This window comes from Papaver somniferum, chromosome 4, assembly GCF_003573695.1.
Source record: "Papaver somniferum cultivar HN1 chromosome 4, ASM357369v1, whole genome shotgun sequence".
In the NCBI taxonomy this organism is placed as follows: domain Eukaryota; kingdom Viridiplantae; phylum Streptophyta; class Magnoliopsida; order Ranunculales; family Papaveraceae; genus Papaver; species Papaver somniferum.
In genome coordinates, this window is record NC_039361.1 from 17,510,585 (window position 1) to 17,582,673 (window position 72,089).

Genomic DNA, 72,089 nt, shown 5'->3' on the forward strand with positions numbered 1-72,089 from the left:
GCATAAGAGAACAGGCCATGTAGTGTACTGGAATTAATGCTAACACTGATTGTATAAGTATTGTTCTTACAACGTGAGATAAAGAGTTTCTTTTCCATCCCGTGAGTTTTTCTTCAAACTTCTCAATAAGAATTGAAATTAGATATCCTGAAACCCTGTTGTAAAATTTTCACCCCCAAGTTTGAAAACATGTTGTGTATATAAAAATCAAGCAACATGCTAGAATTCGGAGAGGAAAAGTTAAAGGTGAAGGTTCAGGACTTAAGATTTGTTGATCATCAAAAGCGATAACTGGCACTTCAACATCTTGGAATGATACAACGTACATAACGTCTAGACGTTGCAAGTACCCGGAGGATCAGTTTCAGACATCCTGAGGACTCGGACCAGGTCATGCCAAGATTCTCTTTAGTTTTTTTTTGTTTTTTTTTACTAGGAAAAGAGATTCATGTAAGAATATTTCGGCATGACTAGAAATATTCCCTTGGGCCCACGTAATAATCTTGGTAATCTAGATTATTGTTGTACTTATATCCGGTTTCCTTTATGGGATTATATTCCTAATATCTCTTCTTTGATGGACGGTCGAGATTTAATGTCAATACTAAATCCTAGGAACTTGATCCTCCTTCTACCTATAAAAGGAACACAATAGCCATTAGTATTGGGTTCGAGAATTAACATAAGAGGTGAAGAAGGAGAAACCAAGACCTCCACAAGGTATTATGGCTACCACTTATTGATCGATAACGGGTTAGCGTTATAAGGTATTTCTCATACTCTATTAGCATATTATTGTGTGATTATCATGAAGTTGACGATCCTAAATTAAAGAATCTATAAATTAACACTTATAGTTAGCATCAAGGCTTGCGTTTAGAACTCATGATTGTCCGTTAATAGTATATATGCAATAATGTATTATTTTGTTTGCGACTATAAATTAACACTTATAGTTAGTATCAGAGCTTGCGTTTAGAACTCATGATTGTCCGTTAATAGTATATTTGCAACGATGTATTATTTTGTTTGCGACTATGTTCTCTAATTTCACATCAAGTTCCATATAGTTCATAGTCCTAACAACTCATCTTGATTGAAAGTACGGTCCGCGAGTTATAACCCCAGAGGTGTCACTATCCATCCACAAAAAACCCATCAAAACAAAAGTAACACAAAAACCCAAAAAAAACAAAAGTAACACAAAAAAACTCAAAGAATTTGATGAAACCAATTTTGGTTTCATTATAAAATTTGATGAAACATCATAGAATTTGATGAAACCAATTTTGGTTTCATTTCATCATAAAATTTGATGAAACCAATTCTAAAATTTGGGATTTTTGTATCAACTTTTAAAAATTTAGGGTTTTTGTATCAATTTTGTTTTAGATGGAGTTTTAAAGGATCCCAACATTTGAACGGGATTTTTGTACCACAAGTTTGGTCACCTTGGGTTTTTATGATTGGTTCTGTTGAAAGTATGGTGAAATTTATTTGCGGCTATATTACAGTTTTTTTTTCGCTTCCATAAGTTTGGACGAGAAAAGATAACATCACGTTGTCGCCTGGTCTATGGATTTAGGTTAGTTAAGTTTGCTAGTGGGCTAATAATTGTAATTGTTTTAATAACGCGCGCGTTACAGCCCCAGGGCTGTCAACATCCATGTAAGAAAACTCCAACAAAACAAATGATGTAAAAAAACCCAAAATTCCTAAACTATCTGAAATACCCTTTATTGTTATTCGGACAAAGCTAATAGAGCAAATAAACCCTACTCATTTTTTCGATATCGTCATTATCTTCTTCTAACTCTCTTTCCTAGTCTCTGAAACATAAGAAGAAATCAGATCTACTTCATCTGTCGCGAAAATCATCCTCTGATTTTTGATTTTCCCTTCTTCTCTTCTTCAATGGTTATTTACTTCAATCAATGAAACCAATTCTGACCTAAATCAGATCTACGAATTTTTTCTGTCTTCATCCGTAGCGAAAATCATCTTGTGATTTTCCCTTCTTCTGTTCTTCAATGATTACTTACTTCAACCAATGAAATCAATTCTGACCTAATCGCCTCAATTTTCTGACCTAAATCCTCTCAAACAACAAAATAGTAAAGAAGCAAACTAAACAAGAGAAAAAGAGAGATGAAAAGTTAACAAAAACAGTGAAAAAACTCCAAAGGTAAGAATCGTATAAACTCTATGGTGATGGTGTTAATTTTTTTTTTTGTCTTTTTTGATGAAATCACGTAGCCATTAATTCTGGTAGTTTTGATGAAACCAAAAATGGTTTTATCATTTTCCCCTTGTCGAACTTGATTCCACCTGAACTGTTGGTGTGTTGATTAATTCTGGTGGTTTTGATGAAACCAAAAATGGTTTCATCATTTTCCTCTTGTCGAACTTGATTTCACCTGAACTGTTGGTGTGTTGATTAATTCTGGTGGTTTTGATGAAACCAAAAATGGTTTCATCATTTTCCTATTGTCGAACTTGATTTTACCTGAACAAATTTTGGTTCCATTATTTTCACCTTGTATAATTTGGTTCCACCAACACTTTGTTGGTGTGTTGATTAATTCTGGTTGTTTTGATGAAACCAAAAATGGTTTCATCATTGTTCCCCTATCCAATTTGGTTCCACCAATACTGGTTTGGTGTTGTTGGTTAACTCTGGTAGTTTTGATGAAACCAAAAATGGATTCATCATTCTTCCCCTTTTGGTTCTACCAATATTGGTTCGGAAGTGTTAGTTTATTCTTGTGTTTGGCTGCTAAAATCATTTTTGTTTTGCATGGAAAAGACGTGAAGATTCCCTTGTTGGTTCTACCAGTAATGTTTGTAATTTCATACCAACAATTTTCTTTTGAAAGTGCTAACCATTAAGAATTTTTTTTTTAATTTCAGGGTAGATTGTAGCCTTCACGTTTGCTATTACATGAAGAGCAAGGTTGTGTTACAAGATCCTGATGGACAAGACACTAAAAGAATTATAAACGAAGACATAAAAATTAGTGTACTGTCAACTAGTTGTAAACTTAAATGCTTATAATAGTTTAGAAAAGGTTTAAATCTTTTATGAATGGTTCAGTTGGTGTACTGTCAACTAGTTGTAAACAATGTTTGTAATGGTTTCAATTATGTTTAACCCAAACCATATTGTCGCGGAATGTTATGTCTGTTTTTTGATGAAACCAAAAAGGTTTCTAGCATATTTTGATTCCAATGTAGCAGTAAAATGATGAAACCAGAAAAGGTTCCAATATTGCAGGTGAAACCAAAAGGAAAAGGGTCGTATCACGGCTTGGTTTAAACTCAAAATTTTGATATATTTCAAGGCATGGAACATTTTCATGTTCCAGGGAAGAAATATAATTACAACAAAAAGTATTAGACAATTGCAAGAAACACACCAAGGATCGCTTTTTGGCGATCAACATTCGACACAATGGTACAAGTCATGGCAATAATTCATAACACCCCCATCAACTGCACCACCCCCATTGCCGCCACAACCACCAACACCACAATAAGATGAAACACAATAAGATGAAACCTACCACCACCATCAACTGCACCACCCCCATCTCCGCCAAAACCACCAGCACCACAACCACCACCACTAGCATTACCTCCTCAACTAAAACTAGTTTCAACAAAAAACAATCCACCTGTGTCTCGCCATCAAAAATTGGTTTCATAGAGATCAATATTCAACAAAATGAAAAAAATACTAGGTTTCATCATATTCCACATATTGTCATTTCACCAACACAACTTCAATGATGAAACCAATACCGACAACTTCCAAGTTAGGCCAAAATAAACTAGGAAAAAATCAGGTGAAACCAAATTTTGGTTTCATCATAAACTTAATTTTCATCATTAAAATCTTTGGTTTCATGATAGAAAATAGGCAAGTTTATGATGAAACCAAATTTGGTTTCATCATTAGTTTACCGTTTTCACCAACCAAAACTGTCAGAATATGATGAAACCAATTTTGGTTTCATCATAAACCTGTCATTTCCCCAACACAATATTGATTTCGACGATGAAGATGTAGCATTATTTGATGGTGATGAAACATCAGAAGGTAGTAGTGGTGGTGGTGGTGACTATAGAAGATTGAATGAGGAGATGGAGGTGTTGTTGGTAGCGGATCTGCAAGTACTGGTGTTGATTTTAGATGATAAAATGAGGAGGAGGTGTTGTTGGTGGCCGATTTGAAGGTATTGGTGGTGGTTTTAGATGATAGAAGGAGGAGGCGGAAGTAGTGTTGGTGGCGGATCTGACATGTGGTGGTGGGAAAAAACAAAAGTAAGATGAGCGGTGTTTTTGATGAAAAATCAGGACGTAGAAAGAGAAGAAGGTGATGATGGTGTTAATGTAGGAGACGGTAGTGATGTTGGTGGCGGATCTGGACAGAGCGACTGTTTTAATGGTGGCGAAGATACTGTTGGTGATAGATCTGTGGTGGACCCGGGAAAGCGTATAAAATTGAAGCGAAATGAAACGCGGGCCTACAGTAATACCGCAAGTGCACGGTCGTCAGTTGTAGCTCGTGCAAGTACGGGTCGATCCACAGAGACTGGGTGTGTTTGGAGTTTCTAGCTATTTGGGCTCTAAATTTCTATTGGGCTTCTAATTGTGCTTTGGGCTTAGTGGGTTTGTTTGTAATGGTGAAGTGCTTTAGGCCTTGGGCCTTTGAATGATTTTGGAGTGAACTGTGAAATTGGGCTTAACAGTTCAATTGTGAACTGAGAATTGGGCTCTAGCTTTTCACCTGGGCTTTGATTAAGTCCGCAGTGGGCTTTTGTAATGAATCTGGGCTTGGTAACAGTGAACTGGGCCTTAGGCCTTAACCTGAACTGTGGTCTTAGCTGAGCCAAGCTCAGTTGCAGCAGCAGCAGTGGCTTCAGCAGCAGCAGAAGCAGTGCACAGCAGCAGCACAGCAACAACAAATAGGGAAAGGGAGAGCAGCAGCAGTGCAAAGGGTAAGTGCACAGCAGTAACAAGAACAGGAGAAACAAAAGAGAAGAAAGAGCAAATAGTGGCAGTGAAACTGTGATATTTACAAAGCAATGAAGATGGTAGTGAAATAATGAGACAATGGAAATGAAGCAAAGTGAAAGACCAAGGCAGTGAAGTAAATGTGACAGTGAAGCAAAGGTAACAGTGGCAGTTAACAGGAAACAAAGCCAAATAAACCAAGGCTGTTAGCCAACGGCAGGGAGGAGAAGAAGTAACAAAACAGTTAAGTTGCAAGTGACTGTGAAAACAAAATGTGGGTTAATCTAAGGCTTTGAATCCACCCTTGTGTCCTAGCCAAACAATGTGATCCTAGGTTGAGTTGAAAATCCTATGCGTACATCTAGAATGGGAGGAAAATCAGCTTGCTCACTGATATGCCCCTAGTATTGACTGTCTTTTGACAGCACAGTCAATCACAGGCATACCAGAGCACTAATTTCTTACCATTGCACAAGCAAAACACTGCACTAAGGCTCTAACCTAGCATTCCACTACCTAACAGTCCACTAAAGCTTCATCCGAGCCTCAGCAGTGAACTCAGAACATAATTAACATTGCAATTGAACTAAACATGATTAACAGGAACAACACAAAAACATCATATTAACAACAACATCAACAGGATATTAAAACAGGGAAAAGAATTAAACACATGAACAGCATATGCAGAACATCATGAACATTACACAAAACCAAACATAGAACATATGCAGAACATCAAAGTTCTGGACACTGGCTATTCCAGCATACCTTCAACACAACACCCACAACCCATATTTATAGTTACAATCAATTCCCCCAAAACAGGACCAAAACAGTCCCCATTAGGGTTTGGTGAAAATCAAAATTAAATCACAATAATCCTACCTAATGTCACTGAATCTACTCAATAACACTCACCCATGCCTCTATTTCTAGTTGTAATCATCAATTCCTAAGAATCCCCAATTTGTAAAATTAGGGTTTCCTGTTGAGAAATAGGAATCGAAATTACTCACCTAACAGCTCTGATTTCTTCCCAATAGTCTCGACCCATGCTTCCTCAACCTCTTCTGCTCCTTCCCATGCTTCAATTACATCCATCTCATCAACTTATTTCACCAACTCCACAGCTAGGGATTAGAGGTGTGAAAATGGGTGAAATTAGTCGCTGAGAGGGATATAGGACGTGATATAGGGGATGGGTTTAGTTGGTAGGAGCCATGATGGCTTTGGTGGTGGATGTGGTGGTGGCAGAAGGAGCAGGTGGTGGTGATGGCGTACGAGTTCTGCAGACGGAGAGGGGAAGAAGATGGATTCGATGGTTTTGGGAGAAGGGTGTGTTTGGCGATGGGTATAGGGTGTTCGATACTTGGGTGTTAGGCGGGTTCAGCGAGGTTTGATGATCTGCGACAAGGAGCGATGGATGGGAAGATGGTAGGTGGATCCAACGGCGATACGGAGGTAAGCGTGGAGCGACCGTCGGATGAAGGGATGTAGCAAAACGGACGACCCAAGATGGAGATGGGCGTTGCGATGTAAAGCGGGGGCTTCGGAGTTTGATGTGCGATGATGGAGCGACCGTAGGATGCTGAAATGCTTCGATCTGACGGCTGAAATCCGAGACGGGCTTGGATAGTGGAAATGTGTTTGAGTAAGGGTTTTGGGCCTTGGGTATGCCAAGCCCATATCTTCTTTAAGGACAATTCTTCTTCTTCAAGCCCACTTCTAGCCTTTTGGTCTTGTGCACAACATTCTTCGCGGCTTCCTTGTGTAATTCCTCCCGGCTTTTCACTACTTTTCTGCTCTTTTCCGCTCCGTTATTCATCCAAACTTTATTTATTACCTAAAAATGCAAAATTAATTAATAAAAATATTTATTCTTGAAAACAAAGAAAATACAGAATATGGGATAAAATGTAGAATTAATGCACAAAAGATGAGTTAAATGCCAAGAAAAATATATAGAAATATGCACTTTTTAGCACTCATCAATCTGAACATACAAGTAGAAAAAAATAAGAAGGAGGTGCTCGTGGAAGAGATGGAGGTGTTGTTGGTGACGGATCTGGACATAACAACTGGTTTGGTGGTGGCGGAGCTACTGTTGGTGATAGATTTGAACATAAAAGTAGTAGAAAAATAAACGGAGGTTTCATGGAGGAGACGTGGGTGTTGCCGCTGGTGGTGACGGAGGTGTTGCTGCTAGTGTTTGTGGGGATCTATCTTTGTTGCTGCTGGTGATGATGGTGGTGAAGAGAAGGTGGCGGAAGAAAGAAAAAAGGAGAGAAGAAGAAGAAGAAGAAATAAAGATAAAAAGGGTATGTTTGGGCTTTTTAAAAATAATAAAAACTAAATTTATTCATTATTATTTGATTTGGGATTTTTTTGCCACTTTTTAATCAAATTGTTTTTATTTATTAAAAATAATATGGATGGATTTTTTGTATCACCAATTTGGTCACCTTGGTTTTTTAAAGCTTATTATGTTGTTTTAAATTAAAGTTTTGGGCTTGATGGTCACAAAGTTACGGGCCTGTGGATTTTTTTTTTTTTTGTAATTAAACATGGATAGTATTGTTAGTGGCTTAAAGTTTTCTTTTTAGTTGGAACATTAAAACAAACTTAATTTTTTAATGGGTCCTCAATAATGTTATTCTAAATTGGAATCCAACTTAGTCTATATGGTTGATAATGTTTAAGGTCCATTGACTAGGACCGATTAAGTTTGCCAAGTCAAATGTTTTAGAATTGTAGGAAATACCATATGGTCCTAAGAATAATATATTAGAGAGAGTCTAGTCCATTTGACTCAGTCAATTGTCTATTTGGTCCTTTTTGAAAATATAAATTATACTTTGGTCCTGTAAATTATGGTTTGGTCCTGGGGTGACGTCATGGATGGTGTAAATGTCATCTTGTAGTGGCAGAAATACCCTTTCAGATAAGGACCGTATATATAGTCAAAAAGTAAGAGAGAAGAAATCATTTTCAGATTTACTTTCTCTCACCTCTTTTTTTTTTTTTTTTTTTTTTTTTTTTTTCAGATCTACTTTTTTCTCTGGTTTTTTCTTTTCTTGTTTCTACATAGAAAAGATGAAGATTTTCTAGGGTTTTAATTTGCAGAGATGATGTGAAATAAGAAACGATGTTGCTACTGTTGAAGTTCATCGTCTCCATCTTTTATTTTTCGTTTTCGTCAACTATTGATGTGAAACAAGCAACAAGATGATAAAGACGATGGAGAAACAAGAAGAAAACGATGACGACGATTCTGCTGCTGTTTTTCATGTTTGTTGTTGATGAAGAAGAAGAAGGAGACAACGATGACGACGATTTCATGGATCTGCTGCTGCTTTTGATGTTGATGTTGATGAAGAAGAAGAAGAAGAAAACGATGACAGTGATTCCATAGATTTGCTGTTGTTTTTGATGTTGTTGTTGATGATGAAGAAGAAGAAAACGATGACGACGATTTCATGGATCTGTTGTTGAAGACGACGAAGATGATGATGCTGCAGTTCATTCCATAAATGAACTCTGTTTTTTTAGGTTATTATATGGAGTTCATTTATGGAATGAACTCTGCTTTTTTATGTTTTTATATGGAGTTCATTTCTGGAATGAACTCTGTTATTTTAGGTTTTTATATGGAGTTCATTTATGGAATTTTGTTTTTATAAGTTTTTATATGGAGTTCATTTCTGAAATGAACTCTGGTTTTTTTAGGTTTTTATATGGAGTTCATTTCTGGAATGAACTCTGGTTTTTTTAGGTTTTTATATGGAGTTCATTTCTGGAATGAACTCTGGTTTTTTAGGTTTTTATATGGAGTTCATTTCTGGAATGAACTCTGCTTTTTTAGGTATTTATATGGAGTTCATTTCTGGAATGACCTCTGGTTTTTTTAGGTTTTTATATGGAGTTCATTTCTGGAATGAACTCTGGTTTTTCAGGTGATTTCTGAAAAAATAAGTAGAAGTTAACAGGAGTTCATTTTGACGAATGAACTTCTACAAAAAAAATAAGTAGAAATTAACAAGGAAGGGTAATTTTGTCTATTTAATATTTTTAAATAATTATGGACCAAACATTAAATGCGTTTTCTCAAAGGACCAAACTGACATGGGTCCACCTAAAAAAGGACCAAACGATATTTTTTCCTTTAGAATTCATTTATGAAATTAATGTGTACAACTAAAGACAGTGTCTCCTGTAAACAAATGAACCCATTATTATACTTCTGCTCAAACGTCTTTTTTTTATTATTATTATTATAGTTCAAGTAATAAATATGATCGGTCAATAATTAAAACTAATTTCTATGATAGTGTTAAGAAATTATGAAGTGAATCTTACTAACGAAATATGATAATATCATTATGCTTCCACTTTATTGAAAACATTAATGTACTATCTACCGTTGTTCTGTATTGAACGATTTTATCAGATATTTAATAATCAAACATTATTTGACATTAAGTTTTCTTTTATGTGCATTACGATATGTCTTATGTGTATGTTTATTATGGTACGATTTTCCTCCCAATGTTGATTTTTCGTTTGTATTATTGTGCTTAAGATAATTATGTTGGGACTCTTCAGCCATCACCATAGTGATACTAGAGTGTTTGATCCAAGCGATAATCACAATGTTATTGTAAACATGAATTAGCAAACTTTAAAGTTGAGGTTTTGCAATTATCGACCTATTGTGGTAAAGGCATTATATTACTCCTTGGGCCCATGTAATAATCTTGGTAATCTAGATTATTGCTATACTTATATTCGGTTTCCTTTGTAGGATTATATTCCTAATATCTATTCTTTGATGGACGGTCGAGATTTATGCCAATACTAAACCCTAGGAACTTGGTACTCCTTCTTCCTATAAAAGGAACACAATAACCATCAGTATTGGGTTCGAGAATTAACGTAAGAGGTGAAGAAGGAGAAACCAAGACCTCTACAAGGTATTACAGCTACCACTTGTTGATCGATGACGGGTTAGCGCTATAAGGTATTTCTCATAAACTCTATTAGCCTATTGTTGTGTGATTTTCATGAAGTTTACGATCCTAAATTACATATTCATTGATAGAAAATTTAGAGAACACTGTCTTGCTCTAGAGAGGATTTTAACCAAATAGGAAAATCAGAATCAACTAATAATCTAACTAAACTATTTGAAGCGTTATAAGTTTCATTGGCTAGTACATGAACCATATTATTTAATTATCTTGGAACATAGTTACATTTCCAAGAGATAAAAGAAAAAAGAAGAACTAAAGTATCACAAATAACTGAACTCGTAGTCCACTTCACAGTTGTAGATGCACCATTTAACGTCGCTACCACGTTCAAGTTGTCACCCTCCAGATGTAGGTGATCAATGTTTCTTTTTTTCCCATATGACTGCCTGCAAAGCACCTAGAGCTTCAGCATGCTCTTCATCAAAAGCAGTTAAGAGAATGCTTATTGCGCCTCCACATTCACCTGCAAAAGACCTCATGATTATTTTTATTTATTTTTAATAGAAAAGATAAGATACACTAGAAAGATAAAACTATATGAAAGTTTTGTCATGATGGATCAAGTTATTAATCCATTCAGGGCAGTCCATAGAATACTGAAAGAAAATAAGATGAGTTCTTGCAAATTTAGCTAGACTGTATGCTAATGATTTGCATCTCTGTGCTCATATGTGCATGACCAAAAAGAAAAGGAACTAAGAATGTTTAATGCATCTTTTATTATGTTGTGTGTAGTCCACTTCGCAGCTGTGTACAGGCCATTCACAACATTAATCACATTTAGGCAGTCACCCTCCAAGTGCAGCTTTGCCAGACCTTTTTGTTGTGCCCACATGACTGCTTTAAAAAATGCTTGTGCCTCTGCTTGCTCTGGATCTATTACAGGATCTGTACCTCCTCGCAATCCATCGCAATCACCTGAAAATTTTCTAGCTATTAGTCCCCATCCAGATTGACTGTTTCTATCTACATATGATGCATCAAAATTGATTTTTGTCAAGTCATTAGCTGGTGGAGACCAATAATGTTGTATCTGTCTTATAACTTGATTATTATTGGAATGTACTAGCAAAGTACGTTTCCATTCATTGATATCCATGGTAATGAAATTAGCAATAGTATCGGCATTAGGACTAACCTTATCAAAAAATTTGGCATATCTTGCCTTCCATATGGACCACATACAAAAGGCAACAGTTTCATACTGTCTAAAATCCAAAGCATACGAGATATTACCTGTTGGGAAGAAATGACTCACCCATTGATGCAAATTTGTATTAACAAGTATGCTAAACAATCTATCATCAATTTTAGTCCAAATATTACTGGCAATAGTGCAGGAAATAAACAAATGCTAAGGGCATTCTGCATTTTGATCACACAAAGGGCCAGTAGTATACTAGTGCTTAGTGATTCTAGCTAGTTTAGATTTAGTTTGGAAAGCACTTATGTAAAAACTTCCACATAAAATGGTGAATTATAGGTGGTAGTTTATGTTTCTAGAAAGAACTCCAGTTTATGCTCATGTTATTTTTGCTAGGACAGGAAACAAGTGTATCATTCAAAATCACTTTATAAGCAGAATTCACTGTAAAATAGCCATTGTAATTATTAGGTTCCCATCTCAATTTATCTTCTCCATTAAAATGAATTCTAATCTTTAAAATTTTATTCACAATAATGTTGTCAAATAAGGCATTGATAATATCTAATTTCCAGCATTTCAAATCTTGATCAATAAGTTGACTCACATGCACCATATTAGTAGAACTAAATTGAGATGGGGGAGGTTTATGCATATTGGGAACCCAATTGGCTTTCCAGATATGCACAGACTTCCCATTACCAATTTCCCAAACATATAATTTTGTAAATATTTACAAACCTTTGCAAATGTCATTCCAGATCCAGGAACCCGCCATATTTAGAAACACTGTCACACAAAGTATTAGAATTAGCAAAGTACTTACCCCTAAGGATACCAGTCCATTTATCATCTGGATTCTCAACCATTCTCCAAGATAATTTGGTTAGGAGAGCAAGATTTAAAATATCAGTTCTCCTGATATTTAAACCACCTAATTCTTTTAAAAGAGCAATGTCTTTCTAACCTTTAATATAGTAACCTTTTCCCCCCTCTTTTTTGCCCCGCCAAAACCTCATTTGCAAGTTATCCAGTTTATGAGTTAGCTCCTTTGGCATAGGAAAAACAGCTAAGTGATGACTAGCTAAACTTCCTAGTACAGATTGGTTCGTAACATTTCTTCTTGGGGGAGTCAGATAAGTTGGTTTCCGATGAGCAAGTATACCCTTAGTATTGTCTAGCAGGTGATTGAAAGAGTCAAATTTTCTTTTTTGTAAAAGTAATGGGACACCTAAATACTTTTCAATTAGAGACATTCTTCTAATTCTGAGTATATTATCTATCTCATTCTTAACATTATTAGGCACTTTTTTGCTAAAAGCTAGAGCAGATTTCTCAAAATTTACACCTTGACCAGAAAACTTACTAAATTGCTCAATAAGTGTTGCTAAGTTCCTAGAATCTATGGTTCTTGCCTTAATGAAAATCAGGCAATCATCTGCAAAGAATAAGTGAGAGATTGAGGGTCAGTGTTTATTAGCTTTAATCCCATGAATAAGGTTATTTTTTCAGCTTGAATCAAACCTCTAGATAAAGCTTTCATACAAAGAATGAAGAGGTATGGAGAAGGGATCTCCTTGTCTCAAACCTTTTTGAGGGTAGTAAGTTTTACCTCGGGCACCATTGAGAAGAATGGAAGTGGACACAGTAGAAATGCACTGGTTTAATATACTACACCAATCTGTAGAAAATCCAAGATTCTTGAGATTATCAAGAAGGAAAGACCATTCAATTCTATCAAAATCCTTTGACATGTTAAGCTTGATTGCCACACAACCATCTTTAGCATTAGTTTGCTTCATAGAATGAATCAATTCATGTGCAATAATAATATTATCATGAATTAGCCTACCTGATATGAAAGTTGTCTGAGCTAGAGATATGATTTTATGTAAAACAATCTTTAATCTAGAGGCTAAGCATTTTGATATTATTTTGTAAGACACATTACAAAGGCTAATAGGTCTAAAATCATCTGCATTTTTAGGACAGTTTCTCTTAGAAATTAGAGTAGTGAAATTGTGATTCAATTGCTTCAAAATGAAATGAGAATGAAAGAAATATTGAACCATTTTAACAACTTCATGTCCAACAGTTTCCCACATTAGTTGATAGAATCCTGGTGGGAATCCATCAGGTCCTGGAGATGTCCAGGGTTTCATCTCAAAGACAATTTCCTAATTTCACCACTAGATGGCATAGCAATTAACATGGAGTTATCCTGCTCAGTTATGCAAGTTTCTATATATATTACTAAGGAAAGCATCTGAGTTAGGTGGGTGAGTTGTTCTACTCATATTGCTAAAATGCCTTAGAAGTTTATTCTCAATATCCTGTCTTTCATCAAGCCAAATTCCCATATTGTTATGTAAAGACTCAACTTGAGTTCTTTGTCTTCTAATATTGGCCTTTTGACGAAAATAAGCAGTATTACTATCCTCTAAAAGCATATCATCATCCCAATACTTTAGTTTCCTTGTCAGATCCAAAACCCTGCTATCATTATGATCTCTAACATTTCTAATAAGATTAGATAACTGAAATTCCAGGTTAGCAATTTGAGAATTAATATTATCAAAATGCTAATAATTCCAATTTTTGAGAAAGTATTTTGTGGTATGAAGGCAATTAGCAAGATAAAGAAGCATTTCATTTCCATTCAGTTTTGATTAATTCAGAGCAAGTAGGATCTCTAAACTAGGATTTATTCACTCTAAAAGGTTTCTTAGTGCTAGACTCCATTTTACTAGTGATTAGCATTATAGGACAATGTTCACTTCCTAAAACAATAAAGCATATGTCAGGTGACTCTGTAAAAGACACCATAGTATCCATCAGGTCCATGAGCAATGTCTGGATTGAGATTAAAAACTGCCTTTGTAATATCTAATTCTTCTGGGATGTTTATCATCATCTCATTTCCTTACACAGTAATGACTATTGAGAAGGTCTTTATCTAAATTCACAGCATGAAACTTTAACTTATTACTGAAATCATCAATAAGCAAATCAGTAATTTCTTGCTGATTGGTGAGAATGAAACCATCATCTTATTCAAATTCACCAATATATGTAATAGCATGGAAGAAACCAGTATTGGATGATCCTTCCTTAAGCCAATAGACTCTAACTTTTTGGCTAAGAAATGTACAGTAATTTTGAGCAACAACAACTTGTTAACCTTTAGCTGTGACAAAGTCATTCAAAGCAATCATGTCACTTGGATCTGCATCATAGATCAACATAGTCTCCATAACCTTTTCTTTAGCTTTTCTAAGATTTTTTTTCACATTGTTAGAGAATTGCTCGGTTGAACCCACCAAGCGTTGGTATGTCAAGTTTGGTTGTCATATTTTAGTGAACCAAAACTCATTTAAGGAGTCGCTTGATTATTTACTAGAGTCAACTTCGTATAGGTTAGTTAGAAAGTTATTAGGATATGAAACTTACAAGTATTACTCAAAGACTTGAAGAATGCGAAGAAGTAAAGAGCTACACCGACGACATCATCCTTCCTCTTGAGGTTAGTAATATTTTGACTTGAACTATTTCATTCCTAACTATCTTTCAAGTCGTGCCATATTGAAAACATAAATGCAAAGTATGTCTAATTTGTCCTCAATGTCCGTATTGTTGGAACTCTATTTTTGTACTAATATTGTGTTTTTATGTATTTTTAGGAAATAAACATTTTTGGAAAATTCGGCTCGAAAAGTTGATTTTGGCACCCAGAGGACAAGTGTTATTCGAACTCTCGCTTTTGGATAAGGGGTAACCTAATTACTAAGGGGCACCCCCAGGTCACCCCCAAGGAAGCTGATATTCGCACCCCTACTCTGGATAGGGGGCTACCAGTTTCTTCCCCCATTTGAAACGATTTTGGCGGGAAATTTCTAAACAGTTCTGGCAGAATTTCGATCGTCAAAATGAAGGGGTTATGGGTCGATTCAATGGCTGAAATTTGGTATAGAGATGTGATATAGGTTAAGGAACATAGTATGGGTGACATGATCGATCAAATTTGGCTGGAATTTTCGGTATGATTCACACACCCAAAACAGAGCACGTGTACTGTAACACGAGCAAAATTGAAGTTCTTGTGTGCATGGGGGAGTTCTGCTGGCGTTGGAAGAGTGTTGAGGCGTGAATAAGTAGAATGGGAGCGTGCAGGATCAAAGTTAACGCGTGCATGGGATTAAAAATGGAAATTTTCGTTATTATTGGCAGCCGAGAATATTTGGATTAAATGGAGAATATATGCAATCAATGGTCGTATTTTTGGATCCAATTCACTATGAATACAAGGCAAAACAGTTTGGGAAAGGTGTCGAGAGTCTGGGCGGCTGAAGAGAGCCAGAGAAGAAGAAATTCGAGTTTTCCCAAACTCGGTTTCTGCTGCTGCTGATGAACATGAAGAACACGAAGAACGGACCTGCAACAACAGTCGTTTTTCTACAGTAATAACGACTCACAACTGTGGGTCGTAATCAGGCAGTCTTATTTTCCACAGCGTTTGCGACAAAGCTTCAGCAGTCTTATTTTGTCACTGAGGGTCGTAGTTCTCTGGTTTTATTGTATTTCTCATACTCTCATCATTTGTAAACTATTTTTGAGCCATAATAAATTATTTTGAGAACATTTTTACTATGATGAGCTAAATCCCTCGTAACCAAGGCAATGGAGGAAGCTATTCACGCAACATAAATGGGTAACTATTTCATTTAATTATATAATTCACCTAATCGCTGCTTTTGCAGAGTTTTAAATTATTTGAATGATTGTCTTAATTATTTGTTATTCAGTTTGATAGGTTATGCTTGGTTTAATCTCTTGATAATCTATGCTTAAGGTTTACAAATAATGTTTGAGAATCTGTATGATTGATAGTGAATTAAAGATAAAAGAGGACTTAAGAATAGAATAGAGTTTTGAAATATTTATCATTCAATTTTCCATAATAGTGGAATCTAGTGTCTTGGTTACCTCTCGCACCCATTGTTAATAATTTTGTATATAATTTTATTAAATCTTTAAATTTGTCCTTCACAAACCCGAGAGTTTGAACCTCATTACTACAACCCACGAAAAATCATTAATCATTTTGGCGCCGCCGACGCGGATTTGTGCTTAGGTAGAATTTTTAGGTTTTTTTTTTTCTATTATTTGTTCCTTTTTACGTTTCTTTTTGTGTCTTTGATTTACAGGTTCGAAGTGGAATACTAAGGACTTGGGAACAAAAAGCTTAAAGCTAAAAGAGAAGAAAAAAAAGACATAATTTTTTTTTAGGATTTAATTTTTTTATTATTATTATTTTTTTGTATATCTTTTATTTATTTATTTTTAGAATTTGTAAATAGGCTTTATTTTTCATAATTTTTGTAATTTTGGACTTTTTAATTGGACTGGACATTTGGAATTTAATTTTTTAACCCTACGGAAGGGTATTATTAAAAAAGAAAAAATTTATATAAACTGTGTGCAGGGAAGGACGACGATTACTATATCGTCTCGGCCCCTCGGGTTCGTACATGACATAGGAGTCGTGGCCCGAGTCGATTTCAACGGTTCATCCCCCGTCTGGTACGGGAGGTAAGTCCATCGAAACACTCGCGAATCTCCTGTAAGCGAGTTACTGTATTCCTTAAGGTAATTCATTGATTGAGGACGAATTTGGACTGTTTTTAAATTCCTAGTAAAGGGCAAGGCCTGGCCAATACAAAAGGGTTCGGATTTCATCATCGCTCCCTTCTTGCCCACCTTAAGAAAAAGAAACCTAACGCGAACCCAAGCTTAAAATTTGATTAGAACGAGACCGATAGGGTAACGCGCTTATTAGGAAAAATTTTCGAAGGATATTGGTTACTTTCTTAAGCACACCTCGAAGTTCATGATGGTTTCTGTGAGTTGAATGCGTGACTGCGCCGCCTTGTGATAGCGGTGAGGCCTTGGGTATCAAAGCTCCACTGAGCTTCCCTCACCTCAATTCAACTTACTTTGACTCGGATTGATTCCAGAGGGGTTTGCTTAAATTGTAACGAATTCCCCTTCGAGAGATAGAAGCAAGTCTAGAAACAATCTAAGTGGAGCCATCATGCTTGTTGTTTGCTAGATTTTATAGGTTTGATTTGGTCGAGTCAGCCTTGTTTGTGGTTGTGTAGAATTCCCTTGCAATTAAGAATGTCGAACTGGTATGATAGAAGCCAATACAATGAGTATCGACCTGAATTTGAATATGGACATCATCAGTTTTATGACCATGGTGGGAATAGTAGTTGGGAACGCCAACCTTTTCAAGGTTATGGTTCATACCATAGTGAGCCCAATTACTATCCACACACGAATTGGTCTTACGAGCAAGAAAATCAGGAATATTATAGTACTAGTCATGCGTTTTTGGAAAATTACTTAAAAACTAGTCCTGATTATGACATTTCTAAACCTGTTCAATCTCTAGAAGAAACCTACCAACAAATTCGAAGGGAGTATGAACGTGCAGTTAGTTCAAGAGAAGAGAGTACACAACGGTCTAAGATATTCAATGAGACTTGTGAACGTATAAGTGTTACGCTCAGTGAAATTCAAGCACGTTTAGAGGCAGAAAATGAACAGTTAGCTAATGCTGCTCGAAATAATCTAAATTTCCAAAATAGTGTTTCCAATTCTACCCTTGATATCAATAGTGAATATTTTCCCAATCTAGAGGATGAGGTTAGAATAAAAGACACTACTTATTTAGATAAGGTTCAATCATCTTTGTACTATTATGATGATGAGGATAGTAGTAATGAAGAATCTGAAATATGTAGGCATAGTGATCAGGAATCTATTAATCCAATTGAGCTTTATAATGATTATATTATTTCTAGTTCAAATCCAAATAATTTTTATGATTATTCACCTATTCAAAAGGACGAGGATTTGATTAGGGATACCACCGTTTTAGACGGTGTAGTTTTTCCTTTTGATTACGAAGCCGATAGTGGCTTAGAGGAACGGGTTCATTTCGAAAATACTGTTTAGAGTCTAGCGACTTAGAAACAATAGTCTTGGAAGAAGAAGATAGACCCGTAGAGATGATTAAAGATGCACTACCTGATAATAACTTAGAAGAATCTCTTGAATATTTTAAGGACTCTGAAGATACGGAAATTCAAGAAATAATTAGAGGTCTATCTAGAGACACTGAAAACTCTAAGTTTGGGGGTGATTATCACTTCCCTAGTGCCTTACCTTTAACTCTCAGAAAGTCCCCACACTTAGGACTTGATATCTGTGCCTCGACCATTTTGCAAGATTACCTTCATACTCGTTTTCCCGAGCCTAATGATGTCCATGAAGGAGTTCAGTCGTTAGAAACCCATCCTCTGGTTGATGTGGTTTTCCCAGGCTATGATCCCCAGATTGACTTTGTTTTCCCACCAAATAGTTTTCTTCCAACTGTGGGAACGTTTATATTCCAAATGTGTCGAATATTAAGTTGTGATACTAAACCTAAATGCTTTAGGAAATTAGAATCGAAACATTTGCTTAAGAATGACCACTACTCTCATTTTGGTCAATTATGTAAGTCAAATCTTATTGACTTAGAGGATCCTCAGTTATTTAGGTTATTATTATGCGCTTCTAAGATCATATTGAGTTTTTCCAGACTCTAGGACCTAATAATTTGGATCCAACCTATGAAGAAACGAAGCCAATGAAAATATTCTATTTAGACCCTTTCATAGAACCTGAACCTGAACCACAATTAGCAATAGTTATCAGGAAACTAGGTAAGGGCATGCTAGTGTTGTTCATTTCGTTGGTTCACTGCAGTTTCCTTTTGTCAGCTCTTTTTGGTTTTAAAGACCCACAATTATTCCGGCTACTGTTATACGGTTCGAGTTGACTAAACCTTTCCTACGTCTGGCTGAAGACTTTAAACTTAGCACTTCTTGGGAGGTAACCCAATCTCATGCAACACGGTAATATCCTTCCTTAACTCTTTTTGCTTCAAATGGTAACAGTTTCTCTTTGTTCATGCTTTTAGTTTCATCTTTAGAACATTGAGGACAATGTTAGATTTAAGTTTGGGGGTATGGGAGAAACTTTTTAGTTGCAATAAATAAACTCCAGAGCCTAGAAATTTATGCGTATTTAGGATGGCACTAACCAATCTAAGTGGATGGAAGCATTTTGGTTGTAGGAGTTGAGGAACCAATCTGAATAGATGGAAACATCTAAAGAGTCTATTCATAAAAGCACAGAGCTCAGGTGTTAGAAATAACATGATAGTTACACCATATCTCGTTGAGTCCTTTTCACTTCTATTTTTATTTTGTTTTTAAACTATGTACTCTAAGTGATTAGGTGGGGCCCACGATTCAAGTTGTTACCAATGCTAGGGTAAATTAGAGTGATTGAGATACCATGAAAAAAAAAATATTGAGACCAGACCATTTGACAAAAAGGAATAAATTCAATAAAGTCGACCACTTGTACCCTTGTATATGCCAGTTGTGTTGACCTAGAGTTAGGTTATCGACCACTGGTTCCCTTGTATATGCCAGTGTGTTGATATTAGTCGGACTAGTATCTCAATCCATTATAATAGGTTCATTTTGGCGGAGGCCTTCAGACAGATATGGGAAACGCCATTCACTTAGTAAACATCAAAACCATCTATGTTTTTCTATATCCATCTCTTAATCTTTCCATGTGATTAGTTTGACTCCGAATATGATGTCCATAGTGCAACTATCTGAGTAGAGCTCTGTCACTTATATATGAATTTTAGTATACTTGAGTGCAAACTCGTGTACATCAATTGGAATTTCGCACCAGGGTACTTCCTCTTGTAGTCAATAAGTATGCCAACCAAGGAGATTATTTAGTTCCTTCCAAGGTTCTGCGTAGATAGCTAGGGTCTGGAGTAAAGGTTTTGTGGGTACACCTCTGGTAAACCCTTCGGAGACAACACTACGCCACTAGGGCCACCTAGGGGTTCAAATGATTTTCCTTTCTAGAATAAATTTGCTCGATGACTAGCAAATAATAAGTTTTGGGGTATTTGATAGACACATTTTTGTGTCTAATTTGTCCTCAATGTCCGTATTGTTGGAACTCTATTTTTGTAATAATATTGTGTTTTTATGTATTTTTAGGAAATAAACATTTTTGGAAAATTCGGCTCGAAAAGTTGATTTTGGCACCCGGAGGACAAGTGTTATTCGGACTCTCGCTTTTGGATAAGGGGTAACCTAATTACTAAGGGGCACCCCCAGGTCACCCCCAAGGCAGCAGCTATTCGCACCCCTACTCTGTATAGGGGGCTACCAGTTTCTTCCCATTTGAAACGATTTTGGCGGGAAATTTCTAAACAGTTCTGCCAGAATTTCGATCGTCAAAATGAAGGGGTTATGTGTCGATTCAATGGCTGAAATTTGGTATAGAGATGTGATATAGGTTAAGGAACATAGTATGGGTGACATGATCGATCAAATTTGGCTGGAATTTTCGGTATGCTTCACACACCCAAAACAGAGCACGTGTACTGTAACACGAGAAAAATTGAAGTTCTTGTGTGCATGGGGGAGTTCTTCTGGCGTTGGAAGAGTGTTGAGGCGTGAATAAGTAGAATGGGAGCGTACAAGATCAAAGTTAACGCGTGCATGAGATTAAAAATGGAAATTTTCGTTATTATTGGCAGCCGAGAATATCTGGATTAAATGGAGAATATATGCAATAAATGGTTGGATTTTTGGCTCCAATTCACTATAAATACAAGGTAAAACAGTTTGGGAAAGGTGTCGGGAGTCTGGGGGGCTGAGGAGAGCCAGAGAAGAAGAAATTCGAGTTTTCCCAAACTCGGTTTCTGCTGCTGCTGCTGCTGATGAACATGAAGAACACGAAGAACAGACCTGCAACAACAGTCGTTTTTCTACAGTAATAACGACTCACAGCTGTGGGTCGTAATCAGGCAGTCTTATTTTCCACAGCGTTTGCGACAGAGCTTCAGCAGTCTTATTTTGTCACTGAGGGTCGTAGTTCTCTGGTTTTATTGTATTTCTCATATTCTCATCATTTGTAAACCATTTTTGAGCCATAATAAATTATTTTGAGAACATTTTTACTATGATGAGCTAAATCCCTCGTAACCAAAGCAATGGAGGAAGCTATTCACGCAACATAAATGGGTAACTATTTCATTTAATTATATAATTCACCTAATCGCTGCTTTTGCAGAGTTTTAAATTATTTGAATGATTGTCTTAATTATTTGTTATTCAGTTTGATAGGTTATGCTTGGTTTAATCTCTTGATAATCTATGCTTAAGGTTTACAAATAATGTTTGAGAATCTGTATGATTGATAGTGAATTAAAGATAAAAGAGGACTTAAGAATTGAATAAAGTTTTGAAATATTTATCATTCAATTTTGCATAATAGTGGAATCTAGTGTCTTGGTTACCTCTCGCACCCATTGTTAATAATTTTGTATATAATTTTATTAAATCTTTAAATTTATCCTTCACAAGCCCGAGAGTTTGAACCTCATTACTACAACCCACGAAAAATCATTAATCACAAAGCTGTGAATGATTATACTCTAGTTCGACGTAGTATTAAGGAATTATAATATGAAGTATAACGCCTATCTTTTGAACTTCGTATATAAGACATCGACATAATCGTATGAATGTTATTGTGATTATGTATGTGTGTGGGTGAAGATTTCGTCCTAGGAAACAATGTTTTACATTCGTTTAAAGGAAGTACAATTCATAAACTTGTTTTGTGAATTGAAAGGGAAATAGCTAGGCTTATTGGTATTGTTATTCATTGCAAATTTTTGGATTACCAATATGTGTGTTTAGCATAACCGCTCATAACTTGTTTATATATCTTGGTAAAACTATTCACAATGCCTGACTTATGTATCGGTATGACTTTTGTTAGTGAAACCAATCTTAAGTAATCACCTGAGACGGTATGATCGATATTTGTAATTGGTGTGACCATTCCTAGTCATTGGGTAACCGATCCTAGAACTTGGTGGGACTAATCACAAGATGTGTAATCGATCCTTGTAGTAGGTTAACGAGTTTTAGTAATTAGTGTAACCGATCCTATAACTTGTGCAACCGATCACAAGTAAGTACCATAAATAGTGGTAACCGATCCTAGTACTTAGTTAGCCATTTTATGGAAACTAGTGTAACCGATCCTAGTAGCCACTTGGAGGTAGAACCGAACTTTGTGTTTGGTAGAACCGTTAAACCCATGAAAGGTGATTGAATGTTTTTGATCAATCACATAGTTCTTGGAAATCAGATGAACCAATTCTAAACTTGTTTGGAAGTGGGGAAAATCGGTTCCAAGATTGTAAATATGAAAAAGGATTTACAAAGTAAAGATGTCGAATACTTTGAACATGTGCAGTAATTCTTATCTATTATTGTTCAAAGATATTCCTTAATAACTAAAGGAGAATCCCGGATCGAAATAAATAGATAATCTTTTAATTAAGGTTTTTAATTTTATATGCTTTTAATTTCCAGCAATTAAATGCATATCTTTAGAAAATAAAAATTGGTAATGTGCATTTACTAATTGGAGATTTTCTACTGAGATTTAATTCAATATTTGGACAGAGCATTTCCAGGAATTATGAAAACCGATTTTGGCTTTATTGCATATCTATGAGAATATTCGGTTTTGGAAATTCCTTAGTGTCCAAATTTCATTGGTCTATAAATACCGAAGTTTGCATTTCGAGCAAACTAATCCTCAGAGCCAGCAAAACTACCTAGTTGTGTTGTTACTGGTGGAGCCGTCTATTCGAAGAGGAAAGTACCCTAATTAGGCGAAATCTCTTACGACCACTTGTTTTAAAGACTTCTTTGGGATTGAGAATCTCTACGAGTACCATTGGTGGGAAACTAGATAATTGCAGTTTATTATTAGTTTTCGATTGATTTGATTGACTAATGGTTGTTGAACTTTGATTGCACCTAGTTTGTTTATGCTTGAGAATATTCTCTTCTGATATAAGATTCACTCAAACTAGATCGAAGTTTCGACGAGGATCTTTAGACTGTTTGTAGATCTAAAGACGTCTTGTGATAATCCATCGTCAATAGACTCCGTTCTGTGTGTGATTGATCACAAGAGATACAAGTTGTTTGTGTGCAGGTGTTTATTGAAGATGTAAGAAGATTTGAAGACAAAGAAGATTTTTTATTTGGGTTCATAATCTTTGGTGTACACAAAACTTGATCGTCTGGGGATCCAACTATAATCGGTTTATCTTTTGATAGATTGGATTAATTAGTTGTGTAGATCGTCATCAATACATTTCTTTGTGATTCATAGTATTGATTGCATAGTCTAAACAATTACTTTGGTAGTTGTTGAATAGATTGATTTAAGAACCCGACAAAGGAGTTTATTGGTTAAACGGAAGAGCCTTTTGTCAAACTCATATCAAGTTGTTTGAAAAGAGTTGTTACCGAACAGATTTTTTGTTCCTTTTACTGTTTGGAATACGAACCAAAGGAATTTTTCCAAGTGCGTGACTTATTGCAAGTTGGAGGCGCAGGGATACTGAGGGAACTAGGTGGAAAAGTTTTAGATTGAGGTATATTTGGGTACCCTCGTCTTTTCACGCATCAACAAAGACCTCCCAATTTCAATGCTTGAGAATCTGATTCAATCTTTTTAGCTTATGCATGAAAATAAAAACTGGATTACCAATCGAATCTAAGTCAGCTTCCCATGAATCACTAACTACTTTCATAAAGCCCTCATGAATAAGACATATTTTTTTTTTTGAAATCCACCAGGGATATTATAAGGCTTGAGAATGATGATATCAGAACGAATGAGCAGACTGTGATCAGATACCCCACTAGCACCTACTGTATAACTCCAACTCCCATAAGTTTCCATTCATTTGAGATTGAAAAAAGCTTTGCCAAGGTTGCATAAAATCCTTCTTCTGCCTACTTGGCTATTAGACCTGGAAAATTCTGCTCCACTCTTGGGACATTGAAGTAACCACATGAATCAACTGTTTCATGTAAGTCCCTCATAGATATCTTGAGAGGACTGCGACCACCTTTTTTTCTTCCTTTCAGCAGATGAAACCACGTTAAAATCACCCAGAGAAAGCGAAGGCTTATTCAGACTATGAATGTAATAAAACTCATCCCAAAGATCTCTTCTATCAACAGCTAGGACATCAGCTTGAACTGAAATTTTTAGAAACCACATGTATCAATTATAATACTTTGCCTAGTTATATAGAAACTGTAATGGGAGGTACTATAGACTTATTCCAAAAAATCCATAAATTGCATGTCCTATTATCACAGGAGTTGTGAATTATTTTGTGATCCACACTACGAAGCCTAAGCTTACTAATAAAATCTTTATTGTACCGTACTTTTGGTTCGGCGACTCAAACCAAGAGATGATTATTTTGCTTAACTAAAGTATATAAGTTTGTCTTTGGCTTGCTATCTTCGCTAGTTTGTCTGTAATAGTTGGGATTTTTTCTTTGTCTAGCTAGTTTTTTTCTTTTCTCTATCTTTGGTAAAACTTTTTGTAAATCCTCCTTTTCCAATACATCTTCTCTTTCGATAAAAAATAAATAAAACATTATTTAATAGTGAGTTTGTGATATATTATTTGTCATGGTCCATGGAGAGATTTTAGACATGGTGACAAACTTGACTCAATGACTCTAAGCTTAATTGGTATGGCCAAAATCTTGGTACTTTGTTCGGTAAGTGACCGAGACAAATTGAGATAAGCTCTAATGACCAGAGTACCTCGGCTGATTTAGTTTTTTCCAAGGACATGAAGTATCTTGCGGCCCGAATCTAAATTTCAGGGCTGCACATAACTGAATTGAAACCGTGAATTACGGAACCGAAACCAAACCAATTAATATAGTTATGATTGTCCGTTTCAGGAAACCGACAGCTTTTGTTTTGGTTAAGGTTTATACCCAAAATCGAACCGAAAACCATCGGTTAACCGATCACTCTGGAATGTAACCGCCGCCGTCCAAGTGAGAGTTAAAATTAACACGTGGCGACACACCCAATTTTAGGCCTTTCTTAAGCCTTTCAGATTGTAGACTTGGGGGTTTTGATCATCTTCACTTCAGGTTGGTTCAATTGAATCTCTCCAAATCCTAAATTCTAATTTTGCTTCAATAGCTTTGGCTCCTTCGATTGTTTGAGAATGAACGAATTAACGGTACATATATTGTTTCAATTGGCTTAATTTGATTATTTTTTGAGTTACTTATTTCAGTTGAATGTTAAAGCTGAATTCAATTTATAGCTGAGAATGTTTCTGTTCCACTAATGGCTTCAGAATATGTTTGGGTTTGGCGTAGCATGGAGGAGACGCAAGCAATTGGAGATTTGGTATCTTCTATACCTAGCCTTTGTTCTTCGTGTGAATGTGATCCTGGCATTGATAGTGAAACCTCCTTAAAAAGAGCTAATAACATTGTATCACTCGTTAATGATTACCTGAACATGATCCCTGCATACAATGTTTATGATTCTGAGGATCATATTAATAGATTTATTTCCTCTGGTGCTCCTGAAGCTTTGGTCTCATTAGTGTTAAACTCACCAACCCAATGTAGTAAACAAGCAGGTGAGGATTCCGTTAAGCTATTTCTATATCCAAATATTAGATCCATACCTAAATCCATTCGGAAACATTGTGTGCGAATAGTTTGGGAGTTTTGTGAATTACTTTATAGCGCAGATTAACATGGTAATCAACATCCTTTATACTACTCTTGTCGTAAAACTTTGGTATCTTTATTGAAGTTGATTGGTTTTAGAAATACATCTAAGTATGTTTATGTGACACAACCATCAGACACAATTGAGGAATTTTACCCGTTTGTTAATGAACTAGCAAAAAGTTTGTGTCGTGGTTTGAGAACATCCAGGAAGTCATCCTTTACCGTGGTGTCTACATCACTTAGATTAAGCATTAAGAATGATGTTCGACTACTAGCTTTTTTCTCACGCTATATGATAAGGGCAATAGAGGATCATGTTAGATTGAAGGGTCAATCACTTCCACTAAATGCTGATGATAACTTCCGTAACCAACCTTGTTATTTACTTGAAATCGACTTCTTCCGGATTGTGTACGAGGGTTTGAGTACAGAATTCATTCTATGCCTTGGGGAAATCAGTGACGGTGTTTGGTTTGGCAAACCTTTGTGTTATACTCCTGGGTGGCCTAGTTATCTATCTGTTTTGAGAGAGTTGATGAAATTTTCTAAAATTTATGTAAATTTTGAAGAGGATCTTTTTTCTGAAGTACGGCATTACCAAAGAAATGTGGATATACTTGTCAGAATGTCAAAGAAAAGTGATGATCTACTATGGCTTCTTGAACATAAGAACTCGATTAGCTCCAATTCTAGAGACTATTTGCTTATGAAGATGTTCCCTGAGGTGAAATTTGATTTTGAAAATCAGCATAAGATGCTTATTAACAGGTCAGAGATATTGACCGAATCATTTAAGCACCTTTCTCTTGCAACCTCGACGTCATTGCGCAGAGGCCTTTCTGTAGAATTCAGAAATGAGGAAGCTGTAGGTTATGGTGTTTTGAGGGAATGGTTTCTCATAATATGCCAAGAACTGTTTGATCCAAAAGGGTCCCTTTTTCTAGCATGTCCAAGTGACCGCCGAAGGTTCTTTCCAAATCCTGGTAAGTTTCAACATATTTCTGTTAGCAAATAAACCCAACACTGTGGAGTACTGTATATTTTGAAAAACATTCTTTTGGGATGTGTCTCTAAATATTTGCAAAGGATATAATTACTAGTTTAAATTCCATTTATATTTACACATGTTTGTGTTTTGGCTGCAGCACCGTAATTATTTTGCATTTGCCGGCAGAGTGATTGCATTGGCTTTGATGCATAAAGTGCAAGTAGGCATCTCCTTTGATCATGTGTTTTTCTTGCAATTGGCTGGAGGGGTGATTTCCTTGGAAGATATTCGAGATGCATATCCAGCCATGTATAAGAGCTGTAAAACAATTTTGGAAATGGATGCTGATTCTGTGGACTCAGATGCTTTGGGATTGACATTCGCAAGGGAATTTGAAGAGTTTGGATCAAGGAGAGTGGTGGAGCTCTGTCCTGGAGGTGACAGCATTATTGTGAACAGCAAAAATAGAGAAGAGTAGGTTGAACTTCTTATTCAGCACTGCTTCGTCAAATCTATTGCCGTGAAATTATCCTATTTTACCCGCGGATTTGGTGATATTCTTTGTGAACGAGGGCTCCAGAAAATCTTTTTCCAGAGTTTAGAGCTCAAGGATCTTGGCCTAATGCTTCTTGGAAGCGGTGAAGCTATCTCTGTGAAGGACTGGAAAGCACACACTGAATACTATGGCTATAGAGAAAATGATGACCAAATTTGTTGGTTTTGGGAGGTATATTCTTACAGAGGCATAGTTTTTACTTGTTGATTGCTGTATAAAATGCATGTTTAAAATCCAAGATATGGAATATTTTTGCAGGTTGTTGAGGGTATGTCTATGAAGCAGAGACAAGAGCTTCTATTTTTCTGGACATCTGTGAAGTTCCTTCCTGCAAGTGGATTCTCTAATTTATCGTCAAAAACAAGTAGAAAAAAACGCTAGAAACAGGGATTGAACCTGTGACCTTGTGGTTAACAGCCACACGCTCTAACCAGCTGAGCTATTCCAGCTTTTGATTCTTGTTTGCACTACGACCAACAGATACAGTTCTTCTAAATTTTTGATTGCAAACCGTTATCTTGAAAGACCAAAATCTTATGGCTCCAAACGGCCAAGCCCATGAAATCAAAGGCACGCTACTTGAGTGGTTGGAACCAGTCATTTGCCGGTCACTATCTGAATTACTTACTTGCAAGACTTGACTCTCTCTGTTTGATCTCACGAGCAGCATCATAGACAACGACCATCATTTGTGATTTGTCAAATAAACATCATGATATATACTACAAATAAGTATGATTTGACTAGTCAAGCGGAAAGGTTGAACTCTATGTGACAAATCAAACTCCATGTCACTGATCTAAGTGGTACATTTCACGGCGCAAAAGACAAATATGACGTGACAATATATAATGTTACAAACAAGTACACTAGATTAGAATTTTTAGTTGGATTATGTCGGTAGTCCCCGCGAAAGTAACTTCTTCCTCGGACTTTACGTGTGCTACTAACTAAGATAGTAACGCAGAAACAGAGCACCGCCTCTAAAGTAAGTTCATGTTCATGAATGACACTTGATATAGACAGACAACTAGTAACATTTTTCAAACCCCTCTTTTTATTTATTACTGTTTCCAGGAAAGTAGTAACATTCAAAGACCCTAGGAATGACTAGCTGTAGACATTCTTAGAGTGCATGAATATCAATCTTCTTTGTAAGTACATATTTTAATGGTGAAGTGGGTTTCATGGGGTATCATATTCAACCCTTTGCATTCAAGTCTTGGCCCATGGGATCAAATTCGTGCCGGATGCTGCCATGGATCAAGTGTTTTTTCTTTTTCTTCTGGTAATTCCGTTTCGTGCTTCAACATGATGTAGGGATTGTCCGCATTCAAAGAAAAAGGAAAAGCATGGTAAAATTGATAACATTTGCATATACTTTGCTGAATTTGGTGGCAATTATAATGACTTTTGTACTTATATTAGCCTTCAAGGAACCGACTATGAACACTTCATTTTTTGCCCCTTTAACTAATTACTAATCCAAATTGAGGTTTAGATGTTTAAATCCAAAAAACAACCAATTGAGGCTTCATGTGGTGAAGTATGGGTTGTACCTATGGAACTAGAACTAGAAAATAAAGATGTGGCGTGCGGGGTCATGGTGTTGAAAATGCTTCTTTACATTCCATTTGCGTGTGGGGGGATTTATTTTGATTCGGTCATCAACCACGATGGCGATTGCACTCACAAATCACATTAAAATTTCGTATCTTTGGGTTTCTAATTTAAATCGTAAACAATGGAAGAAAAAAAAGAGACCACATCCAAAGTTCTGCTGTGTTCAAGGCCGGCCAAGAGTGCTCCACTAGTTTGCGGCATGGGGAGTATTCGACAATGAGCGGTTACTACATACTAACACTTGTATGAACTGGGCAGACACATGGTTTGGTTGAAACTAGTTATACCATTTATTACTATCAAAACTTCTACACGTATAGTAAATAACAAAAGATATGTTTCCATAAAAAACATCAATGAATACTCCTACCAGCAACCACCCAAAAGGTTCCAACCACTATTTCTGTTCACAGAAAACATATGCTTATGTTTACGCAACCTCAAAATTTACGTCTACACCACCGCTACTACCACCAACCACCGTAACACCACCGCTCTTGATTGTGCCAAAATTCACGATAAAAGTTGATAAAAGAAAAATCCCACCCTACAAGTCCAACGTAATGTCAAATTTTGTAAATAGTTTATAACGTCTTCACCTGTTCATATCTGGCTCAATAAATTTACGCAATAGATATGAACCTGACTTAGAGAAACAACCACCATAAATGTCATGTCATAAACGGAATATATAAAGGAACAACATTTCACCATTGCTCCCGCGACTAAGTTCTACAATTTTCCATAAAAGGCTGGTTCCTTTTGTGCATCACTAGCTGTTAGGCATGGTTCAAAGCATCAAATAGGTGCAATACGCGTTAAATAATTAATTTCTCAAAGTAGGAAAATTTTGTGTGCCGTAGAATTATAGTGTACCTGCACCCTTTATAACATGTCTCTTAATTCCACCAGGTATGGTATTTACTTTTCCACATAAATCCCACTTGAAAGACTTGATTTTTCTTCATCTTCTCTTTAAATCTTGATGACCAACTAGCATCACAACCTCTCTCTGATCCATCTCTCCATTTTCTTCAAACCCAAAACCCACAACCAAGAAACAACCAAGAGTTTGATCAGAGGGGTGGTGGTGGTGGTGGAGGAGGAGGAGGAGGAGGTGATCATGGCAGGGCATAACAACAATACAATTCTAAAACGATTCCTTGCAATATGCAAAAACACAAATCTTGTACCCATGCTGTTAATATCTCTTCTATGTTCAGTTTCTTACTTCTTTGGTGTTTATCAACATAGTGATGGTGCTAATTCAACAGCCATCATATCACAAGATCATGATCAAAATTGTTTATTACCAACAATATCAAACATAACAACACCCCAACCAGTTCTTAATTTCAAGCCAAATCATACAGCAGAAGAAGAACTCATTAGCGCACAGCCATATGTATCTTCTACTTATTTCCCACCTTGTGATATCAAATACAGTGAGTACACACCATGTGAAGATTTACAAAGATCATTGAAGTTTACAAGAGATAAATTAATTTATAGAGAAAGACATTGTCCTGAGAAAGATGAGTTACTGAAGTGTAGAATTCCGGCACCGTATGGTTACAAGAATCCGTTCAAATGGCCCGTGAGTAGAGATTTTGCATGGTTTAGTAATGCTCCTCATAAACATTTGACAGTGGAAAAAGCTGGTCAGAATTGGATTAGATTTGAAGGTGATAAGTTTAGGTTTCCTGGTGGTGGTACTATGTTTCCTAATGGTGCTGATAAGTATATTGATGATATTGCTAAGTTGATCAATTTCAAAGATGGGTCTATCAGAACTGCCATTGACACTGGTTGTGGGGTAAGTTTTTTTTTCCTTCCATTTTTTTTTTTTAATTGAGCATTTACATGCAGATTAATGGAGGATGTTTTGTTTTAGAAGGTTTGTTTATGAAGATAAGAACGTTATTTTTTGTAATTAATTTAAAATCTCGAAAAATTAGGGATATGACTGAATTTGGTGTAATAAATTTCCTCCTGCAATTGTGTGGGGGTGGGGGTTTGATTTTGAAATGTCACAGGATGAGTCAAGAATTCATTTATTATTTCAGTCAGTCAGAAGAACTGTGAAACAACAAAGATTTCAATGCATTAAATGAATTTTTGAATCTAAAATTCAGAAATTTTCATAAGAAACTAAAATGATTTTTAGTGTTTTTTTTTGTTTTTTTGAATTTGGGTTTTTGATGATTTTTGTGTAGGTAGCAAGTTGGGGAGCTTACCTGTTATCTCGAAACATCTTACCGATATCGTTTGCGCCCAAGGACTCACATGAAGCTCAAGTGCAATTTGCACTTGAAAGAGGAGTACCGGCATTGATTGGTGTTCTTGCTTCGAATAGGCTTCCGTACCCATCTAGGGCGTTCAATATGGCTCATTGCTCGCGGTGTCTAATTCCTTGGGGATTATTTGGTACTAAATTTTACTTTGGAACATTTCAGTTTTTGCATATTTGGATGGATTATTGTACCAAATGTAATGTGTGTCATTATTGGTGTGTAATGTGAAATTAGATGGGCAGTACCTGATTGAAGTTGATAGAATTCTACGACCCGGAGGTTACTGGGTTTTGTCAGGTCCCCCGATCAATTGGAAACAACATTACAGAGGATGGAATAGAACTGAGGATGACTTACATTCCGAACAATCACAGATTGAAGCCGTAGCCAAAAGCTTGTGTTGGAAGAAGTTTGCAGAGAAAGGTGATATTGCAATTTGGCAGAAACCTACTAACCACATTCACTGTAAGATAAATCGTAAAGTCCTGCGAAGGCCATCATTCTGCCAAGCTCAAAATCCTGATCAGGCCTGGTACTGTTTATTTCTTTTTGTCTTTAAAAACCCATTTTTCATGCACTTTAGTCATTGGTCTAAATTGATTGGAATTCTCATTTCAGGTACACTAAAATGGAGACATGTTTGACTCCACTTCCTGAGGTAGCCGGATTAAGGGAAGTTTCCGGTGGGAAATTAGCAAATTGGCCAGAAAGATTGACCGCAACTCCACCAAGAATCCGTTCCGGAAGTATTGAAGGAATTACAGAAAAGATGTTCCAAGAAGATACCAAACTCTGGAAGAAAAGATTAGCACATTACCAGAATGTGAATAGTGAACTAGGGAATAAAGATGGTAGGTATAGGAATCTGCTCGACATGAATGCGAAATTAGGAGGATTTGCTGCCTCACTAGTCGATTACCCACTGTGGGTAATGAATGTGGTACCTCCTGAGGCAAAGGTTGATACGTTGGGAGTCATTTATGAGCGTGGATTGATCGGTACATATCAGAGCTGGTATATTTCTAGCCTCATACTACTACTACTACTACTAGTGGTAGATTTGTTCCAACAATATTCTTGTCAATGTTATCTCATTTTCTTACAATGCTGTTGTTTGGAAATGTAGGTGTGAGGCGATGTCTACTTATCCCAGGACGTATGATCTCATTCACGCAGATTCAGTTTTTAGTCTCTATCAAGACAGGTAAATTAAATCACTTAGATGCAACCATTTTAACCAAAAGCATAACCATATTTTTCTCAGCTTCAACTAAAACTTTGTGCTGCATTTCAGATGCGAAATGGAAGATATTTTACTGGAGATGGATAGAATTTTACGGCCGGAAGGGACAGTAATTTTTCGAGACGATGTTGATATTTTGTTGAAGATTAAAACCATGACTGAAGGTTTTGAATGGAGTAGCCAAATTATCGATCACGAAGATAGTCCTCATTTTAGAGAGAAAATCTTATTTGCAATGAAAAAGTATTGGACTGCCCCTTCGGATGCTAAGTCTGTTTCTTAACCTTAATTTCTTCTTTTTTCGGTTTAATATTATTCTTTGTAGTTGCACAAAAGAGTCAAAAAGGTATTTGTTTTTGCCTTCAGAATAGTTCCAGAGAATGCATATACAATGTCTGAGAATGTGGATGAAATTCCCACAATTTTCCAGAAAATTTTCATGTTATACCTTTGACAGCTTATGCAGGTTTTAGTCCCAAGATATTCCTTGTGCAAATCAGAAACATTGCGGCAGCAAGACTGGTAATATCTGGATGTTGTATGTACCCGGATGACATTGTGAAAATCTATTCTGTAGTTGCAATTTTTGAGGTTGGGAAATCTACAATTTCCACGCATTTGCGCAAAAACTCTGTCTTGTAGTATCTACCACCTTCCCGGATGTAGACCGTCATACATTTATTCAACAAAAGGTTCACACATTTTTCAGCGTTAAATGGAAGAAAAGAAAGCATATATGATTTCAAAGTTTTAGTGAATTTGAACTAAAAGAAAATACTGCATGAACTAAAAATTGTGTGCATAAGTTCATGTTTTTTTCTTTTTTACAAATAAATTTATCAAATGTGAGAGTGAACATATCCAATAAATTATTATTCTATATATAATGGCCTCATAGTTTCTAGTACACTCCAAAAGAAAATTTAATTTTAGTAATTGATGTTGGATTATTACATTTTATATAAGAAAAATCTAATAAAATGTTGGAGGAAGCTGAGGAATATATATTTCGTTTCGTTTTGATTTTAACTAGTTGGAATTTTTAGGATCTTCGATTGACTCTCAATTACCTGTCTCAGCTAAACGCCTAATTCTCCTATTTGCTATCTCTCGGTACTGGTTGGAAAGAAACAGGGGAGTTGTGGACGAGAAAAATGATAGTTCAGTGGGCATGATTATCAGTGAGGTTATCATCAAAATTAATAAATTGGTTTAGGCTTTTTAATTTTAATGATTTAATCTCAAATTGGGAGGCAACTATTGATGGAGATAGCTAACTGGGCTGGGGAATTTTTCTTGTTGGGCTGGCCTCAAGCTGTTGTGCTTCTTTTCTCTCTTTTTCCATTTCAATACAAAGTTTACCCCTTTCCTTCTGAAAAAATAAACTAAATGGCTAATTATAGTGTTGTTGATGGTGGTTTTTAGCTTAGGGTTAAAATCGTAAAATTTTACATCTGATGTGACGTCACTCTGCAAGGAAACGGTGCCGTGAGTGCTAACCACTCCACCGACATATTTATTGAGCAATCCAATATATTTACATGAAATTTATCCAGACTGGCGAATGTAACAACCATCCCAAATGCTCTGTAAATTTCGGCACCTCGCCAATACAAGACTCACTGAGTACTTTCCTGTGCTATGTTCCCCGACAGAACCCTTAATATCGGTATGGCATGACGGATTTATGTTCACTCGCAGCGGAGTAGCATGAACCTCCAAGTACCAAAGTTAAGGTCATCACACGAGATGCTCAGACATAAAACACACTGCATTCTGTAGATAAGGATTTTGTGGCAGCATACAAAATCCAGCTAATTATTTTGATAACTCGCAAAAAAACTCATAAACCCGACTAATTTGCAAAAATTAGGGTTTCGCGCCCCGTGTAGTACACTAGACCCGTTGGTCGCAACTATGCTTAGCCAAACTAGGCGATTAAGTTCGTCACAGCGCACTGGAAGTGTGGCCACGCCCTAGCTTGCCGGCCCCACTTCCCATCGACCAATCAGGTCGCTTTAAATCCGCCACAGCGCGTTGGAAGTGTAGCCACGCCCTAACTTGGCCGGCCCTCTTATATTAACCAATCAGGTTGCTCTAAACTCGCCACAGTGTTGAAAAGGAGGAAACCACGCCAGATGGTCCCAAAGCCAATTGGCTTCCCAAAACCCGCGCCAACATGCCAAACGCGCATGCCAAACGCACATACCAGGCACACATGCCATACGCGCATGCCAAACACGCCAAACATGGCCACTCACCACATGCGATATGCCATATATGCTAATTATGGTTTCGACAAGCCAAACCCTAATTTAGGCAAGATTTCCACACCAAATGCCAAAAATTCAGTGGCTATGGCTACGCGCGCAACCGCGCCGAAGGCATGCACGAGCTATGCCAGCCATGCCAGCAATGCCGATAGCACAAGTTAAAGGCGCCACTGCCAATTAAAGGTAGCCATGATCGACGGCTACCATTCCTCCTGAGATACAATCTCAACCATCCAAGTTCGCCACCAAACTAACAGGTTTGTGGAAACTTTTGAGAGACCATGCCGCCAAATCTTAAACTTTGGCCGTGGCATCAAACCCTAAATTATCCACGACGCCTAATTTCGGCCAAAATGCCAAACCCTAAATTAGCCATGCCGCCAAGACCTAGCCTTGGCCATGCTGCCAAGCCCTAGCTTTAATCACGGAGCCGAATCTTAAACTTTGGCCATGCTACAACGCCGCGACCACTGGCATGCCACCATGCCACAGCTACTGGCATGACGCCATGCCACGGCCACTGGCATGTCTCTAGGCCACGGCCGCTGGCATGCCGCTACGCCACGGCCACTGGCATGCCACCATGCCACGACCACTGGCATGCCACCATGTCACAGCTACTGGCATGTCGCTAGGCCACGACCACTGGCATGTCGCTAGGCCACGACCACTAGCATGCCTCTATGCCACGGCTATTAGCATGTCGTCATGCCACGGCCACTGTCATGTCGTCATGCCACGGCCACTGGCATGTCGCCAATCCATAGATACTAGCATGCCGCTATGCCATGGCTACTAGCATGTCGCTATGCCATGGCCACTGGCATGCCACCATGCCACAACTACTAGCATGCCGCTATGCCACGACTACGCCATTGGCATGCCACTAACATGCCGTTATGCCATGGCTCCACCAGGCGCTACTATGCCAATGAGGCCATTTCTCTATACAACAAGATGCGGCCATAATCAATGGTCACTCTTCCTCATGAGATGTAATCTCAGCCATCGAAATTCGCCACCGAGTCGTTCAGCTCGTGACAAGTTTTAGGCGACTAACCAAAACGAGGCTAGCATCACATATGCTATTTACCTACGTCAAGCCTCTCAATTTTAAACTTTCCACACGTAGAAAAGTGCTACATGTTTTCCACGAAAATACTCGAGACATCAAAACATGTCACAAACTGGGAGATACTCATCAGGGTATTGGTATGGCGGTTTACAGCGTGCGGCGTGCAATACGCCCATTACAGAAAGTGTCATAAAGCGGGGCGGTTAGTAATGGCAAGAAGTAATGGTGTAAAACGTATCCTTCATTATGGAAACATAAATTCCAGGCGTTACCCGTTACTCCCTTGTTCCACCACTCAATCGTTTCTACTTACTACGAGACCAGGGTACGTTTTGTTGCGACTTGTATAAATAGGTCTCACTTATTTTCCACCGGACAACAAATTTTAGTCAGGAGAACAATACAACATCCAGAAATCATCTGATAGCTTTTCATTCAGCTAGCCAGTTCAACTTTCTGATACAAGTCATGAAACACCTACACTTCCAGAATCAGATATTCTGGTCTCAACACTTACTTCGCTTCCCTCCCTAAGACCAGCCCTTTTCCTTCACTTTGTGACCGAAGCAAGCCTGGAACAGACATTTCTTGGTTTAGGCCAGGATTGTACAGATTGATCTCTCGAGTCAAAAGTACTCCCGTGCAGTACATTGTTTAGGGTTTAGACTCGTTTCTCACCTACACACACGAAAATACTGGAATCAGCAGAAAGAGTTTTCACCCACAAATAATTGGCGACCATAGTGGGAGATTAATCTCTCGTTACAATATCAATTTCCAATTCCCGAGTTCAACTTCAACCCGATCTCAAGATGGTAGAACTCAGGTCCGGATCAGCAACAAGCCCTGAGAACATTAGCGTTGAAATCATCCCTGGTACTAACGCTCCTTCCAGTGCCACTAATACGCCACCTGCCAACACCAGCGGCGCGGAAAATGTTCCTTCAGGTGTTACACCGCGTATCACCAGAGCCAGATCCGTTGCCGAAACTCCCAACGTTTCTTCAAGTGTGACAGCTCCAACTGTCACCAGAGCAGCTGCTACTCTACCATCAGGACGAGAGACTGGAGGAGCCAGAAGAAGCCGACCTCCTATTACCACTGTTGATTTGATGGAAAGACAAAAGGTTCTCGTGAGGATCAGACAGACATGGCTGCAACTCAGAAAGAGATACCTATTTTCCTCAAGACACTAACGGAGCGGCCACCGCAAGAGTCAGGTCAACCCCAGATGGAGATGACAAGGAATACTTTTAACATCCGGCGCAGGCACTTCAGCAGGACGCGCGTTTATAGATGAAGAGGCTCGCGTTGCTCTTGAACGCCCAGTAGAAGGGAATCAGCAATCCAATTTCATCACACGTGAAGATCAGGAACGACTTCTCCAAAATCGAGGCAAAAAAAATCAGCAACCCTCCTGAGTTCACAGAGACCCTCTTCCCGTCAGGAGATGCATGATTTATGGGGACTTCGGCCACAAAATCGTGCAGTCTATGATGAAACATTTATGTGAGATTCTATAGTTCTCCAAGGCGCAACGTCAAGACAAATTTACAGCCTCAACCACATTTCATCAGGAAAGCAGCTGTTTCTATCCAGGGAAGCCGTTCCCAAACCCCAACCTCTCCTGGAAAGCACGATTGATAGATGGAACTGGGGACTCCTAACCACTGTTCACTTGAAGGATGTCGAGTTTGACAGCACGCTGACTGACGCGGCCTCCGACTTCAACATTGTGACCGTCAAGGCTCTGAGAGTTGCAACGGAAAATCAAAAAGAAGAAGCGTATTCTTTAACATGAGAGAAAAACATGACTTGTCGACCAGCACTATTTGTGCCGTCTTCCGATATGCCATATCGTATCAAGTCGTTTTTCGAAGTCAAGGGTTAATAGCGCCCTCACTGGAGTTTTCTCCAGGAGCCGCTTCGACGTTTCTCTCCAGGAGCCGCTTCAACGTTCTATTCAGAAGTCGCTCCGCTTCAACGTTCTCCAGCAACGGCTCCGCTTCAACGTTCTCTCCAGCAGCCGCTCCGCTTCAGCGTTCTCTCCATAAGCTGCTCCATGATCCGAAGCCAAATCTCCAGCGTTTTATTCCATAAGCTTCAACGTCCTCTCCAAGAGCCGAAGCCGCTTCAACGCCTCCTTCCTGCCAAGGATCGTGCCGTAGCCGCCACTCCTCCCTTCCAATGTTCGTGCTCGTAGCCACCGCACTCGTCCCTGTCAAGGATCGTGATCGCATCCAACCAAGGTTCATAGTTATGGCTACTTTTTCTTCATCCCATCAAAAACCTGGGGACTTTTGTCCGTCTGTCAACCCGTCATCGTCCTGATGTCATCACTAACGCCTGATGCTGCTTACGCATGGGGGAGACTAAAATACCCAAAGACCAATCATGCGCGAAGGACATGCCTAGTGGAGACAGAGATAAGTAACTATCATTAAACTAAATGTTTTATATCTATTAGGCATATTCAATAAATTTTAAAATATCTTAGTGTTGAGATGTATAAATTCCTCAACACTCACTACTGTGTTGCTAGGCATGCTTACTCAACACATTCTTCCTCTTAGTGTTGAGACGCGCAAATTCCTCAACACCACTACTGTGTTGCTAGGCAAGCTTCCTCAACACATCTTCCTCTTGGTGTTGAGACGCGCAAATTCCTCAACACCACTACTGTGTTGCTAGGCATGCCTCCTCAACACATTCTTCCTCTTGGTGTTGACACATGCGAATTCCTCAACACCACTACTGTGTTGCTAGGCAAGCTTCCTTAACACATTTTCCTCTTGGTGTTGAGACGTGCAAATTCCTCAACACCACTACTGTGTTGTTAGGCATGCCTCCTCAACACATTTTCCTCTTGGTGTTGACACGTGCAAATTCCTCAACACCACTAATGTGTTGCTAGGCATGCCTCAACACATTCTTCCTCTTGGTGTTGAGACGTGTGAATTCCTCAACACCACTACTGTGTTGCTAGGAAAGCTTCCTCAACACATTTTCCTCTTGGTGTTAAGACGTGCAAATTCCTCAACACCACTACTGTGTTGCTAGGCAAGCTTCCTCAACATATTTTCCTCTTAGTGTTGATACGTGCAAATACCTTAACACCACTATTGTGTTGCTAGGAAAGCTTCCTCAACACATTTTCCTCTTGGTGTTGAGACGTGCAAATTCCTCAACACCACTACTGTGTTTCTACGCATGCCTCCTCAACAAATTCTTCCTCTTGGTGTTGAGACGTGCGAATTCCTCAACACCACTATTGTGTTGCTAGGCAAGCTTCCTTAACACATTTTCCTCTTGGTTTTGAGACGTGCAAATTCCTCAACACCAGTACTGTATTGCTAGGCAAGCTTCCTCAACATATTTTCCTCTTGGTGTTGCGACGCGCAAATTCCTCAACACCACTACTGTGTTGCTAGGCATGCCTCCTCAACACATTCTTCCTCTTGGTGTTGAGACGTGCGAATTCCTCAACACCACTACTGTGTTGCTAGGCAAGCTTCCTCAACAACTTTTGCTCTTGGTGTTGAGACGTGCAAATTCCTCAACAACACTACTGTGTTGCTAGGCAAGCTTCCTCAACATATTTTCCTCTTGGTGTTGAGACGTGCAAATTCCTCAACACCACTACTGTGTTGCTAGGCATGCCTCCTCAACACATTCTTCCTCTTGGTGTTGAGACGTGCGAATTCCTCAACACCACTACTGTGTTTCTAGGCAAGATTACTCAACACATTTTCCTCTTGGTGTTGAGACGTGCAAATTCCTCAACACCACTATTTTGTTGCTAGGAAAGCTTCCTCAACACATTTTCCTCTTAGTATTGAGACGTGCAAATTCCTCAACACCACTACTATTGCTAGGCATGCTTCCTCAACACATTCTTCCTCTTGGTGTTGAGACGTGCAAATTCCTCAACACCACTACTGTGTTGCTAGGAAAGCTTCCTCAATACATTTTCCTCTTGGTGTTGAGACGTGCAAATTCCTCAACACCACTACTGTGTTGTTAGGTATGCTTCCTCAACACATCCTCCCTCTCAGTGTTGAGACGTCTAATTTCCTCAACACTCATTACTGTGTTGCTAGGCATGCTTCCTCAACACATTCTTCCTCTTGGTGTTGAGACGTGCAAATTCCTCAACACCACTACTGTGTTGCTAGGCAAGCTTCCTCAACACATTTTCCTCTTGGTTTTGAGACGAGCAAATTCCTCAACACCACAACTGTGTTGCTAGGCATGCTGCCCCAACACACACTCCTCTTGGTGTTGAGACGTGCAAATTCCTCAACACCACTATTGTGTTGCCAGGCATGCTGCCTCAACACGTCCTTTCTCTTAGTGTTAAGACGTGTAAACTCCTCAACACTCACTACTGTGTTGCAAGGCATACTTCCTTAACACATCCATCCTTTTAGTATTGAGACGTGTAAAATCCTCAACACTCACTACTCTGTTGTCAGGCATACTGCCTCAATACATTATAGTGCTGACGGCTCCACAACAAGCCAGCCTCATCTCCACGGCCAAGCCAAAACAAACCAGCAGCGTCACGGCCAAGCCAAGCCAAGCCAGCGATGCCAACGGCTCCGCGCCCCAGCCAGCACCAACAACTTGCATCCTCCCAGCGCTAGCTTCTCTGCTCGATAGCCGATGCACCTGCATCCTTCTCAGCCAACTTTTTCGCTCCTGACAAGCGCGCGTCCCGAGCCAAGGAAATGGCTCCACGTCAAGCCAGTGCCAACATCTTCACGCCCAAGCCAAGACGACCGCTCCGTGTCCTAGCCAACAACGCCATGAGCCATTCCTTAACTGGCCAAAGCAGCGCCGTCCACCTTTCCGTGGACATCCAGAGCACCATTCCACGAACCAAAATGCAATGACACCCCTTCCAATCAGTAGCCAAAGATGAAACACTGAGGCCAACGTCCCATGGCCAAGAAAAATTTATGTAAAAGCCGCCAACACAAGGGTCACGGATTCCTCATGCCTTCCACCAAAGTTTAGTTGAATTTCCTTGGCAATCTCTTCACGTCTTGCTGTTTCGATTTTACTCTTGTCTGTCACCATCTCATGCTTACCCCGCAACAATGCCACTGTTACGTGCTAAGCAGGGGACTTAATGTTGATGGTGATTTTTAGCTTAGGGTTAAAATCATAAAACCTTGCATCTGATGTGACGTCACTCTGCAAGGAAACAGTGTCGTCAGTGCTAACCTCTCCACCGACATATTTATTGAGCCATCCAATATATTTACATGAAATTTATCCAGACTGGCGAATGCAGAAACCATCCCAAACGCTCTTTAAATTTCTGCACCTCGCCAATACAAGACTCACTGAGTACTTTCTTGTGCTATGTTCCCCGGAAGAACCCTTAATATTGGTATGGCATGACGTATTTATGTTCACTCGTAGCGGAGTATCATGAACCTCCAAGTACCAAAGTTAAGGCCATTGCAGGAAATTCTCAGACAGAAAACACACTGCATTCTGTAGATAAGGATTTTGTGGCAGCATGCAAAATCCAGCCAATTATTGTGATAACTCACAAAAAACTCATAAACCCGACTAATTTGCAAAAATTAGGGTTTCGCGCCCCGCGCAGTACACTAGACTCGTTGTTCTCAACTATGCTTAGCCAAACTAGGCGATTAAGTTCGCCACAGCGCACTGGAAGTGTGGACACACCCTAGCTTGTCGGCCCCACTTCCCATCGACCAATCAGGTCGCTTTAAATCAGCCATAGCGTGTTGGAAGTGTAGCCACGCCCTAGCTTGGCCGTCCCTCTTATATTAACCAATCAGGTTGCTCTAAACTCACCACAGTTTTGAAAATGAGGAAACCACGCCAGATGGTCGCAAAGCCAATTGGCTTCCCAAAACCCGCGCCAACATGCCAGGCACACATGCCACACGCGCATGCCAAACATGACAAACACGCCAAACATGGCCACTCACCACATGCGATATGCCGTATATGCTAATTAGGGTTTCGACAAGCCAAACCCTAATTTAGGAAAGATATCCACACCAACGTGCCAAAATTTCAGTGGCTATGGATACGCGTGCAACTGCGCCGAAGGCATGCACGAGCCATGCCAGCCATGCCGCAATGCCGATAGCGTAAGTTAAAGGCGCCACTTCCAATTAAAGGTAGCCATGATCGACGACTACCTTCCCTCCTGAGATGCAATCTCAGTCATCCAAGTTTGCTTCCAAACTAACAGGCTTGTGGCAACTTTTGAGCGACCATGCCGCCAAACCCTAAACTATGGCCGCGACATCAAACCCTAAATTGGGAACGACTCCTAATTTCGTCCGTAGCCTTGGCCACGGCGCCACGCCCTAACCTTGGCCATGCCGCCAAGCCTTAACTTTAGTCGCGGAGCCGAATATTAAACTTTGGCCATGCTACAACGCCGCGGCCACTGGCATGCCACCATGCCACAACTACTGGCATGCCGCCATGCCACAACTACTAGCATGTCAGTAGGCCACGGCCACTGGCATGCCACCATACCACAACGACTGGCATGCCACCATGCCACAGCTACTAGCATTCCGCCATGCCGCGGCCACTAGCATGCCTCCATGCCACGGCAAATAGCATGCCTCCATGCCACGGCAACTGGAATGCCGCCATGCCACGACCACTGGCATGCCGCTATGCCACGACTATGCCATTGGCATGCTACTATTCCATGACTACGCCATTGGCATGACACTAAGATGTCGTTATGCCATGACTCCACCAGGCGCTACTATGCCAATGGTGCCACTTCGCTATATAACAAGATGCGGCCATAATCAATGGCCACTCTTCCTCATGAGATGTAATCTCATCCATCGAAATTCGCCACCGAGCCGTTTAGCTCGTGACAAGTTTTAGGCGACTAACCAAAACGAGCCTAGCATCACATATGCTATTTACCTACGACAAGCCTCCCAATTTTAAACTTGACACACGTAACAAAGTGATACATGTTTTCCACGAAAACACTCGAGACATCAAAACATGTTACAAACTGGGAGATACTCATCAGGGTATTGGTCTGGCGGTTTACAACGTGCGGCGTGCAATACGCCCGTTACGGAAAGTATCATAAAGCGGGGCGGTTAGTAATGGCAAGAAGTAATGGTGTAAAACGTATCCTTTATTATGGAAACATAAATTCCAGGCGTTACCCGTTACTCCCTTCTTCCACCACTCAATCGTTTCTACTTCCTACGAGACCAGGGTACGTTTTGTTGCGACTTGTATAAATAGGTCTTACCTATTTTCCACCGGACAACAAGTTTTGTTCAGGAGAACAATACAACATCCAGAAATCATCTGATAGCTTTTCATTCAGCTAGTCAGTTCAACTTTCTGATGCAAGTCACGAAACACCCACACTTCCAGAATTAACTATTCTGGTCTCAACACTTTCTTCGCTTCCCTCCCTAAGACCAACCCTTCTCCTTCACTTTATGACCGAAGCAAGTCTGGAACGACCATTTCTTGGTTTAGGCCAGGATTATACAGATTGATCTCTCAATCAAAAGTACTCCCGTGAAGTACATTGTTTAGGGTTTAGATTCGTTCCTCACATACACTCACGAAATTACCGAAATCAGCAGAAACAATTTTCACCCACAAACAAGTGCCAAATTATTCATTTGTGCCTTCATAGGGTGTTTACCTGACAAAGAAACATGATAGATAACTAACTCCATCTCCGGCTTGTGGGCGATCTATAATGTAGTTAATGCGAGAGACTTTGGTGGTAAGATGCAGATGAAAGCATGAGTTCATATTGCAGTATATTCCTTGTGCTTTAGTTTTTAAAGATTTACGGAACATACAATTTCAGTTTATAAGGATGAATTGGAAAAACTTGTACTCCGACTTTGAACCGCTGTTATTTTTACTTCTCTTTGTTTGATCTCAGCTATCAAAAGAACTTGTTTTGTATTTTTTAGAAGTACAAGCCTTTCATACCTCTTTATTTATTTATTTATTTATGTCAATCAGAAAAGTGAAAAATACTAGAACCCCCTACTATATGGGTTCAACATATAGAAGCCCCACTAAATGAATCATACATTGTCAACTCCATACTTTCAGAAAATGATATTGCCAGGCCCAAAATATCAAATTTTCTTCAGATCTGGCCCATAGTTAATTATTATGAATTTTAATAATGATAACACTACCCTTTAGTATATATACAAGAGGAATATCAGAATACATTTTTATTTTACTATTTTCTTTCTCTCTCGTCTTTATCTCTCTCTCTGCTGCAGTAAAATAGCTTATACGGTTTCTGAGATTCATTTTTCTTCGTCTTCACCCATGTAGGATCAGAATCTCGCAACGATAGCGTTTCAGCGAAATTATAAATGACACAATACAACAGCGTCGCAGGACAATTTCAGAAATGATAAAATAAATGACGTCAGTTAAGATCACGAGAAAGGTATGATAATCCTGCAAAATTAGAGGATTTGCGAAATTAACATCTGTAAGGTTGCGAGAATGTCGCAAACCATATCCGAAAATAAAGGACAGATTAGTTGTCATCCACTATGTATTTCCTTATAAATAGTCATTCGAGTTGTAAAGAAGAGAGAGATCTTTTTTGAGTAAGAAACAAGCAAATAGGAGAGAGAAATTCCAGAGTAGAGATCATTCTTGATTTCTTTATCTTTCTTGTAAGAACATCCAAAGATTTATCAATAAAATTAAGAGTGTAAACCTAAAAATGAGTTGATCAACAATGAAATCATATGAGGGGTGTAGTGTAGGATTTCCTGCAACTACATAATGACGCTAGAAACAGGGAATTGAAGATCGAAAGTTGAAGATTGTTGATTGAGAATATTCAAATCAAGAAAGTGATTAAATAAATCAGTGAATCAGTTAGAAGAAAGATGAATAGAATTAATGAAAATGGCAAAAGATTGGAGTGTAATATGATAACAAAAATCTTGATTAATGAATTCCATGAAAACATCAAAGGAAGAATACATAAACGAAATTTTGAAGGAAAGAAAGTTATGGCGGTAGAAAAAACATCACCCTTGAAAGATTGGGAAAAGCAAAAAATTGCATTCATGGCGGAAGAAATACCAAAAGAAAATTTGAACCATACATCTCCGTTGGTCATCACAGTGCCTATTACACGAAAAGAGAAGGAGACAACAATAAAATCCGAGAATGAGAATGGATGTTGAACAGAACTTTAATCGATACAGGAAGTTCAGTTGATATAATATTTTATCATGCATTCCGGGGAATGGGATTTAAAGACGAAGAAATGTCCAGTTCAACATATTTTGTTCACGGCTTTGGAAAATCCACAAAAAACCTAAAGGAGAATAGTGGTACGAATTCCACTTGGAGAAATCGAAACACATGTAACATTGTGCGTGGTGGATATGGAATCGCCATATAATATGTTATTAGGAAGATCATGGATACATGCGATAAAAGTTGTGGTATCAACGTTGCATCAATGTATTAAATTCCCCACTCCAAATGGAATAGGTGAAATCAGAGGAGATGTTGACAATGCGAAATTATGTCATCAAATTGAAGTAAACATTATGAAGACAAGCAAAAAAGAAACAATTTCGCAGAAAATTGGCAAAGGAAGCAAAGAAGGAAGAATTTAGAGTATATATGATAAGGGCAAAAGAAGGCAAAGGAATACCCAGCGAAATTTCGGAAGAAGGGAAGGACCCATAAAAGCAATAAAAGAACCAACACCAATGGGAGAACCTAAACCCAGTTACACTGCCGCAGAACCAACAAAAGAAATAAACGTTGGGACTATAGAGGAGCCTCTAATGTTGAGAATTGGAACCAAAATGGATAGAAGAAGAAGAAAGAACTGTTAACTTGTTGCGAGAATATAAAGATATTTTCGCAGGAAACATGGATGAGATACCAGGAATAGATCCATCAATTGCATGCCACAAATTGGAGATTAACAAAAATGTGAGACCATTTAAACAGAGAATAAGAAAAATTGCAACAACTTACCATTCCCAAATAGAAGAAGAATTACAGAAAATGCTTGAGGCAGGAATATAAGAGAAGCTAAATACCCAGAATGGATAGCGAATATGGTCATTGTCCCAAAGAAAAACAAAGGAATCAGGATTTGCATAGATTTCACTGATTTAAACAAAGCTTGCCCCAAAGATAGTTTTCCGTTACCAGATATTCCTCAAATGGTGGAATCCGCAGCGGGAAATGATAGGGTATCATCTTTAGATGGGTACAAAGGGTATAACCAAATCCCTCTCGCTGAAGAAGATCAAGAACATACTGCTTTCTTTGCCCCTAGAGGTTTATATTGTTACACGAAAATGCCATTTGGTTTGCGAAACGCGGGAGCGACATATCAAAGAATGGTAGAGAAGGTGTTCGCAAAATGGATACAAAACATTAGAAGTATACGTGGACGACATGTTAGTAAAGAGTAAAGAAGCTAAAGACCATGTACAAGACTTGAGGGAGATTTTTGAACAAATGCGGCAGTATAACATTAAATTGAATCCTGAGAAGTGTACTATTGGAGTTGCATCGGGAAAATTTTTAGGCTACATTGTATCAAAGGAAGGAATACAGGTTGATCCAAAAAGTGCAAGCAGTTCGTGACATGCCAACACCAGCAAATAAAAGATGTACAGAAGTTGAATGGGCTTCTAGCTTCGCTGGGGAGATTCATTTCGCGATCATCAGACAAATGCAAATATTTTTTCGATATACTCAAGAAGGGTGCAAAATTTAAATGGAGTGATGAATGTGAAAAGGCTTTTCAAGGAATCAAAGAACATCTTATGAATACAACTATTTTACAAAAGGCAGAACCAGGAGAAGAATTATTGATTTACCTTGCGACAACGTCGCATGCATTAAGTTGTGTTATTGCGAGTAGACGCAGGAGTGGAGAAACCCATTTATTACATTAGCAAAACTTTTAATACGCGAGAAGAATTACTCAAAGATTGAAAAGTTAATCTTAGCATTAGTTTATGCATCATTTAAGCTCCGCATATACTTTCAAGCACACAAGATAAAGGTATTAACAAAAGTACCAATTGAATCAGTGATGAAGAATTCTAAAAGATCAGGAAGGTGGAGAGATGGAATGCACAAGTAGGCCACTTTGATATTAAATATGAAATTTTGTCTTCACCAAAATCACAAGTTGTTGCGGATTTCTTGGCAGAATTTCCTTTAGAAGAAGATGAAGCGAGTAGAAGAAATGATGGATGTAGAAGAAGAACATGGAGATCCAAAAGATTTATTAACAGAACCAAATAGATGGGAAATATTGGTAGATGGATCATCAAATGGAGAAGGAAATGGAGTTGGAATTGTTTTAATTTCGCCAGAAGGAATAAAGATGGCTTTTTCATTCAGATTGGAATTTGCATCCACTAATAATGAAACAGAATATGAAGCTGTGATACATGCCTTAAAATTCGCAATAGAAATGAAACTAGAAAATGCCAGGATCACTAGTGATTCGCAGCTAGTTATTCGCCAAATAAAAGGAGAGTATACTACAAATGAACCATCCTTGAAGAAATACAAGAAGCTGGTTGAAGAATTATCAGCGAAAATCCCAAAATGGAGGCACATTTCAAGAAAGGATAATAGACTCGCAGACGCTTTTGCTTTCATCTCAAGCATGATGACAGATCCAACTGCGAGATGCATAAAAATACAAACACTTTGTCACCATCAATCAATAAAGAGGAAGATGTGGATGTGATGATAATAGATAATGAAAAAGAAGAACAAAAAACAATGTCGCAGACTGGAGAATGGAACTTCATGCATATTTGGCGAAAGGAGAAACACCAAGAAATAGATTGGAAACACACAAGTTAAAAAGCCGAGCAACGAATTATGAATTAAGAGATGGGTTGCTATACCGAAAATCCTTTAGTGGACCATCACTCAGATGTTTGACACGAGAGGAAGAGAAGAGAAAAGGTGCTGAAAATGTTACATAGTGGAGATGCTGGCAATCATAGTGGAGGAAGATCTTTGGCACATAGAGCAAAAATGCAAGGTTATTACTGGCCATACATGCATGAAGATGCAAAACAAATATCAAGACGTTGCGAAGATTGTCAGCGGCATGGAAAGAAATACATGCACCAGGAGCACCATTGTCATCTTCAACCAGTGTGTGGCCCTTTGGAAAATGGGGCTTAGACATTGTGGGGCCATTTTTACCAGGAACTGGACAAAGAAGATACTTAATAGTCGCAACAGATTATTTCACAAAATGGACAGAAGTGAAGGCAGTAAACATATTCGCGACAAAGATATCTTTACATTCATATTCGAAAATATCATTTGCAGATTTGGAATTCCTGCACAGTTGGTATCTGATAATGGGAAACAGTTTGAGGGGAAGAATATAGAAATGTTACTTAATGCATTCAAGATAAAATGTGGAAAGTCACTCCTTTGTATCCACAAGCTAATGGGAAAGTAGAAGCAACAAATAAAACAATTGCAGATATATTAAAGAAGAAATTGGAAGGACATCACAGAGCATGGTGCGAACAAGTACATAATGCAGTATGGGCTTATAATACAACTAGAAGAGAAGCTACTGGAATGTCACCTTTTTGTTTAACATACGGAGTTGAAGCGGTGTTACCAACAGAAGTTGTTATTCCGACAACAAAAAGAGAAGCTTGGGAGAAAAATCTTAGTGCGGGCTTAATTTTAAACAAACTTGATGAATTAGAAGAAAGAAGAGAAAAAGCTTTACAACATATGGAGAATTATCAGCGAAGATTAGCTCGAGAATATAATAAACGTGTCAAAATACGCGAATTTCAACCAGAGAGATTTAGTTCTGCGAGAAACACCAATATATCAGCGAGAAAATGGTGGAAAATTAGCGAAAAAATGGGATGGACCTTACATCATTAAGGAGATAGTTGGAACAGGAGCTTATAGATTAATGGATCCAGAAGGAAGAGATGTTGGTCATAGATTAGACAGACCATGGAACAGGTTGTATTTAAAAAGATATTATCGTAAGAAGCTTTGAGAAGTTATGAATTCTGAAAGAATAATTGCAGATTACTCATATCAAACAAGATCATGATGTGCGAAATTTTCGCAGAGATAATCAGAACAATGACATAAAAGAAAGGGGCGAACCTTTATGGCGTACACCCTAGTTCGCGAATAAAATTTCGCAAGAGGCAAATGTAAGACCTAAAGTACGTCATATTAGGGGGTACCTGTTACATGGCTCAGGGAAAGGCTACACCGCCACCGGAACCTGAGTCATGGAGATTTGGGGTCAATAAAGCCCATCCGGGAGAGGCACCTTGGATTCTCAACTTAAGCATATGACTTAGGTTGGGCGACTAAGGTAATAAGGACTCTCCCAAGGAGTGCAGATCTGATCAAGGCGCCGAGGTACACGGTTGAGTCAAGAGTGCCAGGGACGTTTGAAGCGTCCTTGCCATTCTTGACAAGTCTTGGCTTATACTGCACTGCCTGAAGAAAACCCCACTTAGGGTGCAGTCTCGTAACCATAAGCCCTATAGGTAAAAGGGATAAGAGGCTGCGAAAACAACTGGTTGTTGTTAAGACTGGATGGGAGGAGCTAACCTTGTATGGTAGAAGTACGCCTCCTTGAAGGGGCAACCAGGGGGAGATAAGGGCGGCACCCTCCATTAGGGAGCTGATAAGTGTCTTAAGACGCAAATGTCATGAGGCTTTTTATTCGCAAGGATATTAAGGCTTGTCATATTTGTGCAACAATCCTGAAGAGGCAATAATACAAAAGAAAAGGATAAGACGAGATCAATGGGTTTTCGCATGGAAGTGCGAAGACGTCCTGCGATTTCGTCGCAAGACGGCAATGTCATGGGGCTTTATTTTCGCAAGAATATTTAGGCCTGTCATATTGTCGCAACATTCCTGAAGAGGACATAATACAAAAGAAAAAATTAAGACAAGATCAATGGGTTTTTGTATGAAAGTGCAAGGACGTCCTGCGATTTTGTCGCAATGACAAGAGATGGCATAATAAGACCTTTAATTAGGAAGGAAAAATAAGACCATATGATAAAACAAATTAATCATAAGCATTCGTAACAAATTATTTTTTGAAAGAAAGATAATGAGAGGAAATTATGGGAATCGATACACAAGAAGCATTATCTTTCTTATCAACAAAATATTGAAAGGAAAAGTTGACTCCAAAGTTGGTTGAAAAATGTAACTCTCAAAAGTGATAAAAATAATACAGTTCAAGAAAACAAAGCTAGATAAGAAGATCAAGCTTCAATATTAATGTCAATAGAAGAAGATGATAGAAATTCTTCGCCAATATTCTCGCAAGCTTTTCCTTCATTTCGGTTTTGATCTTCGCCATGACTAGCATCTTGATTATCGCCAGCAATTACTTCTTCAGGAGAAATTTCTTTTTCATTCTGATTAACACCAGCATATACTTCTTTAGAAGGAACCTCTTCTTTATCTTCCAAGAAATTATCCTCAGCACCGCTTTCGTAATCATAATCACTATCAGCAGGACGAGGAACTTCATCATCATCTACTTCTAAAGGATCAATTGATGTAGGAGGAAGAGAGTTGGACAATAAAATTTCATTTACAAGGACTTCAGCCCGGAGATGAACTTGGCGAAGAAGTGCTCTTTGATGATTCCTATCTTGAATATCCTTAAAATAAGCAACATAATCAAGTCTTCTTTCTGCTCGGTCGCGAGAACCAATAAGGGTAGAGACGAGCAATGCATTTTCTTTGCGAATTTTAGCATATTTAGCCTCCAAATCAGAAATAGAAGAATGAAGATTCTTCTCAGACTCCGCGAAAAATAGAATACAAAATTTTATTAAGATAAGGAATTCAGAGAGATATGACAAAGAAAAGATAATTAAGGCAGTCAAACTATTATGACTACCTTCCTTTTGCGAAATAAGGTGTTGAATCAAGGATAGACAACTATTTTCCCAATGGTCCATTGCGTCATCAAATTTATCTCCAACTAAACCTTTAAGTCGAGACTGAAGATTTTTCTCTTTAGAAACAAGAAAGGCATTTTTCTTCGCAAGAGAAGAATAAGATTCTTCTAATTTGGAATATTGTTCTTTAAGCTGATTTTCCTTCACACTTAAAGCTATTCTACCTTGAATGAGTGTATCTTTTTCAGCGATAGATGATTGTGTTACTTCTTTAAGTTCATTTCTCAAAGAGCGAAGAGATTGCTCTTGGTCGGCACATACTTTTTGGAGAATACTAAGTTGTTGCGAAGATATCGCCATCTTGTTAAAATAAGTTCGCTTCTCTTGAGATAAGGTTTTATTCTCATCTGATAAAGTTTTCATCCCTAAATTAACTTTAGTTAAAGAATAAGAAAGACGAGATACTTCATTACTTAATAGATCTTGTCTTTGAACTAATTGGGTATTTTCATTAGTAAGATTATTTATCTGATCAAGAGAATATGAATAGACGTTATCTAATTGGTTATATTGATCCATCAAGATTTCTTTATCAACACGGGCTTCTTCAAAACATGCGAAAGAGGGATTTAAAGGATAATTAAACATGGGAAGGATAAAACCATCGAAAAGGCAAATTAAAGACATAGATAAGAAAATCATACCTCTCAATTCATCATTCTTCTTGCGAAGATTGTCACGATCCAGCAAAACATTCTGAAGCTTCTGATTTTCAAGATGAAGAGCATTACATTCTTTTTCTAAAGCTGTCTGCGAAGCAGCTCTGTCAGAACCCAAATGCTTTCTCAGAATTTCGCAAACATTAGACTTGATGGGATCAGTAGAAGACTTCTTGCCATCATCCAGAATTTCAGATAAAACTTTGAAAGCAATATCTATCCCTTCCACGGTTTCTTTCGACAGAGGAAGAGACTTGGGTAGAGAACTGGTAGAGATACAAGGTTGAGAAACACTCTCAATGAGAAGAGAAGAGGTTTCATTCGCAGAAGGATCCACAAGGGGAATTTCAATCATAGAAAGGTCAGCTGAAGGAGATAAAAGTTTATCTTGCGAAGATGTCGCAGGAGATTTGGAAGAAACGAGTAGGTGGAAGGGAATAGAAGTTGGAACAGTTTTAAGGTGGCGAGATTTCTTGAGAGGTTTATTAAGATCTCTATCACCCTGCGAATTACAATCCAGATAAGAAACAGAGGCAATCATATTCTTATTAGAAAAATATAGTGTTTCTTACTACCTTCTCATTCGCAGACTTTCTTTTATGTGCGACAACCTTATGCTGTGATTTGGGAATGTTAGGGTTCTGAACTGTAAATTTAGTGTTGGAGCCGCTTTTGCTGAAATAACGAGAGTATGGGAATCGCATAAACAACATAAACAACATCAAATAAGGAAATAAACAAGATCAATTTCAAATATGTCAATTTCAGCAAAACTCATAAAGAAGAAAAAAGAAGACTAACCTTGATGAATCCATGAAAAATAATACCAGGGAGATTGTCTCGAAGAAAATTACGAACTATGAAGATCTAGTATAAAGATGAAGAAGAACTTAAAAAGGTTGAAGAAGAAAGAAGAAAAGTTGCAATAATGGAATTTGCAGAAGAACGATGAAGTTGCAGAGAGAATAAAAGGAAAGAAGAAGAGAGTGAAAAGGAATATATATAGAGGGAATTTTTCCTCGAGAAAATAAACACGGTCAATACGGAAAGATATAAGCGGTTAAAAAGTAACGGTTATAGAAGACGTGTCGAGAAATAAATGGAAGAAAGAATACGTGTGATAAATGCAGAATATGAAAAGATAAGCAGTTGCGGCATTTCTCACATCATTCTCTACTTTGCAGAGAAGATATGAGAAGAGGCAAGATGTAGGATCAGAATCTCGCAACGATAGCGTTTCAGCGAAATTATCAATGACACAATACAACAGCGTCGCAGAACAATTTCAGAAATGATAAAATAAATGACGTCAGCTAAGATCACGAGAAAGGTATGATAATCCTGCGAAAATTAGAGGGTTTGCGAAATTAACATCTGTAAGGTTGCGAGAATGTCGCAAACCATATCCGAAAATAAAGAACAAATTAGCTGTCATCCACTATGTATTTCCTTATAAATAGTCATTCGAGTTGTAAAGAAGAGAAAAATCTTTTTTGAGTAAGAAACAAGCAAATAGGAGAGAGAAAGTCCAGAGCAGAGATCATTCTTGATTTCTTTATCTTTCTTGTAAGAACATCCAAAGATTTATCAATAAAATTAAGAGTGTAAACCTAAAAATAAGTTGATCAATAATGAAATCATATGAGGGGTGTAGTGTAGGATTTCCTGCAACTACAACCCATATTAACCAAAAGCATAACCATATTTTCTCAACTTCGACCAAATTTTATGCTCCATTTCAGATGCGAAATGGAAGATATTCTACTGGAGATGGATAGAATTTTAAGGCCAGAAGGGACAATAATTTTCCGAGATGATGTTGATATTTTATTGGAGATAAAACCATGACTGAAGGTTTTGAATAGAGTAGCCAGATTATCGATCACGAAGATAGTCCTCATTTTAGAGAGAAAATCTTATTTGTAGTGAAAAATTATTGGACTGCCCCTTCAGATGCTAAGTCTGTTTCTTAACCTTAGTCTCTTCCTTTATCGGTTTCAATATTATACTTTGTAGTTGCACAAAAGAGTCAAAATATATTTTTTTTCGCCTTCAGAATAGTTCCATAGAATGCATACACAATGTCTGAGAATGTGGATGAAATTCCCACTATTTTCCAGAAAATTTTCATGTTATACCTTTGGCAGCTTATGCAGGTTTTAGTCCCAAGATATTCCTTGTGCAAATCAGAAACAGTACGACAGCAAAACTGGTAATTTCTGGATGTTGTAAACACGTATGTACCCGGATGACATTGTGAAAATTTATTCTGTACTTGCAATTTTTGAGGTTGGGAAATCTACAATTTTTAATCAGTTTTCGCAATAATTCTGTCTCGGGAAACAGTACGAGTCTTGACTCTCATTTTGACTATCTGAAAAAAGAAAAGCAAAAAAGACTCATTCTGTACAAATTTTTGAAGCTGGAAGGTGAAGCCAATTCTGCTTCTTTCTGGAAAACAGATGGGACTTGTAGTATCTACCTCTGTCCCCGATATACCCCGTCGTACATTTATTCACAAATTTTTCAGAAAATCTTCAACTTTAAATAGAAGGAAAAAAGCCAATATGGTTTCCTACACCTATGTTATTAATTCCTACAATAACCTTTGACAGTGTAAAAGCTTATGATATATAATATTAATTCCAACTCTGTGCCAGTTTCAGATGACGTTGACCATATGGATTCAACCATCGGAAAGACATCTCAGTCTGAGCTAGTTCCAAATGAGACTGAACCTGCGGATTAACTGTCTCTGCAATAATATATCCTTATTTTCGAAAAAGAAAATAGAAGAAAAGAAAGCATATATGATTTCAAGGTTTTACTGAATTTGAACTAAAAGAAAATACTGCATGAACTAAAAATTATGTGCATAAGTTCATGCAGATTCTATTATGTCTTTCACACCATGATACATATAAATAAATTCATCAAATGTGAGAGCGGACATATCCAATAAATTATTATCCTATATATAATGGCCTTATAGTTTATGTTCTTATAGTTCCTGCACTTCAAAAGAAATTTTCAATTTTCAGTAATTGATATTGAATCATTACATTTTATAAAGAAAAATCTAATAAAATGTTGGAGGAAATTGAGGAATGTATACTTCGTTTTGTTTTGATTTTAGCTAGTTGGAATTTTTGGGATCTTTGATTGACTCTTAACTAATGCCTAATTCTCCAATTTGCTATCTCTCGGTACGTTGGAAAAGAAATAGATCTGGTTGGAAAGAAATAAGAGAGTTATGGCCAAGAAGAAAGACAATTCAGTGGGCATGATAATTATTAAGTTTATGAGACTCATCTACTAATGGATCAAATTAATACAGTAATTGGTTTAGGCTGATTTATTTCAATGATTTAATCTCAAATTGGGAGGCAGCTATTGAGAGCGATAGCTAAATGGGCTGGGGAATTTTTTTTGTTGGGCGGGCCTCAAGCTGTTGTACTTCTTTTCTCTCATTTTCCATTTTAATACAAAGTTTACTCCTTTCCTTTAAAAAAAATAAACTAAATGCCTAATTATAGTGTCAAATTACTCATTCATGCCTTCGTGGAGTGTGTCTACCTGACAAACAAACATGGTAGATAACTAATTCCCGTTCCGACTTGTGGACGATCCATAATGAAGTTAATGCGAGAGACTTTGGTGGTAAGATGCAGATGGAAGCATAAGTTCATATTGAAAGCATAAGTTCATATTGCACTCTATTCCTTGGGCTTTAGATGACTTCTCTTAAACATAGTCCATGCTTTTATTAATTATAGCCCAAAAATTTTAAGTTAAAACGAAAACCAAAGTTACCAAATAAGTCTTAACTTTTTAACTAATAATCCTACTTCTTCCCAAAATCAAAATATAAACCATAACTTTTTTTTTAGATCCAAATTAAATTGTACTTCCATCTAATTCTAATTGGTCTCTCATTATTCTTATAACCCTATTATAAACCCTAATATTTATTTTTCCAAAACAAGGTAAACACAAGTTTTCGCCTTTTCTCTATAATGAAGTTATTTTTCTAAATCATGATTACAGTAATACCGATTGAGGTTATATATCTTAACTATCCTCTTAACAATTCTCTACAAAAATATCAATCTAAAATCGAAATTAAATCATTTACTCTTTTTCTTAAAACCAATTTTCTGAAATTCCATAAGCATTATTATCAATAAAAAAAATTCTAAGATGTTCTTTTTTCTCCATCATGATTGTATTAAACTGAATATTCTTAAAAAGCATCAATTATGCCATAGAGCTTACATAAATTTAATTATCGAATATGATTAACTTTATTTTATTTTGTTTTGATTTAGGGATTTGATAATTTATCGTTGGTTGTATACAAAAATCGTGTATAATTTTATGGGTTATGTTAATAATCATAAGAATCCGTTTGGTTAAACTAATGATTTACTTTATGTAGGTTATAGTTAATAAAACCATGTGCTATATTTAAGAGAAGCCTTAAAATTTTACCGAACACTCCATTTCAGTTTATAAGGATGAATTGGAAAAACTTGAACAAATGGGCTTGTACTAGCTACCTCTGTCCCTTATGTACCTCGTCATACATTTATTCAACAAAATAGAAGAAAAGAAAACATACATGATTTCAAAGTTTTAGTGAAATTGCACTGAAAGAAAATACTGCATGAACTAAAAATTGTGTGCATGATAAGTTCATGTATATTCTATTATGTCTTTGGCACCATGATACACACCAATAAATTCATCAAATGTGATGAGAATGGACATATCCAATAAATTTTTATCCTATAAGAAAAAAGAAGTAAAGCTTCATTCGAATCAATTAATGTCCTCATAATTTATGTTCTTATAGTTTCTAGTACAATATAAAAGAAAATTTTAATTTTTAGTAACTGATTTTGAATCATTACAGTTTATATAAGAAAAATATAACAAAATGTTGGAGGAAATTGTGGTATGTATACATCGATCCGTTTTGACTTTACTTAGTTGGAACTTTTAGGATCTTCGATTGACTCTGAATTACCTGTATCGTCTAAACGACTAATTCTCCCATTTGCTATCTCTCAGTACATCTGGTTGGAAAGAATGAGAAGGGTTATGACCCAGAAAAGAGACAGTTTAGTAGGTATGACTGTTATTGAGGTTATGAGACTCATCTACCAATGGGATCAAAACTAATAATTGGTTTAGGCTAATTCATTTCAATGATATAATCTCAAATTGGGAGGTAGGAAGGTAGCTAAGATAGCTAACTGGGCTAGGGAATTTGGCTTGTTGGGCGGGCCTCAAGCTGTGACTATTTTTCTCTCCCTTTCCATTTTAATAAAAAGTTTACCCAATTACCCTTTTCTTGTGAGAAAAAAATAAATTAAATGCCTAATTATAGTGTCAAATTACTCATTGGCGCCTTCGTGGAGTGTGTTTTCCTGACAAACAAACATGGTAGATAACTAATTCTCGTTCCAGCTTGTGGGCGATCCAGAATGAAGTCAATTTGAGAATCTTTGGCGGTAAGATGCAGATGGAAGCATGAGTTCATATTGCATTCTATTCCTTGCGCTTTAGTTTTCAAAGATTTACGAAACACTCCATTTCAGTTTATAAGGATGAATTGGATAAATTTGAACTGCTACTTCTAACCACTGTTATTTTTGCTTCTCTTTGTTTGATCTCAGCTATTAAATTGAACTTGTTTTGTATTTCTTGGAAGTGCAAGCCTTTCATACCTCTTATTTGATTAATTTATTTATTTATGTCGATCAGAAAAATATCCAAAACCATATAAAGATATTCACTTAGGAAAATCATCACACATTGATTAGACTAAACTAAAATAAAAGATAAAAAAAGTGATTCACTGTTTTGAAATCTTTTGATATTATTTGATTTCGGGTAGTGCATGAGTTGAGGATACGACTTGGGAGTGATTGGTAACGGGACAAGATTATCCTGTGCAACGTAGTTACTTTATATCGTAAAATCAGATTGGAAAAATTGCAATCAACAAAGTGTAGAAATTTAAGCTGGTAAATAATAAAGTTACACATGACCCAGTGCAGGAATTTTCATAAGAAAGAAGTGATACACTCACCGCAAGTTCCTCTCGATTTTCATCTCGAGAGGGGAATGAACAACTCATGTCGCGTTCTTACAAGGGGTAGTCAAATAAGATTTCTATAGACTTTGATATATTTTTTATTTGAGTGACTCTCGGAGATTCCCTGAAAATATAGAGATTTCTAGCGATTCTCTGAGAGTATTGTAGTGAGTCTTTGTGATTTGTAGAGAAAAAAAAAACGAGGTCTGAAAAGAGTCTTTGCGATTTGTAAAGAAATACTCCCTCCATTTTTGGAAAAGAGTTACTTTCACTTTTTTAATTTGGCTTATTTTTAGGATAAAATTAAAAAGTGAAAGTACCTCTTTTCCAGAAACGTAGCTAGTAAAAATTATAGTATCTAATTAAAAATTCAAAACATCTACTGATTTTTCTTATTATGCACGTTATAATGTTATTAATAAAAGTACCATGAATACATAGTAAAATATGTGTTCATTGTCAAAATAAATCTCACTGTTTTTTTTTCCTCTTTACAAATCACAAAGGCTCTTTTCAAATCCCATTTTTTTTATTATGCACGTTATAATGTTAATAAAAGTACGACGAATACCTAGTAAAATATGTGTCATTATCAAAATAAATCTCAATGTTGTCATATGCCTAAGTTTTTGTTCTCTTTATTCCATTCATCCCACATTTTATTTGCTACGTCTTCCACTGGTTAGCATCTTCTCGTTGTAAATGACCCATTCTTTGGTCATCAGCTCAAACAAAAAAGGAGAAAAGAATTTTGGTCATGCTCTCAAAAACAAGTGTTCCCCATTGTTGGAATATAGTAGAAGTGCGGTACATAATAAATTATGGTTATCGAGACGGATCATCGATTTGAGAAAACGAAATCAAAGATAGATCAAGAACACAAAATCTTAAAGTGGTTCGACACTAACGTCTACGTCCACAGAAAAATCCCCGAAGGGAGAATTATTATCATCTCCATATGGTTGATCATTCTGGGATACCTTTACATTTACATAATGATCCTATTTATAGAGATGATAGGATCAGTAAACCCTAGAAGACAACAACTCAACTATCTTATCTTGACTAGGTATCTTAAGCTTAGCTGGAAAAATTTAGCTACTAACTAGCGTATTACAACTTGGTCTTCCGACTATGATTTGGTCTTCACTTCATATGCAAGGTTAGACACTATCACTTGATTTCTTCTTCCGTGTATGGTCACAACTATGTCTTGTACCGCACTTCTACTATATCCCAACACCCATAATTCCAAGTCTCCCAAAAATCACCTCTTGGGAAGAGATTTCAACCATGCCTATTTTCTAAAAAAAATCTCTCCAAATTTCTGAAAAAAACAAATCAATGACTTTCAATTCTCCCTCGAATAACAAGAGTGTTGGAGTGACTCTTATGAAATCCTAATCCAATAACATGGAGTTTCAGAGAATTTAAATGACTTAAAAAAATTATCTAACCAATAACAAGAGACATTCTGAGACTCTCTGAAAATCTATATGGACTAACAGTAGATTCAGAAGTCATTTAGGATTGTCAATGGGGTAAAGTAGGGCCAAGCCATCTACTAGAGGCGGACCTTTTGGTCGGGATAGCTAGCATTTTCCGAAAGTGTACTAATACAAAGTGAAAATTTATCATCAGGAAGATAACAAAAATAATGAACAATTAATTGGGGGATATTTTACTGTAACTGCCGACATGGTTTTTCAATGTCGGCAATCCATAGACCATACTGGCATCATTGGAAAATCACGCCGATATTTTATCCCCAATTAAAAAAAATATCCCCCAATTACTTGTTCAAAATAAAAAAAACTAATGCTAAAATCTCAAAGGGAGTCAATTTAAGTACGTCAGATCTCCTTTTTTATATGATCAGTTTTTCCTTGAACGATAATACTAAAATGAAATCAATGTATCCTAATTATGTAAGAAAATTTTTAAATACAAAATAGTAAAAAACAATTAAATATTATTAAAAAAAAATGAAGTATCATGTCATTCATTTGTTCACCAAAAGGTTCACACATTTTTCAGCTTGACATGATTGTTAGATGGAATACCAGTACTGGTTGGTATTCTTAGGGAACCGTGAGTTTCCTATGTTAGGTCCGCTTCCATATTGGGTGGATATCCTAATTGGAGTAGGAAATATATTAGAAAAGAGTTTAGTTTCCTAGTTGGAGACTAATACTTGGTGACCAAGTTTGTATTCTCTATATATAGTGTTAGAATTGTAGAGTTGTAGATAATCCAATCTAGAAGAGTGGTAAATCCTTGTGCTTAGGATTTTGGTCTCTTTGTTAGGAAGGATTGTGTGCTACCGTAAAGGTCAATATCGGTGTGAGAGAAAAACTTGTATAGAGAGGATTTTGGTGTTTTAGTGTTTAGGGTTTAGGGCTTTTCCCTAAACCAAGTTTCTAGACAGTTTCCATGTTTCTCCTCTGTTAGTAGAAACTATGAAGACGGTGTAGAAGAGAAGACACGAGGCTGGTTTGAGGAATGATTATAGAATTGGTTTCTATGGTTTCTTCGATGGTGTTCTCGGGTATGTCTTGTTGACTCTTTGGGTCTTGTCTTGGGTTGCTTAAAGAGCATGTAATGGTCTTTAATTAATGGAAGTTTTTTATGGTGGTGTTAGCCGTGGATGTAGCCTGTAAAGGTGAACCACGTATATCTTGTGTTGTGGTTGTGTACTTCTTTATCTTCTGTCTCTCTTATTATTTATCCCATGTTTTTGTTCAAATCACCAATTGCCCTTTGTGATCCTGTGTTCCGCTGCGCTCGGGGTGCCAATTTTCCCAACAATTGGTATCAGAGCCAAGGTTGGGCTGGTATTATTGAACCTGGAATTGAATGATGGTTTATTGTTCGGGTGGAGAAATATGGTTTGAAGATATTGTTTCAAACGGTGTTTACACAAAGATGTATTTGTGATGTGATTTACAAATCGGAGGTTCAACTTGGTAGAAGTCTATGTTCCTTGTTTGGGTTTGTGATGTAGTATGAGATGCAGAATAAGGCCGAATGAGGTGGAATACATATTTACTTCTTGAAGTGTGATAGTAATTATACACTATAAAGAATGAGTTACAAAGTTTGAAGAAAGGATGGGGTTGAGATGTCTCATGTAGAAGCAAGTCCAGCAACGCTTCGAAGTTATGCACGAGATTTTATAGATTTATGTTCTTAAGTCTATGTTAAATTATTATTGATGGCTTGCACGTAATATCAAGAATGTGCCCGATCTCGAAAGAATGTACCACGATTATATGGGCATTCACACGGTATATATTCTGAGCGAGTATGTTGGGTGTGATGGTGGTAAAAAGTATGTCAGGTTGGTGATGGATTGGGAATCGCTCAATAGATTAAGCCTGTTAATCACAGTGGAGATATCTGATGGTCTGTTTCAGATATACGGTAATTATGACATGTGCTGGAGTATGATATTGAACTTAATTCTTCATTTTGGATTAATAGTTCAATATGTTGTTAGCTTACTGGTTAGGTGGAGCTAATGATGATTCTTATGGATGGTTCTCTTGGTGATCAATGGTGGAGTCTGTGCAAGGATTCATTGACGGTGATTGAATATTTTCATGGTGTTTGTGAAACATGATCAATTTCACAAGTGTTGTTCTGGTAGAATGTGGTTTAAAGACTTTTATCGACGTCATGGTGTTTTTGGTCGAAGAGATGGTTCTATGAAGATGGAAGTTAGGGTTTGAACTTCGGAAGTAATTCTACGGGTATATAGAGATGGTGAATAACTCTGGTGGAAGAAGAAGGTGATTTCCTGTGATCGTATCATGCTTGAAAGTATGATCCGAGGTGGAGATTGTTAGGGAACCGTGAGTTTCCTATGTTAGGTCCGCTTTCATATTGGGTGGATATCCTAATTGGAGTAGGAAATATATTAGAAAAGAGTTTAGTTTCCTAGTTGGAGACTAATACTTGGTGACCAAGTTTGTATTCTCTATATATAGTGCTAGAATTGTAGAGTTGTAGATAATCCAACCTAGAAGAGTGGTAAATCCTTGTACTTAGGATTTTGGTCTCTTTGTTAGGAAGGATCGTGTGCTACCGTAAAGGTCAATATCAGTGTGAGAGAAAAACTTGTAGAGAGAGGATTTTGGTGTTCTAGTGTTTAGGGTTTAGGGCTTTTCCCTAAACCAAGTTTCTAGACAGTTTCCACGTTTCTCCTCTGTTAGTAGCAACTATGAAGACGGTGTAGAAGAGAAGACACGAGGCTGGTTTGAGGAAGAATTGGTTTCTATGGTTTCTTCGATGGTGTTCTCGGGTATGTCTTGTTGACTCTTTGGGTCTTTTCTTGGGTTGCTTAAAGAGCATGTAATGGTCTTTGATTAATGGAAGTTTTTCTGGTGGTGTTAGCCGTGGATGTAGCCTGTAAAGGTGAACCACGTATATCTTGTGTTGTGGTTGTGTACTTATTTATCTTCTGTCTCTCTTATTATTTATCCCATATTTTTGTTCAAATCACCAATTTCCCTTTGTGATCCTGTGTTCCGCTGCGCTCGGGGTGCCAATTTTCCCAACAGGTATACCAATTCAAAGATCCAATGATAAGGACTGTTTTTTTTTTATTATATATATATCAGTAGCACTATTATCCCTTATGGTAATCGTGGAATTTAAAGTTAGAATTATCAAAACTTATGATATTGTCAAGTAAAATAAAATTTGGAAAAAAATTAACACTTAAACTTTGAAGAGGGGCCTTGATGAGCTTTTCAACAAAAAATGGAAAATACTGCGTGAACTAAAAACCGTGTGCATAAGTTCATGCGTATTCCATTATGTCTTTCACAACATGATATACACCAATAAATTCATCAAATGTGAGGGTGAACAAATCCGATAAATTGTTAACCTCCATATAATGGCCTCATAATTTATGTTCTTTTAGTTTCTACACTCCAAAAAGAAGTTTTTAATTTTTGGTAATTGATATTGGATCATTATATTTCATAGTAGAAAAATTTAATAAGATATCGGAGGAAATTGAGGAATATATACTTTGATTCCTATTCATTTCTGTTAGTTGCAATTTTTAGGATCTTCCGTTGATTCTCAATTGCTTGTATCAACTAAACGGCTAATCCCCCTTTTGCTATCTCTTGGTCCATCTGGTGGGAAAGAATTAGAAGAAATATGGAGGGGTTAAGAGAGTTCAGCAGACATGATTATCATTGAGGTTACCAGACTCATCTGCCAATTGGGATCATTGATAATTAATTTAGGCTAATTTATTTCAATGATTTGACTTCAAATTGGCAAGCAGCTATAGAAAGACATAACTAGTTATCTAGGGTGTTTGGCTTGTTGGGCGGGCCTCAAGCTCCTTTCTTTTGGGAAAAAAAACTATACTCCTAATTATAAAATAATGTTTTAGGGCACAAAGAAAAATTTATGGGCATCAAAATCTAATAAGCATAAAATGGGGCGTTAGATGGTAATATTAAAAACAACTTATTTATATATTTTGCTTGACGGCAAAACTGCCCTTGTCCTTTTTTTTTTTAAAGTTTACATTAGGTTTTGCTGAGAAGTCATCAGCCGAACTTCACAATGAGCAATTCGTCTGACAAGTTATCAGCCGAACGTTACTCTGTAACTGTTGAATTTAGGTTCAACTGATTCGAGCTAAAAATAGGATAACCGATTTTAGTGGTGTTTTTCGTAAGGTGGAATTCAGTGTTTGTGGGTAAAAACCGTTTCTGTTGGTTTTGGTAAATTTGGGTGTGTGGATGAGAAACGAGCCTAAACCTTACACAAATGCACTTCACGGGAGTACTTTAGATTCGAGAGATCAATCTGTACAATCCTGGCCTAAACCAAGAAATGGTCGTTCCAGTCTTGCTTCGGTCACAAAGGGAAGGAGATTGGTTGGTCTTAGGGAGAGAAGTGAAGAAGGTGTTGAGACCAGAATGGTTAATTCTGAAGGTGTGGCTATTTTATGACTTGTATCAGAATTTGGAACTAGCTTGTGGAATGTAAGCTATCAGTTCTTTGGTGTTTTCTGGATACTGTGTTGTTGTTAACCAAAACTCTGTTTTTTGGTTGAAATAGGTAGAACATATGTATACAAGTCATATAGAACGCACCTTGATCTCGTAGAAAGTGGAATGATTGAGTGATGGAGAAGTGGGATAATGTGTAAATGCCAGAGACCACGTTCCCACTATGAAGGAGACGGGTTAGTTTACACCCACTACTTCTTGCCGCCACTAACTGCCCTGCTTTCTGACACTTTCTTATAACAGGCGTGTTGCACGCCGCACTCTGTAAATCGCCAGACCAATACCTTGATGAGCATCCCCCAGTTTGTGACATGTTTGATGTCTCGAGTGTTTTCGTGGAAAACGTGTACAGTTTGCTATGTGTGGCAAGTCAAAGTCAGAAGACTTGCCGCAGGAAGATAGCGCGTGATGTTATTTAGGGTTTCGTTTAATGCTACTGAAGCAAAGGTCGTGTTTCAATCATAAAACCCTAATTGGAGTCCGTTATGGCGTTGGCCACGAACAGGAAATGGGTTATCACGTAGTTGTGCCATTTGTGGCACATTGGCATGTTACTGCAGCGGAGTGGCATGTTGGCATGTCGATTAACATGGTGGTGCGACATGGCATGTTTGGTATGTCAGTTAGAATGGTGGCATGGCAGGGGAGTTTGGCGTGCCAATCAACATGGAGGTGTGGCAGGTTGCGTTTGGCCTGCCAATTAACATGGAGGTGTGGCAGGGTGCGTTTTGCCTGCACGTTTGGCATGTTTGGCACGACTTTTGGAAACCCAATTTGGCATTGTGATCTTCTGACGCAACTTTGCCTCTTTTAATACTGTGGTAGGTTTAGAGCGACCTGATTGGTCGATTAAAAATAGGGGCCGACCAAGCATGGGCGTGGCCACACTTCTAGTGTGTGCGTGGCGGATTTAAAATGACCTGATTGGTCGATGGGAAATATGGCCGGAAAGTATGTGCCCAGCCACAACTCATGTTCGTGTGGCGGGTTTAAGGCGACCTGATTGGTCGACGGGAAATAAGGGTCGGTCGAGCAGCATGGGGTGTAGCCACTTGCAAGTGGCGCCGGCTGGCCTATGGCATGGCCACACCTCCATTTGTTGCTGCTCCTATTCCGAGACTCCTTTTATTTCTTGTTTTCTGATTGTGGGTAGGATTTTGCACCTACTAATCCATGGCAGATCAATTACCTAGTTCGCCTAGGCTTAATTTCGATAGTCAAGGTCTATTATACTGCGCAGGACGCAAAACCCTAATTTTTGCAAATTAGTCAGGGTAATATCTGAATCTTGTGGATTATCATAAAATTGATTGAATTTTATTTGTTGACACAGAGTTCTTTAATTTTATTGTCATAGAGCAGTATGCTTTCCGATTGAGTACTTTTATGCAAGGACCTTAACCTTGATACTTGGAAATTCGTGTTACTCTGCTGCAAGTGAACACAAATTGCCATGCCATATCAATATTAAGGGTTCCGCCGGGGAACATGGCATAGGAAAAATACTCGGCAGGCTCCGGCATTAGTGAGTAATGCAGCTAGGAGCTTATACACACATTAGGCTTTATACTAGTGAACAATTCATCTAGGATCTTGAGTTTCAATATAATATGAAGAGAGACATAGGCAATCATCAGATTTAGATATATTCTCCAAATTCCCTGTGGAATATAGACATATCAATGTCTACTACATCTGATGTCGGGTCAGGTAGATAGACTTTTACAGTTTTCGCCCTATACTAAAAACCACCTTCAACATTAAGTGCCCTTCTTAGCACGTAACAGTGGAATTGTTGCGGGGTAAGCATGAGATGGTGACAATCAAGGATAATAAATCGAAAGGGAAGGGCATGAAGAGGTTATCAGGAAAAAATCTGACTGACTTTGGAAAGAGGCATGAACAGTCCGTGATCTTTGTGTCAACGCGCCTCTGGATTGGCCACGGAGTACTGGTGTTATAGAGTGTTGGCGCTTGGCGTATCTCTGGATTTGATATGACATTGGCGCTTGGATTACTTCTCGCTTGGCCACAAGGTGTTGATGCTATAAAGCGTTGGCGTACTTCTAGTTTGGCCGCAGGATGCTAGTGCTGTGGAGCGTTACAAGTTTGAGTGGCTGGAGATCTTGACACGCTGCTAGTTAGGTCGTGGAGCGTCGATCTTCGTGCGCTGCTTGTTAGGATATGAAGCGGTGATCTTGGCGCGCTGCTTGTTCGTCTATGGAGCATGAATGTGGTTTGCCCAATCATCTATTCCCGTTCATGGAGCAAGAAGGAATCCTTCTCCTGTTCAAACTCTAGAAACTTCATTCGTACGAAAAGGGGTATCGACCCTCTTCTGTTTTTGTTGCTCGTCCGGCTCCGTGCTTCCGTCTGCAAGTTTGGATCATCTTCGTCATTTGTTAACGGTGGTAGAGTGATTATTAACAGAAACAAAGCAATCTCCAACAGTACCATCGATCTTCTCCAGAATGTGTAATAAGGTTCTGACTCCAGAAGAATGAGTATCTAACCTCTCCAATGGATTTCAAAATTTACCAAACTCCATTGCACTCTTGGGATGGATGGATTAAATATATGCTCGGCAATGATCATGTCGGGGCTATTCTTGGAGATTGTGGTTGCGTTGTTGGTCCATCCTTGACTTTAGGTTATTTGGTGCTTGGAATTTCTGATAGCGATGATGATCTGCTGTGGGTGCTTGTAAGGTCGAAATCTTCTGAAGCCATTGGGTGAAATATATGAGTTGAGAGGCGTTCCATTGTCGATGTACTGCTATCAAGTCTTCAAGGACTTCATATCAAGCGACATCCTTTGAACCATCTTCTGAATCTTGGACTATTGTATGGAATGGGATGCGATGAGCAGTCCCAAGTTATACTTCTGTTAGATCCGATGGTGTGGCCAGATATGTGAATGTATCTCTGTGGCATGCTTTTGGAGTCTTTGATGCATGTGTACGGCTTCATGTTGAGAAATTCCTGCGGCTCGTAAAGCTTCGACAATGATGATGTTGAAATCAGGAATAACCTGGCTGAGGGAAGTGAAGGCATCCCATGCTGCTAGTCCCCATGTGTAATTATCCTGAGCATATTTTCTCGCGGAAGATGTGCTTCTACTGCATTCACTGGTAAGGTGGCGACTGCGTTTAAACTTCTAAACCTTAAGGAGGCTTCAGTCCCCAAGTGTATCCTACTTTAATTGCATCGCCTTGAATCCACATCTATGGGATTTGATACAAGCTTATTGTACTCTCCTGGATGTGATGCTGGGATGCTTGGAACATCACATGGACGAAACATTCTGGATAACGAAAAGGTAGAAGTGAGAGAATTATGTCGTTAATCGTGGCTCCCTCTGTATTTTCAAAAAAAATGTTTCAGCCGCGTCTCTGAAGTTATCTCATGAATGCTTGATTGTTGTCGGGGATGGACCTCGATGAGAAGTCCCTAGTCGCACCTCTCTTTGGTCACTGAAGTTGTTTTTTCTGAGTAGGCTTGGGATCCGTCGTGGGCCTCGTAAAGTGTTGCAGGCGCCTTCTAGACGGAGAGGTGATGATATCCTTACGTTACACCTTTGAAGAGTATATGACCTTGTCGTGGCTATGACTTTTGGGTTGAGCATGTCTCCTGAGCTTTGACAGTGAAGGGATTCCGTGTAGAGCCTCAGTCCCCAAGTTTGGTTTACGTGTTTCTATCTTGTATGGTCGGTGAGTTGACCATGATAAATATATCATCTTGCATTCGTACTGGTGACTCCATTACTTTTTCCATGTGAAACTAAAATATGGAGAAGTATAGATTACCTTTGTAGTGGTTGTTGCTATGGTAAAGCTCTGGCTGGTATCAACAAACGAACATCAACAGATCCTGGCATCATAAGAGACTACATTTTCGTGGGAACCAAAATAGGTTGACTGGAATTGCATGGGCGTCCATGTATGCAAAGGGATTGGCTGGATGCGTAGGCGAGTAAACTATCCACGACCACGAGCTTTGGCAAGATGGATCAAAAGTGGCCACAACTACGAGCCTTAGCTGGCTGTGATCACGATCCTTGACATGGAGGAGTGTGGCGGCTACGTCACGATCCTTGGCTAGGAGGAGTTTGGAAGCTATGGCACGATCCTTGGTAGGGAGGAGGGGCGACTTCTGGAGAGAACGTTGAAGCGGATTATGGAGCAAAACGTTGAAGCGGAGCGGCTCCTGGAGCGAAACGTTGAAGCGGAGCGGCTCCTGGAGCGAAACGTTGAAGCGGAGCGGCTCCTGGATCGAAATGTTGAAGCGGCCCCTGGATTGAAACGTTAAAGCGGAGCGGCTTCTAGAGCGAAATGTTGAAGAGGCTCTTTCTGATTTGTGGCCATGTCCGTCTGAGTTTTGGCAAGAACTTCATGTCTCTCCATTAAATCGACAATGGTAACGGGAAGGTTGGTTTCCTCTGGCTGCTCCAGTCTCTCGTCCTGACGAAGAAGTGGTGGCATCCTTGGTGATAATTGGAGGTGTCATGCTCGAAGAAATATTAGGAGTAGCGGCGGCTTTGGTAATAAGAGGCGTCACGTCAAAGGGGATGCTTCCGGTGCTGCTGGTGTTGGTGGTAGGGGATGTAACGTTATGGGACGTGTTGACTATGCTTGCGGATGGTACATTGGTGTTGGCCATTACTTTTTTTCTCTCGTCCGATACGACCACATACTCTATTCGCTTAGGGGTCTCTCCACAAAACTGAATTTTCAGGTTACAAATTAGAGTTTATTGTGTGACGCAGTCCTGGACGCGAGAAGTCCCCAGTCATCCTTTATTGTCTCTGTAACATCTCTATGTCGATCCGCGGCAAGGCGGAGAACCTCCAGTCCCCAGGCGTAATTCCCCTGAATCAATCTTTTCCTGGACAATGCGCTTCAGAGCGTTGCATTCGTTGGTAGGATGAATAAACCTGTGATAGTGGCAATATCTTGAATCTAGCATCTCCTGATCAGTTGGTAGACGCCCTACGGGGGGGGGGGGGGGGGGGTAGTTGGACTACTCCCTCTCGTACCCAAATTTCCAGTAACTCTATAACTCTTCTGATAGGAAACGAGAAGCGTGGATATTTTGAGTCTGTCTTCTCCCGCATCAGTAGTTGTTGTGGAGGAAATTCTTGCAGGCTTTGGCATGAAGATCTCTTTGAGGGCGGAACTGACGCTTTAGCGATCATTGATTCATGAGCGGACCATTTACGTCTACTGTATTGCTGAAAGGTAATTTCTCTTGAGTGGCATGCGTCAGCGACTGCGACACCTGGTGGCTAAGTTGTATATTGTTCATTGGCGCAGTGTTCGTTTCCATAAGCGTCTTGGTAGATTTCCCCTTCTTCAGGTACTTCTATTTTTAGCAAAGTAGTCGTGGTTGCGGACTGTTGGACAACTCTTTGAACTTCTGCGAGGGTTTGGAGATAAATGTTTTTCAGCAAGGCTTCATAGGCAGGCTCTTTAACTTTGTCTTGCAGATGTTGTGGCGCACCTGGAAATTCTCCTCCCCCGGTCTTGTGAAATTGTCTTGGCTATCTGTGTTGGAAGAATCCAATTGGTCGCTCTTCTGCTGCTCCTTTATGATGTGGCTACGTGCTCCGTCAGCATCCTCATTGGTACAGGCGCATGATTTAACCAAATATTTATCATACTTCGTATTACTCTAGAAATTGGCGGGATCCTCCGGATAAGCCTTTGATGATTCTTTCCCCAACCGGGTTATTATACTCTTCAGGACATGAAGCGTCTCATTTTTCCACCTGATAATATCGACTTGGCTGGCAACCATATCCTCTAGCATTTTTGTCATGTCTTCCATGTTAGTTGGCTTCCAGCTATTCATTGCTTCTGCAAGGTTCGAATGACCCGAATACATCTGGAAAGAATCTTTGACTGAAATGGGTTTCAATTAACGTTTGAATTTAGGCCTAAGACCAGTTGAGATGGAAATTAAATTGAGAATTGAATTTGCAACTGAGAGATTTAATCTCCCACTATGGTCGCCAATTGTTTGTGGGTAAAAACTGTTTCTGCTGGTTTTGGTAAATTTGGGTGTATGGATGAGAAACGAGCCTAAACCTTAAAAAAATGCACTGCACAAGAGTACTTTAGATTCGAGAGATCAATCTGTACAATCCTGGCCTAAACCAAGAAATGGCCGTTCCAGTCTTGCTTCGGTCACAAAGTGAAGGATAAGGGTTTGGCCTTAGGGAGGGAAGCGAAGAAGGTATTGAGACCAGAATGGTTAATTCTGAAGGTGTGGCTGTTTTATGACTTGTATCAGAATTTGGAACTGGATTGCAGAATGTAAGCTATCAGTTCTTTGGTGTTTTCTGGATATTGTGTTGTTGTTAACCAAAACTCTGTTTTTTGGTTGAAATAGGTAGAACTCTATTTATACAAGTCATACTGAACGCACCCTGATCTCGTAGAAAGTGGAAATGATTGAGTGATGGAGAAGTGGGGTAATGTGTAAATGCCAGAGACCACGTTCCCACTATGAAGGATACGGGTTAGTTTACAACCACTACTTCTTGCCACCACTAACTTCCCTGCTTTCTGATAGTTTCTTGTAATGGGTGTGTTGCACACCGCACTCTGTAAACCACCAGGCCAATACCCTGATGAGCATCCCCCGGTTTGTGACATGTTTGATGTCTCGAGTGTTTTCGTGGAAAACGTGTAACAGTTTGCTATGTGTGGCAAGTCAAAGTCAGAAGACTTGCCGCAGGAAGATATCACGTGATGCTATTTAGGCTTGCCTTGGCTGGTCGCCTAAGACTTGCCATATGCCTGTCAATTCGGTGGCGAATTTGGACGGCTGAGATTGTAACTCATGAGAAAGGGTGGCCATTGATTATGGCCACATTCTGTTGGCGCCTGATGGTAACACAGTGGCGTCATTGGCACATGCCAATGGCGTAGTGGCATGTAGCGGCATGCCAGTGGCATAGCCGCGGCGTAGTGGCATAACCGCTCATGTGGCATGGTGGCATGACCTGTGGCATTACGGAATGACCAAAGCTAGGATTTGGCCCTGTGACAAAAATTAGGGTTTGGCGGCGTGGCCAAGGCTAGGAATTGGCGTCGTGGCCAAAGTTAGGGTTTGGGCTAATGCTACTGAAGCAAAAGTCGCGTTTCGATCATAAAACCCTAATCGGAGTCCGTTATGGCGTTGGCCACGAACATATAATAGGTTAGAACGTAGTTGTGCCATTTGTGGCACATTGGCATGTTACTGCAGCAGAGTGGCATGTTGGCATGCCGATTAACATGGTGGTGCGGCATGGCATGTTTGGTATGTCAGTTAGAATGGTGGCGTGGCAGGGCGTTTTTGGCGTGCCAATCAACATGGAGGTGTGGCAGGGTGCGTTTGGCCTGCCAATTAACATGGAGGTGTGGCAGGGTGCGTTTGGCCTGCAGGTTTGGCATGTTGGCGCGGCTTTTGGAAACCCAATTTGGCATTGTGACATTCTGGCGCAACTTTGCCTCTTTTAATACTGTGGTAGGTTTAGAGCGACCTGATTGGTCGATTAAAAATAGGGGCCGACCAAGCATGGGCGTGGCCACACTTCTAGTGTGTGTGTGGCAGATTTAAAACGACCTGATTGGTCGATGGGAAATAGGGTCGGCAAGTATGGGCTCAACCACAACTCATGTGCGTGTGACGGGTTTAAGGCGACCTGATTGGTCGATGGGAAATAAGGGTCGGTCGAGCAGCATGGGATGTGGCCACTTGCAAGTGGTGTCGGCTGGCCTATGGCATGGCCACACCTCCCTTTGTTGCTGCTCCTATTCCATGGCTCATTTTATTCTTTGTTTTCTGATTGTGGGTAGGATTTTGCACCTACAAATCCATGGCGTATTAATTACCTAGTTCGCCTAGGCTTAATTTCGACACGCAAGGTCTATTATACTGCGCAGGGCGCAAAACCCTAATATTTGCAAATTAGTCAGGGTAATATCTGAATCTTGTGGATTATCATAAAATAGATTGAATTATATGTGTTGACACAAAGTTCTTTAAGTTTATTTCCAGAGAGCAGTATGCTTTCCGATTGAGTACTTTTATGCAAGGACCTTAACCTTGATACTTGGAAATTCGTGCTACCCTGCTGCGAGTGAACACAAATTGTCACGCCATATCAATATTAAGGGTTCGGCCGGGGAACATAGCATAGATAAAATACTCGGCAGGCTCCAGCATTAGTGAGTAATGCAGCTAGGAGCTTATACACT

General features: G+C 38.4%; 1 protein-coding gene, 1 non-coding gene and 1 pseudogene across 2 annotated transcripts; 2 read left to right on the forward strand and 1 right to left on the reverse strand.

The window, feature by feature from the left end:
- The first annotated feature begins 25,328 nt into the window (after positions 1-25,328).
- On the forward strand, positions 25,329-28,006 carry LOC113273572 (annotated as a pseudogene).
- On the reverse strand, positions 27,868-27,941 carry TRNAN-GUU. Its single transcript has one exon. It is a non-coding gene; the product is annotated as a tRNA-Asn (tRNA).
- Positions 28,007-29,973: 1,967 nt separating the features above from the next.
- On the forward strand, positions 29,974-33,108 carry LOC113274840 (probable methyltransferase PMT15). The gene is made up of 6 exons (XM_026524239.1): positions 29,974-30,931; positions 31,332-31,542; positions 31,644-31,941; positions 32,028-32,423; positions 32,536-32,613; positions 32,704-33,108. Exons 1-6 carry the CDS (start codon positions 30,239-30,241, stop codon positions 32,933-32,935), a joined length of 1,908 nt encoding a protein of 635 aa, XP_026380024.1. The 5' UTR covers positions 29,974-30,238; the 3' UTR covers positions 32,936-33,108.
- Positions 33,109-72,089: the final 38,981 nt, after the last annotated feature.

Excerpts from the sequence above, each read along its gene's own strand:
- LOC113274840 (XM_026524239.1), top strand. The coding sequence starts at position 30,239 with ATGGCAGGGCATAACAACAATACAATTCTAAAACGATTCCTTGCAATA. Across the intron at positions 30,932-31,331 it reads CCATTGACACTGGTTGTGGG|GTAGCAAGTTGGGGAGCTTA; the intron begins GTAAGTTTTTTT and ends ATTTTTGTGTAG. Across the intron at positions 32,614-32,703 it reads TTTAGTCTCTATCAAGACAG|ATGCGAAATGGAAGATATTT; the intron begins GTAAATTAAATC and ends GCTGCATTTCAG.